The following is a 71,672-nucleotide window of genomic DNA, read 5'->3' as shown; positions in this document are numbered from 1 at the left end:
GACCTGGCACATAACAAATTTCAAAGTGGAATTTGGAGAACTCCTGGGCCCATCTCACTTGCCGTTGGTTGAGCACTCGTGCCGTTCTCCAATACTCTAAGTTATTGTGGTCCGTGCACACTTGCACCTTATGTTGTGCCCCAATTAATAAATGCCTCCATCTCCTGAACGCTTCATGAATGGCTAGTAGTTCTCGGTCATACACCGTGTAGTTCCTCTCAGATTTGTTCAGCTTTCGCGAAAAAAAGGCACACGGTCTCCACTCCGACTCCTCCTTGCCAGGCTGCAGAAGCACCGCCCCCACAGCCCAGTCTGATGCGTCCATTTCCACTCGCATCGGTTTTTGTAAATCCACATGCAGGAGCTGTTCTTCCGAAGCGAACGCCCTTTTCAGCTCCTCAAAAGCTCGCTCCGCCTCCGCCGTCCAAACGAATTTCCTCTTACTGCTGAGACAGTCCGTAATGGGCGCCGTCAAGTGGGCAAAATTTCTGATGAACTTCCGATAGAAGTTTCCAAATCCAAGGAATCTTTGCACATCCTTCCTTGTTTTCGGTGTTTTCCATTCCAGTACCGCTTGGACCTTGCCAGGATCCATGGCCAATCCCTTGTCCGACAAGCGGTACCCCAGGAATTCCACCTCCTTGGCATGAAACTGACACTTCTCTAGCTTCACCCACAGCTGATTGGCTTGCAGTCTGCCCAACACTTCCCTGACGTCTTTTACATGCTGCTCCTCAGTCTCTGAATATACTAACACGTCATCTAAGAAGGCCACACAATTCTTGTAAAGCAAAGGCCCCAGGACGTGGTTCATAAACGATTGAAAGCACGCGGAGCCTGCTTGTAAGCTGAAGGGCATAACTAAATATTCAAATGCCCCCAAAGGGGTGAACATGGTGGTTTTCCATTCATCCCCCTTCCTTATTCGTATCAGGTTGTACGCCCCCCTCAGGTCCAGTTTAGTAAAAATCTTTCCCTTCCTGACCCTTGTCAAAATGTCATCAATTCTGGGCATCGGGAAAGTCACTGGTTCTGACACTGCATTTAAGGCCCTGAAGTCCACTACAAGTCTAGGTTTGTCCGTGTTTTTTTTGTCCACAAAAAACACTGGGCTGCCCCCCACCGCCCTGGACTCTCTGATGAACCCTCTCTTCAGGTTCTTGTCAATGAACTCCCTTAGCTCCTGCATCTCTCTGTCTGACATGGCGTACAGCTTGCCTACAGGGAGCTGTGCCCCAGGGAGTAAATTGATTTGACAGTCAAAGGGTCTATGTGGGGGTAGTTTGTCTGCCTCCCTCTCGCTGAAGACGTTGCTCAGGTCGGCGTATTGTTGGGGAACCTTCCCCTTCTCCGTTACTTCCGTCCCTGCTAGAGTGGCTCTGGCCCCTCCTTGAGCCTCCCGCTCTTTGCAGTGTTCTAGACAATGTGCTGACCCAAAGGAGACCACTCTCTGATGCCAGCCCACTAGCGGATCATGTAACGCTAGCCAGCTCATCCCCAAAATAATGGGAGCTCCTCCCAAGGTAGCCACATTAAACGCTATTAGCTCAGTGTGTCTTGCTACCCTCATTATCATTGGGACGGTCTGCTGGCTGACTTCTCCTCCCAGCAGCTCCCTTCCATCGATCGTGGTCACCTGCAAAGGGTTACTTAAAGGGATAGTCTGTATCTGGTGCTCAGCAGCAAACTCCTTACTCATGAAATTGCAGGAGCTGCCTGAGTCCAATAGCGCCTTTATCTTTAGTGGGTGTCCGTTAGGCAGCTCTAGTAACACCTCTATCACTAGGGCGGGTTTAGGAGGTTCCGGCGTGGGCACTTTCACTGCTCTTTGGCCTGGCTGCTGTGCCCTGACGGTGGCAGCCAGGCGTTGGCTTTTACTTGCTCCGGTACCTTTTCCTCCCTCTCCCCAACAGCTCCCGCCATTCCTTGCCATTCCTTTCTTTGGGGGCAGACTCTGGCAAAATGACCTGGCTGTTGGCAGAGATAACATTTCTTGGCGCCCTTCCCCTCCTTCTTCCGCTCTTCACTGGGCTTTGAAACTGCGCGCGCGCGCGCTGTTCCAATTTCCATCGGCTCTCCCGGCGGGAACGGTGGCTCTGGAATCTCTGGAATGCGAAGCTCCCTCCAACGTTCCCCCTTCCCTTCCCGCCTCTCCAAGGCTCTCGCCTCTTGGCGCGCTCCTATGGTCAGCGCTGATTTGGTCCCTGGGCGCCCAGGAAAGTTCGTCTTTCACAGCCGAAGAAAGCCCTTCTTCAAAGAGCATTTGAATGGGTTCCGCCAATAGATCCCACCCCAATTTATGGATCAACATGGTAAACTCAGTCCAGTACTCACGAACAGATCGGCTCCCCTGTTTGCACGCCATTAACTGTCTGCGTACCACTCCCTGCTCAATATCGCTGGAAAACATCAGATCCATGGCACGAAAAAACTTCCTCGTGTCCTTCAGGATGTCATTATTCATTGCCATCAGGGGCCTCACCCAGTCTTTCGCCCCCTTTTCGAGATGCCCAATCACAAAAGCCACCCGCGATTCCTCGTCGGGAAAGTCATCAAACTGCAGATTAAGGGCATATTGCATCTCTGTCCTAAAGGTATGATAGTCCTTGGGCTCCCCCCCAAACTTCTGTACCAATCCTGGCAACTTTCTGGCGAGCGGGGTGGTTTTCCCCTTCTCTGCATCTTGAGCCCTCCTCTCCTCGAGCCTCGCCGTCTGCAGCGCTAGCTGGACTTCCAACGCCCGGTACCTTTCTTCCAGGCTTGGACCCGCTCCAGCTCCTGCTTCTCCGGTTCCGGCTGGGTTGCTCATGATGCCTTCTCCTGCACAAGCTGCTCACGGAGACTGTCGGAATGCTGTGATGGGACGATGAGCTGCTTGTGTGTAAAATCCAAGTCCCTCAGAGTTTGGCCAAGTTTGCAAACCTCTGTCTGTAACGGAGCCCCTTAAACATGGCTCCGTCAGTCGCTGGCAGATTCCGACAGTGGTTGCTTTCGGAATCGCTTCCAACATAAAAGCTCCTTAACGGAAACACGTCTTCTGGACTCTCTGCGTGACAGTTTCCGGCGAGGAGTGGGTGTCCCTACAGGAGGTCCTGAAACCTCCCCACTGTTTTCGCTGGAAGTGTCTCGGAGCCATCCCTCCAGCTCACTTTCCCTCAGCTCACCTCCTCTCCCCCTACTGGTTCCCTCTTCAGCTGCTGAGTCTCTCCCAACCTGTGTGAGCCCTTTCACCTCCCTTCCTTCCGATGGCAGTTCCCTGACACTGGGGATTAACATGACAGCAAAAAATGGGAATTTATTTAAAGACAATTATGAAAAATGTTGGGCTGAAGTGAAAAAAGATTTAGAAATTTGGTCAAATTTGAAGCTTTCACTGCTGGGCCGTATTGCTGCGATAAAAATGAATGTATTGCCTAGAATGTTGTTCTTGTTTCAAACTTTGCAAATTGTGGACAAAATGGACTGTTTCAAGAGGTGGCAGAAAGATATTTCTAGATTCGTCTGGCAGGGCAAGAAGCCCAGAATAAAATTTAAAATACTAACAGATGCAAAGGAAGGAGGTGGATTTGCCCTGCCAGACCTCAAACTTTATTATGAATCAGCAGCTTTTTGCTGGTTGAAAAAATGGCTGCTTCTTGAAAACACTGACATTTTGGACCTAGAAGGTTTTAACAATGTATTTGGATGGCATGCTTATCTATGGTATGATAAGGTCAAAGCACATAAAGCATTTAAAAACCACATTGTCAGGAAAGCGTTGTTTAATGTATGGATAAGATACAAGGATTTATTAGAAAACAAAACCCCAAGGTGGCTGTCACCAATGGAAGCGAAAGCCTTGAAAAAGCTCAATATGGAGGTCAAATGGCCGAAATATTGGGAAATTTTGGAACAAGATGGAGATAGACTGAAATTGCAGAGTTTTGAAAAACTAAAAAACAAAGTGCGAGACTGGCTTCATTGTTTTCAGATAATGGAGGCATTTAAATTGGACAAGAAAATTGGCTTCCAGGTGGAAAAATCAAAATTAGAAACTGAACTCTTAGAACCCAAAACTAAGAATTTGTCAAGAATGTATAACTTGCTGTTGAAATGGAACACTCAGGATGAAACGGTAAAATCGGCTATGATTAAATGGGCACAAGACGTTGGACATAACATTATGTTCGCTGACTGGGAACAGTTATGGACCACAGGTATGAAATTTACGGCATGTAATGCCTTAAGAGAGAATATTATGAAAATGATATACAGGTGGTACATAACTCCAGTCAAGCTTGCAAAAATCTATCATTTGCCCGATAATAAATGTGGAAATGTAAAGAAACTGAAGGTACATTTTTTCACCTTTGGTGGACGTGCCCAAAGATTAACGCTTTCTGGGAAATGATATATAATGAATTAAAAAAGGTATTCAAATATACCTTCCCCAAGAAACCAGAGGCCTTTCTCCTGGGCATAGTCGGCCAAATGGTGATAAAAAAGGATAGAACTTTCTTTATGTATGCAACAACAGCAGCAAGAATACTCATTGCAAAGTATTGGAAGACACAAGAGCTTCCCACACTGGAGGAATGGCAGATGAAACTGATGGACTATATGGAACTGGCGGAAATGACTGGTAGAATCCGTGACCAGGGAGAAGAGTCGGTGGAGGAAGATTGGAAGAAATTTAAAGACTATCTGCTGAAACATTACAAAATTAAAGAATGTTAGAGTGATGTTGGATTGAAAATAAGTGGCTTCCAGCTGTACAGGATTTAAAGTTATGGATAGATTAAGATTAAGGATTAGGATTAAAAAAGTTTAAGGAAATGGAAATTTGGTCTTTAAAAGGTAAAATTTTAATGTTATATTATATTAAGAGTAAAGATTGGGATTAAAAAAGAGGGAAAGAAATTGCTGGACAAACAATTTGAACTGGAATACAAAAGAGGGAGGTACGAGGAGGTCCAGAAAATAAGTAAATGTAAAAATGGAGATGAAAAGGTGATATTGTTTTTAATTGTTCTATTTTCTTTTTTGTCTTTTTTTGTTGTTGTTCCTTTTCTTCTTCTTTTGGATTATGTATTGTGTATTTTTGAATTGTGTATTTCTTTTTTAAGTTTTATGTTTAATCTTTTATTGAAACTTTAATAAATATCATTTTTAAAAAATAATAGAAGAGGCAGAGGAACCAGAGACCAAATTGCAAACATTCGCTGGATTATGGAGAAAGCTAGAGAGTTCCAGAAAGACATCTACTTCTGCTTCATTGACTATGCAAAAGCCTTTGACTGTGTCGACCACAGCAAACTATGGCAAGTTCTTAAAGAAATGGGAGTGCCTGATCACCTCATCTGTCTCCTGAGAAATCTCTATGTGGGACAAGAAGCTACAGTTAGAACTGGATATGGAACAACTGATTGGTTCAAAATTGGGAAAGGAGTACGACAAGGCTGTATATTGTCTCCCTGCTTATTTAACTTATATGCAGAATTCATCATGCGAAAGGCTGGGCTGGATGAATCCGAAGCCGGAATTAAGATTGCCGGAAGAAATATCAACAACCTCAGATATGCAGATGACACAACCTTGATGGCAGAAAGTGAGGAGGAATTAAAGAACCTTCCATTGAGGGTGAAAGAGGAGAGTGCAAAATATGGTCTGAAGCTCAAAATTAAAAAAATGAAGATCATGGCCACTGGTCCCATCACCTTCTGGCAAATAGAAGGGGAAGAAATGGAGGCAGTAAGAGATTTTACTTTCTTGGGCTCCATGATCACTGCAGATGGTGACAGCAGTCACGAAATTAAAAGACGCCAGCTTCTTGGGAGAAAAGCAATGACAAACCTAGACAGCATCTTAAAAAGTAGAGACATCACCTTGCCAACAAAGGTCCGTATAGTAAAAGCTATGGTTTTCCCAGTAGTGATGTATGGAAGTGAGTGCTGGACCATAAAGAAGGCTGATCGCCGAAGAATTGATGCTTTTGAACTGTGGTGCTGGAGGAGACTCTTGAGAGTCCCATGGACTGCAAGAAGATCAAACGTATCCATTCTTAAGGAAATCAGCCCTGAGTGCTCACTGGAAGGACAGATTGTGAAGCTGAGGCTCCAATACTTTGGCCACCTCATGAGAAGAGAAGACTCCCTGGAAAAGACCCTGATGTTGGGAAAGATGGAGGGCACAAGGAGAAGGGGACGACAGAGGATGAGATGGATGGATGGTGTTCTTGAAGCTACCAGCATGAGTTTGATCAAACTGCGGGAGGCAGTGGAGGACAGAAGTGCCTGGCGTGCTCCGGTCCATGGGGTCACGAAGAGTCGGACACGACTAAACGACTAAACAACAACAACAGCTGGTCAGTCTACTTTCGGTTTCACTCCTGGCTCCTTGTTAAATTAATACTGCATCAGAAAACTCCCAAGCGGATATCCAAAGTTCTTTGGCATTTCTCCAGTTGTTAATGAGATGTCTCTTCTAGTCCAGGGGAGTCTTTGGATCATCTTCCAGGAAACCAAGAGTCAAAAACCTTGATTTTCCTTTTTTCCCTTTTTCCAGTCATTTCCACACAGTCATTATTAGTGTTATTAAAACCTTATTATATCAACAAATGCATAATTTTTAGTCTCCCTTGCTTTCCTGCTGACCTTCAGCTTAAACACAAACTGCTCTGGAGTGAGAAAAATCCATCACACTCAAAAAGCCCAGCTGGAGGGACCTGGAAGTGTGCGGGGAAGAGCAATTTTGTAGTGGGTTTGTTGCGCAGGAGCACCAAGTTCACTAACTGGCTGATTCAGAGTGAATCCCATTCAAAAAGAGTGCAATGGTGTGTGTTTCTGCCAGCCATCCGGCTGCTTGCAACTATTCCCTGGGTGCCACCACACTGTTCTGTCTGTGTGTTTGGAAGGGAATGGGAGCTATGCTCCCCGCCCCCCCCCCCCCGGAGACACTCCACTCCTTCTTCCTTAGCCGTGTTGCTCAACAGTTGAGGCAACCTTCACAGTTCTGGGATGCCAAGGAAGTGAACCAATAGTCACTTTCATCTGTACTGGCTCAGTATGACCTATTCTGACAGGTGCTACCTTTCATATTCACACCCAACGCCCAAGAGCCTTTCCGCTCCAGAGATCTGGGGCTGAACCCGGGATCTGCACGCCAAGGCTGGAGTAAGAAAGAGCCCTTGCCAGCTGGCCACGTTGGGCGCTTGCCTGGAGACTGGAAGCCGGGGGTTGGAGGGACATCGTGCTGCTCCTGGCAACCCCCACCCAATCCGACGTCCTCCTCCGCCTGAATCCCACTTCCCCCGGGACGCACTTCCCATCCTGGAGCGGCTGGGGTGGGAGGCTAAGCTGGCCCAAGGACTGGACCAAGGTAGCTCAGCCAAGTTGCCAAGGCCAGCATTTAAGACCGCGCATCCTTTCACCTCAGATGAGAAAGCCGGGATGAGTCATGCTAGCAGCCTGTGGCCTTGATGGGCTTTGAGGCAGCCCAGCCCAGCTGCTATAGTCCACCTCTGAACCGAGGAAGCGCAACTGGAGAGACAGAGCCCAGCACTTTTCTGACAGGACAGAAGCGCACAACTTCCCCCTCCCACTTGCCGCCCGCCCCAGTCTTTCTCCGGCGGCTCAGTTTAGTGCGCCAAGCGGCTCATCCCAGGTGGGAATTCGGGTGGCGCTGCTTGCAGAAGGAGAAGCGGCTGGCGCTAGCGGAAACTCCCATTGTTCTTCTCAGGTAGGACTTCCGGAATCCAGACGAGCGTTTTACCAAAAAGTATGGCTTGACTACTGATTTCCCATTTAAAGGATGGCAAAACGACCCAAGTTTGGCAGACAGGTGAAAAAAACCACTAATTACATTTAAAGTTCTGTGAGATGCAAAGGAAAGCTTGCTTTTTAAACTTGTATTTTACAGCTTGTTGCTTGGTGCAGTTAACGGAATGGGGATATTGAGAAAGAAGAGACTTGGAATCAGAAGGTTAGGATTTAAGGTAAGGTTACCAGATTTTTTTCAAAGAATCTGGGGACACTTTTTTTTTTCCAAAAGAGAAAAAAATGTTATTTTTTTTAAATCTTTTTTTAAAAAATAAGAAGTAATACCTTCTCTTTTTTAAAAAAAATGATATTTATTGAGAGGCGAAGGGGAGGCTCCTAGATGTTGCTGGCGAAGGACCCAGCAGCAGGGGGAGAAACAGCTCAGTAGAGGGGGAAGCAAATCAGCGCAACACCAGGGATAAAGGGGGGCAGATGGGGGAATCGGAGAGAGGGCTCCAGGACTCTTCACTGGACCTCAGTGAGGAGGGGACAGGTCCTCCGCTACCCACGCCCTCCCTGCGCAGAAGACTCCCGCGCAGTGAGAGGAGGAGGAGACTGGGTGTCAAACAACTTTTATGTTGGAAGAGGTTCAAGAAACGCCCACTGACGGATTCTGCCAGCGACTGAGGCAGTCACGATGAGAAAGGGCTGTGCAGTCAGAAAGGTTTAACAAGGCAAATTAGCCTAGAGAGGCACCAGTTTACGCACGAGTAACTCATACTCATTACAATTACCTTGATCTATTTTCATTTTATCTTATAAAAAACCTTAAAGCTTAAAACTTAAATCTTATTTTTACCAACTTCTCATAACCATAACATTCTTACCTAATTCTTTAAACATTTTTACTAGAGCCAAGTAATTTCATTTCTGTTTTAGTTCCTGGGTGGGCTCCATATAGTTTCCCACTGCCTGTTCAAAAGTTCTGACCGCATTAGTCATCAAATCCGTCTTCTGATTTAACTGATCCAGTAGGGCATTTGTTTTACAGAGAGCACACAACAGAGCTTCTGAAAACATTGTCCTGCAAGGTCACAAGTCCTTTCCCACGATTGTAATCTGTGACAGCTGCAAGCTCCCTGGAGTTTCACAGTCCCCCTCTAGGGGGAAAACTTCTGGTTGTTCTTTCTTTTAAGGACAATAGCAACAAAGTTTCTTTTTTGAGATATTTTGTCAATATTTGTTCCTTTGAAATGCGAAAGGAAACAGTGGAATCACTATGTTACTCTTCTTTTAGCTGTCTGTCAAAAACATTTGTCTCTGGTCAATGAGCTTCAAACGTCAGTCCTGACACCCCGCTCCAGGATCAGGACGGTGGAAAGTTACTTTACTTTAAACTCACTTCTGCAGGTTTAAACAGTCCAAAAAATTTCCCCCTTCTTCTCCTGCTACCAAAGAGGGGTTCAACAATTTTAAATGATGAAAGCCAATCCTTGGAAGTAATTTTCTAAGCTCTAGTTTATGTTGTCTTTGCTTTATTGTGTCTACAAAGAAACAGAAGGCTGACTTCCTGTTTAGGCCTTCCCGTTTCAGTACCAAATTGAAGTAAATTTTTAAGTCCAATTCCTTTCTGCTCGCCAGTCCTTATTTAAAGTCCAATTGTTCAAAGTTTAAGTACTCACGGGTGATTATTTTAGATGCCAAATTGTCCCAGGAAAAAGGCAGCGCTCTCCGGCAACGGCTATGCGGCTTCGCTCCACGGAAATAGCAGTTGACTCACAGCACCGCGCCACTTCCCCCTCTTCGCTTCGGAGCCCGTTCCTTTGCGGGCTAATGGGTTCCTTTGCGGGTTGGGAGGGCGCTAAGGGTGCCCGCCGAGTCCCATGGTCACAAGCTTCATCCGCCTGTGATTTCTAAAAGGGTCCCCGCTTCGCCGTAGCGGAAAAGACCCCTTTCACGCGGAGCTGGTCCCTCCAGTTCAGAGGGAATCCGCCATTGCCGATGGCGCCACCCCGGAAGTCCCCCTTCTCTTCTGGGTCTCCTCTGTCGCATGGCCTTCCTCTGGGCCCCAGCCTGATCTCTTGGAGTGCTATCTGCCGTGGAGTAGGCTTGGGTCGGGCCTGGGCTCGGCCCCGTGTCCTTGCCCTCCTGGTGCTCTCCTACCTCTCTTCCTCAGCGACCGCAAGATCGGGGCTCCCCTCTTTTTTCTCCTTCCTCTTTCTCTCTCTTCCTTCTCCTTCTCCTTTCCTCCTTCTCCCTGGGTTTCTACTGGCCCTGGAGCGCCGCTGGGCAGTCGGCCATGTGGCCGGGAGCTCTCGCTCCTGCCTCGATTTGGGTCCTGGGGGGGGTGTCAGCGGTTCCCCCAGTTGACGCGCCGGGCATCCCTGGTTTCCCCTCGGCAGTGGCAGCGGTAGCGGCAGTCTCAGCAGCCCGGAGCCAGCCTGGTAGTGCACTTGGCTCTGGCTAGCTTCAGGAGCTGCTCATTGCCGTGGCACCCGCCATTTTGCCTCGCCGGAAGTCCCCATATGATGTGTCTTGTGCCATTGAACCAATTGGCTTCAGTGGAGCTTTCAAGTGGAGCTTTTGCTGGTGGGGGAGCAGCTATGGGACGTAGTTCAGCCCCCACAGAATGCAGCTGGGAAAGCAGAGGCTAAGAGGGCTGCAGAGCAAAGTGAAGTTGAGAAGCGTGTGCTTGCTTTTTTGGCAGAAAATGTGGATGCTCAACTGGTGCCAGTTGTCCTGGGTGCAGGAAGGCCAGAGGCCGCTTGGCTAGCACTCCAAGAGGCTTGTGGAGCTGGGGTGGGAAGCAAGGGCCGAGAAGTGGCTGCATCCGAAAGGGAGAGGCAAGATGGCGCCGGCCACATTCTTGAGAGCCGATACACAGCTGGGGGGAGCTGTGAGCCCCCACAGGGGGGTGAAGGGACTGTTGCTGTTGCTGTTGCTGGCAATGCTGCTGGTGCTTTTGCTGAGCCTGGGAGCTGTTTGGATGCTGCAACGTGTCTGTGTGAGGAACCTGGAGAGAGGCCAATGTTGGGAGCCCTTTACCCATCAGAGGGGGTGCAGGAAAACGTCCTGGAGACCCCGTGAGCAGTGGGGGGGCAGTGAGCAGTGAAAGCTCAGAGACGCCTCTTTCTCCAAAAGCTGCCAGGAGTTGTTTACGCCAAGAGCTGAAGCCTAGCCGTGCTGGAGGCTTCAAGGCTGGCCACCTGCAGCAAGTAGAGATAAGAGCTGTGGAGTTGTGTGAGAATGCCGAGACAAGTCCAGTCTCCATGGCAACTGAGAGAGTTGCATCTACGGAAGCTGTGAAGGTCGTGGGCAAGCCTTCCTACCGGGGGGGGAGTCTGTTGCCCTGACAACCAAAGAGGACATCTGCAGAAGCCCCAAGGAGGGGGGTAGTGAGGAGATTGTTGCCCTGGCGACCCAGGAATGTCAACAACAAGACTTTCTCACTGTAATAATCGACAGTGGTGCCACAAACTCGTTGGTGCCATCTCCTGGTCTTTTAAGAAATTTTAGGACAGTAAAAACTGAGAAATTTGTGACGATTGCAGATGGAAGTAGAAAAAGACTAACAGAGACAGGCTTTTTCTTCTGTCCCTTTCTTAAGCATGAAGTCAAAGCTTATGCAGTGCCCGGTTTAACTAACTGTTTGTTAAGTGTGCATGATCTACTCGTTGATGGTTTTCATGTCTCTTTTGCAGGTGACAAATGTGAATTCTCCAAGGATGGGAAACACGTGTACACAGTGCAGTCTAAAGATAATTTGTTTGCTGTAAATGTGCCTTTTTCCACAGGAGAGGATGACACCGAAGATGCGAAGGGCCAATGTGTGAATGTAGCGCCCCACCATGGTTGTTCACATATTTGGCACCGACGCTTCGCCCATTTGAATGGGAGATATCTCCAGAAAGCACCAGAGCTGACGCAAGGGTCCAAATTTAATGTCTGTGACAAATTTTTAGATTGCAATGCATGTAAACAGGCAAAAATTGTGACATGCTCATATCCAAAGTCAGAGAGGCAGACCACACAACCCTTTGAATTAATTCATGCAGATCTGTGTGGCCCCATGTCAGTTGAGTCACTGGGAGGATCAAAGTATTCTCTGCTTCTGATTGATTTTTCGAGGTCTGCTTGGAGCTTCTCTCTGAAAACGAAAGGGGAGGCGGCTGAAATGATCAGGGATTGGATCACCGCAGTTGAGGTAACCTTTTCCACCAAAGTTCATGGTTTTCAAAGTGACAGAGGTTCTGAATTCACTGGTTCTGCTTTACAGGATTTCTTTAGGGAGAAGGGGATTAGCCACCGTTTGACCGCTCCTTACTCTCCGCAACAGAATGGGCTGGCAGAGAGAAAGAACAGGACGGTGGAGGAAGCTGTGTCTGCGATCCTGTGGGACGCAGGGCTACCCGAAAAGTATTGGTCTGAGGCCTGGCACTACGTAGTTCATACGCAGAACAGAGTGTACAACTCTAGTGTAGGAAACACACCGTATTTCTTACTGCATGGAAAGAAGCCCAAGGTACACTACCTCCGTGTGTTTGGTTGTGAGGCTTGGGTGCTTATTCCAAAGGCTCTACGCAAGAAAGGTGAGCCAAGATCTAAAAGAATGATCTTTGTAGGGTATGAGCCTGGCTCAAAGGCCTGGCGGTTTGCGTACCCAAGTGGAAACCAGTCAAGGTTGGTTATCAGCAATAGCGCTGAGTTCTGTGAGCAAGCCGGTTGGAAGCGTCTGCACGCTAATCCAGACGTGATTTCACAGCAGTTCTATAACTCAGATGTTGAGGAGGAAGAGGAACTTGTTTCTGGGGACCATGGTCCAGAGCAACAGGGTCCACCACAGGGACAGAGTCCAAGGCAGGGACAGCTCAGGATCCCTCAGAGGGGGGAACCTAGAACACCTCCTCAGGCAAGTGTCAAGTTTGAGCCAAAGAGTGAGCCTTCCTCACCTGCTGGACCAGCTGTAAAGCCCAAGAGGCGCAGCAGGTCAGAGGGGGAAGACACTGAAGTTGAGGATGATTTAGCTGGACCCAGTGAAGCAGCAGGGTCACCAGCATTCACACTGAGGAGATCAGCGAGGACAAGGAGGCCTCCTGATCGGTACGATCATGTGCACTCTAGGAATGTTGTACTTGACTGCTCTTGTGTTTCACATCCCACAAGAGCATGTGGTGGGCCGGACTATATTTTGAAAAAAATAATGAACGGATTCCTATGCCCCACAAATAACCCAGAGATGCATTTTGAGTAAGAGGATACATTCTACTCATGTTAAAACACGTTGATTCCTGGACCATCCGCGGGCTGGATTGAGAAAGCGATTGAGTCTGTACGCAATGTGGGAAGTTTTAAAAGTCAATGTCACCCCATGTTTGGGGTTCTTACTCCTGTGGGAACCTGTTGCGCAAGAAAAAAAGGAGCTTGGTCTACTGACCGCTGTTTTGCTCCAATTTGTGGCTGGAATCTCCTTCATTTCTGACCGCAAATACCCGCAGGCTCTGCCCGACGAGCTGGGCTGTTGAGTAGCCTCACACCCTGGAATTTTCCTCATAAATGCCAACTCACCCATAGAGGCAGAATAGGAAGCCAGCCCTCCAGGACTTGCTCCTCTGCTGTAAACATAGTTAAAGTTGAGCTGCAGCTAGTAAGACCAAGCACTGGGCGCCTCTCACAGAATCAAAGGCTAAAATTGGGTCGAGTGCTTCTCTCCAGAATCTCTTTCCAGGATTATGGCTTCACATGCCTCCTTCTAATAGCAAATTCATCTGGGGAGACCCGATAGACGGCGGCCAAACACATGGAAAGCACATTTGGTGGTGGGGAATAAGAGGGTGCTGCTCCACAAACCTTAAAAAGCACCCTCTCCAATGGCATGGCACTTGGATGACCCTGTGGTTCTACCCCTGGGGCTGAGGGTGAGGAAACAATTCCTGAGACAGCTAAAGTGCTGGTGGTGAAAAACCCACGTCATATGAGACCAAACAAGGGTTAGAGCTCAACGTCGAGCCTACCAAGTGGCAATAGCGACGGTGAGGAGGACCATTGTTGCTGGATCTGTTGGTGAAAACAGTACCAGGAGACTCTTTCAGGTGGTTCATAGTCTAACAGAACCACCTTTGCCATCAGGGTCTGATACAGAGTCCAAGATCTCCTGTAATGACTCCTGTCATGAGTTTTTTTCCAGATAAAATTGCTCAGGTTTGGAAAGAGGTAGACTCCACCAAGGTAGCAGGGTGCCAGAGCTCTTCCTAGTCAGAGACATAATATGGCTTGCCAGTTCCCGGGGCCACGTCGAGGAGGGGGTAGGAGGGAGGGAAACAGATGGAGTATGCATGCGCATTCGACTGCCTAATGGCATCCACATCACCCAGGGGATCACAGCCACAGAGATAAGAAAAGAAGAGCCACCCCATTGTCTGGAGAAGTCACTTACCTGATCGCATGGACAAGCCGTTGTCATCGGACCCCAGTGATGGAAGCGTGCAGCTGTATTGAGGCAGCACTAACAATTTTGTGCCTGGGGCGACTGCCCCTGTGCCCCCACAGCCCACTATGCCACTGGGTCTAGTCAAGTTGGATGGGATCCATTACAACCTGTTGCCTCTGAGGATGTGGACAGACTTGAACAAGTGAAACCTACCACCTGAAGAAGCGATTGTTCAACTGCTTATTAAAAAGACATATTTGGACCTGGCCATTATGTCCAATTATTGTCCAGTCTCAAACTTTCCATTCCTCGGCAAGGTGATTGAGCGGGTGGTCACTGAACAACTCCAGGCATGTCTGGAGAATAATGCAAAATATAGATGTCTTGGCAAAATCTCAGGATATACTATAAATAGGTCCAAATCAGAGTTGATGTTATTAGGAAATATATATTTTTGTTCAACTGTATAAACAATACCAATTTCATACTTGTACTGAAAATGTTAATTATCTAGGCACATTACTACCATGAGATTTATCAGCAAAGTATTCCCCTCAGCTCTTACTCCTGACTAGGCTGCTTCTGTGGGAGAAGAGAGCTGTCACGTGCCTTGCCTGCTACCTTTCTAACAACCCAGCTGACCTCAGTGCATTTTGTCCTTTCCCTCAGGCAGCAAAATGTCTTAGGCTGGCCTTGGGCATAAGTACTCGCCAAGTTGCAACGTTCTGTTTCAGAACCCACTTGCATAAATTAAAAAAGGAAAAGAAGGGAATGCTTTTTTTAAAAAAAATGATGTGCCCAGAACTCATTTCTCTGATCAGTGAGTAAGCCCAAGCAGCTCCCACACATCTGGCCTTAGGACTTCCGGAGCGGATGTGTGATCCCAAGCTATTGTTTGACATGCCATATTTTTCATTTCAGCATTGGAGCGCTCTTGCAGAGACTGTCCCTTTGTTCAGAATGTCACAGGCCCAGAGTGAAAAACTGACGCTCCTAATTTCAAGCTCAGGCCCTCCAGGTGTTTCTGGACTCCAGATCCTATAACCCCAGACCATTGGTCATGATGGTGATGGGCATTGGAGACCAGCAAAATCTGGAGGGACACAGATTCCCCACCTCAGCTGTAGAAAAATATGCTTTACTGTCTTAAGGCAGGCTTTGAAATGTGGATCCAGCAACTTCTGAGTTAAGGGGCAGACCAGCGATAGCTAATCCCATTTCAGGCTGAGGGCCACACTGATTCATGATCAACATGTCAAAGTAAGTGCCACTGAAGTGTAAAAGCGGGTGCAGGCATATATTTTTTTAAGGACCACATTGTTTGGGGCTTGGTGGAGTCACGAAAAGCTTTGGACCTCACAGAATAACAGCAAGGGATCCTCAGGAGAGGTCAGTTATAACAGTATTATTTCCCCCATATGTGGGGTGGAGTGGGGGGGGGCAGAACTTATACAGTGAAGTTGATCCTCCAGTGTGGGTTACTTTTGTTCAAAGCAAGATTCCTCTGGAGGGAGAGGATGTTGCAAAGTAAGTCAGAGGCAAAGCAGCCCAAAGCCAGATTCTGAGTTTGCACACATGATTTGCAGTGAGCCAAGGGCTGAATTGCTGCTGTTGTTTCATAGCCCAGAACAGCAGGTGTAGGCGAAAGGTCTAAAGTTAGACAACCAGGCCTTGGTGAAGGCATCCGCTGACCAGCAGGCCATAGAGAAGAGGAACGTCAGCATTTCAACTCTGAGCCAAAAGTTTGGCTTTTGCTATTTTTGGACACCCTTGGTCATGAGTCAAGTGTGATTCTCGAACTCTGAATGCTGACTTTGCCAAATCCATACAGGCCCTTTTCATCTCTCATGCTCAGCAAGTAGCAGCCACAGCTCAGGAGAGGATTTTTCATTTGCTCCTTTTCCATGGGGTGGGGAAAACTCAACACTTTTAATCTTGTCTTATTTTTATGCAAATTGGGTGGTCCAAAACAAGGAGAGTTATATCTGCACCCTCTCTTTAGCACAGATGGCCTGCAGGAGAATTTCCTGTCCTTAAAAGTAAAACTGCACTTTTTTGGGAAGGCATTGTCTGCCACGTTTGCAGTTGAAGACAGAGCTTGGGAGGGGGGCAGGAATGTTCAGCAGAGGGCAACCAAAATTATCAAGGGGCTGGAGCAACTCCCAGATGAGAAGCTAAAACATTTGGGGCTTTCTAGTTTAGGGGGGAAATGAGTAAGGGAGGACACGGTCAGGGGTACACGCATAGTGTAGAGCAAGTGGAATGCGATCAGTTTTTCATCCCTCCATAATTCCAGAACCCAATGGGGCCATCCAATTGTGGGTTACTGGGTGGTGGTTGTTTTGATTTTGATTACAGTCGTACCTTGGAAGTTGAATGGAATCAGTTCCGGGAGCCAAAACGTTCAAGAACTAAGCTGTTTGAAAACAAAGGTACAAGAGCAAAAAAAGAGGACAGCCTGAGGCACTGCCAGCCCGAGCTGGGAAAAGAGGTGGGCGGGGTCGCCACTGCCATGCCCCTTTCCCCAGCTCGGGCTGGCAGGGGCCATGACGGGCAGAGCAGCCCAATCCCGAGCCACCTGAGCCCGAGACCCCAACAACTCACCCTCAACCTGGACATTTCCTTTAAAATGTAAAAAATCGCCCAGATAGGCATGTTGGTCCCCCAAAAGAGGACATGTCCAGGTTTCCCCAGACATATGGCAACCCTAAATTGTGGTGGAAGATGACCCTGAAAATACTGGCAAAGCCTTGTATGGTATGGAAAGGGGAACTAGAATAAAGGACTGAAAGGGCTGCATTAGTGAGGTTGTTAGTGCAAGTTTCCTTGGAATGAGGCTCAGCGGAGACTGTGGTGTCTTTATGATATATGGTTTATTCACACACATATACAACCTGAGCCGAAGATGGAGAGGCTCACAGCATTAACGCCCTAGAAGGTCTTGCTTCTTCCAGTTACAGCCTTTGAATCAAGAAGAAATCAGGCATGGCTCTCTCTCTGTGACTTCTGCCAACTTCCAGCCCAGCTCTCTCACACAACTCTGACCTTTTCCTTTTTCATTCCCAGCCAGGCGAGGGAGGAGGCCCACCCTCATTTGCCCTCTGGCACAGAGCAACCACAAGGTACATAGGTGGCAACTATGACCCTTGCTTGGTTAATTCAACAATGGAATCCTCCATTAGATTTTCACCCTTGCAGACTAGCTCCCAAACTCACAAGGCTGAGGGACTAGGCAAGACCAAGGCTATTTCAAAACCAGTTTTTAGGTGCATTTAGCTTTTAGCCCAATGTTGATTGATGGGGAATGGAGGCTTATTTGGGGATGGTTTGTGGTGCACAGCCCTGTCTTGTCTTGTCCTTGTGTGTGTGTGTGTGTGTGTGTGTGTGTGTGTGTTTCATGGGCTTTTTGCTTGTTCACCGGGATCCTTCAGAAGGAAGAGACAAAAGAGTAGTGGCACAAAATATGTATGGTACAAAGAGTACCATAATAAAGGACAAGAGGAGATTATACCAGAAAGATATGGATGTCTCATAAACCCCAGGTGGTGTGGTTGCTGACCTTGAGCCTGACATCCTGGAGAGCAAAGTCAAATGGGCCTTAGAAAGCACTGCTAATAACAAGGCCAGTGGAAGTGATGACATTCCAGCTGAACTATTAAATTTTGTTAAAGATGATGCTGTTAAGGTGCTACACGCAATATGCCAGCAAGTTTGGAAAACTCAGCAGTGGCCAGAGGATTGGAGAAGACCAGTCTACTTCCTTTAGAGGAAAAGGCCTTGAGGGGAGGACCTGTTGCCTCCACAATCCTTCCTAAACGTGCATAAGCTGAGAGGCAATTGTCCGGCAAATGTGGTGCTGTGGGGAGGCAGGAACATTTTCCTGCAGTTAAGTATTTTCTAAGTTCCTTTCCCGAAACTTCCCCAAACGGTTCTGAAGCCTCTCTAACCTCAGAAGTCTTTTCCTCTCTCCGGAATTCTGGGATTTGAGGATAACTTCATGGAGAAGGAAAGAAACCTGCAGAATCAGGAAATGAGTGCCCACCGGGAGCCTCCACCCCCACCGCTGCCACCAAGCAGGCTGTAAGCAAGCCCACCACCTGTCCTCTTGACCCGTGCCCGTCTTGGCTGATTAGAGCGTGTCCAGACGAGGTGCGGGCCCCCCTGGGGGATATCATCAATTTGTCCCTTGGCACCGGGACATTCCCAGGGGAACTGAAGGAGGCAGTGGTGTGCCCGCTCTTAAAGAAGACATCATTAGATCCCTTAGATCTATCCAATTACCACCCGGTTTCGAATCTTCCATTCCTGGGTAAGGTGATTGAGAGAGAGGTTGCTGAACAGCTTGGTAGGTTTCTGGATGAAACATCGGCTCTGGATCCATTCCAGTCCAGCTTCCGCGCTGCTCATGGGACCAAGACGGCTCTGGTCGCCCTAACAGATGATCTCTGCAGGCAGCTGGATCGAGGCGGGTCGGGGCTGCTGATTCTTCTAGACCTGTCAGCAGCCTTCGACATGGTCGATCACGAACTCCTGGACCACCGCCTTGCCGACGTGGGGATCCAGGGCACAGTCCTTCCATGGCTGTGCTCGTTTCTCTCTGGTCGGGGACAGAGGGTGGCGTTTGGGGGGGAATTGTCACCGCGCCACTCCTTGGTGTGTGGAGTGCCTCAGGGTGCGATACTCTCCCTGATGCTTTTTAACATCTTTATGTGCCCCCTCGCCCAGCTTGTCCAGAGTTTTGGGCTGGGTTGCCATCAGTATGCCGATGACACCCAACTCTATCTGTTGATGGATGGCCATCCTGACTTGGCCCCAGACACACTGACCAGATGTTTGGAAGCTGTGGCTGGATGGTTACATGGAAGCCGGTTGAAGTTAAATCCTTCGAAGACAGAGGTCCTCTGGCTGGGACGGGACGATATGGGATTGGGGGGGCAACTCCCATCTCTTGCGGGGGTGCAGTTAGTGCCAGCACCGTCCGTTAAGAGTTTGGGTGTAATCTTCGATACCTCCCTCTCTATGGAGGCGCAGATTACAGCTATAACAAAGGCGGCATTTTTTCATCTCTGCCAAGCTAAGCAGTTGGCTCCTTACCTCTCTCGCCCTGACCTAGCCACTGTGATCCACGCGACGGTCACCTCCAGACTGGATTATTGTAACTCGCTCTACGTGGGGCTGCCCTTGAGACTGACCCAGAAACTCCAGCGGGTGCAGAATGCCGCGGCGAGACTCCTTATGGGGTCTTCGCTGCGAGATCACATTCATCCGGTACTATACCAGCTGCACTGGCTCCTGGTGGAGTACAGGATCAGGTTTAAGGTGCTGGTTTTAACCTTTAAAGCCCTATACCCTCGTACCTACGAGACCACCTCTCCTGGTATACCCCACAGAGGAACCTACGGTCTGCAAATAAAAACATCCTGAAGGTCCCAGGCCTCAGAGAGGTTAGGCTGGCCTCAACTAGAGCCAGGGCTTTCTCGGCTGCAGCTCCAATCTGGTGGAACGCTCTGTCACAAGAGACTAGGGCCCTGCGGGACCTGACATCTTTCCGCAAGGCCTGCAAGACAGAGCTGTTCCACCAGGCCTTTGGTCAGGGCGCAGCCTGACTCCCTCCTCTGGCAACCTGCACAGAATTTTGCTTAACGGTTGCCATTAATTTGATTTTAATTAATTTTTATAATGAAATGTTTTTAGAATGTTGGATTATTTGATTGTTTGATTATTTGATTGTTGTTAGCCGCCCTGAGCCCGGCTTCGGCTGGGGAGGGCGGGATATAAATAAAATTTATTATTATTATTATTATTATTATTATTAGAGGTGTACTGTGCCCTCCCGCCTCCTTGCTTTTAAGGACCACTTGAGTTCTGTTCTCATCTCCCTGAGGCGTATCCGTGACAAGGAGAGCATGAGCAAGAAGCAACCCCAATGACCCACACTATGCGCCAGCTCTTTGTGCCTTCCACACATACGCAGTCCGGACAGAGAGAGGGACTCATCCAGCATGTCCTCGCCAAGAGAGAGAAGGAATATGTCAACACCCAGAATTTCAGGTCAGATCATGCAAAAGTGCAAACACCATGCAAAGACCAGTGGAACCTGTATCAGAGTTGGGGCTGGAGAAAGCGGCATCTACATGACAGCTTTATTGTTGGGTGCCAGGCAAAGTCTGTCCTGTTCACTCAGGCCACATGGGTGGGTAATGGAAAGTATTAGTTGTGGTGGGCAATTTTCCTTGGTGCCACATACTGAGCCGTGGCTTCATTTTATGAGCAGGACGGCAGCCTCTCCTCCAGGTTTGCACACCTCTCCCCCACCCCAAGCCTATTGGGAAGCTTCCACTTGGATTTTAAATTAACCACAGTTTGGTGTGTCCAGATCCTATGGTGGTTAATTTTACCAGCTTTGTAAACCCACGATTGGAAGTTGGCTTGTTTCAATGAGCCATGGTTCAAATGAAGCGGTTTGTGCAGCTTCAGACATTGTGACAAGATGCAGTTAATCCAAAACTGAAGCAAAACCTTTGGAACTCCTCCTAAAAGCTGTGCTGGAGGACAGGGAGGTGTGACCCCCCCCCCCAACACTTGGTGTGGGTCATCCTTATAATGCTAAGCTTACTACTTCAAACAAAGTTTTTGCTTTGGTTATTTCCTCGTACTGTTAGTAGTAAGGTAAAGGTAAAAGGACCCCTGACTATTAGGTCCAGTCGTGGCCGACTCTGGGGTTGCGGCGCTCATCTCGCTTTATTGGCTGAGGGAGCTGGCGTACAGCTTCCGGGTCATGTGGCCAGCATGACTAAGCCGCTTCTGGCGAACCAGAGCAGCACACGGAAACACCGTTTACCTTCCCGCCAGAGCGGTACCTATTGATCTACTTGCACTTGGATGTGCTTTCAAACTGCTAGGTTGGCAGGAGCAGGGACCGAGCAACGGGAGCTCACCCCATCGTGGGGATTCGAACCGCCGACCTTCTGATCTGCAAGTCCTAGGCTCTGTGGTTTAATCCACAGCGCCACCCGTGTCCCACTGTTAGTAGTTCCCAGTGGCCATTTGTTTTTCATGTCTGCTTTTATGATATGTTTATCAGTATGTGGTTAGCAGCTTCAGATCCTACTGTTTTACAGAGGCTGTTTAGCTTGCTCTTTTTACCCCTTTACTAGACAGGCTGTATTTCTGTGCTGTTTTCAGAGTGGGGAATGCCCATTCCTTCATGGCCAGCATGGAAACACAGAAGGTTAGCCATTTAGGAGGTTTGCAAAGAGGACAAGGGTGTCACGGGGTAATCTTCTAGCAAACAAGCTTGGCACAGCAGATCTGAGAGGTGGTTTTCTGCTCTCGGAAAGCCAGTCTGGAAACCAGGTTGCCAGGTGAATGAAGAATGGAGAGATCAACCAACTCACTTGCCTTCAAAGAATTTCTGGTTGCCTGTGGCTACTGGGATAGTGCTTAAATATCAGGCTGGCTGACACATCTTAAAAAATACAAGGAAAAAGCTTTTTTTCTTTCATTAGCAAAGCTCCTTTGGGGCCCAGAATAGCTAAACTGAGGAAGAAGTGGCTGGTATTACTTGTTTGTTCTTGGTCCTGATCTTGCCTGCCCTTGCACACTCCTGTTGTCTTTGCATATTTAACCAGCCCGTCTGTTCCGATTGGAGTCCTATTCCTGCAGTTCCACATCCTTCTCTTTGGCACTTTGGCATTAGGTTCCAGGAGCTGGACCTGAGCACAGAGGCTTTCTTCTACTTGGACTCGACAAAGGAGCAAGAGTGGCTGACAGCTGTGGAAAAGGCTTTGCGTTCCAAGTCCAAGTACAAGAAAGTAAGTCCAACCCCACCCATTTCTTCAGCAGCCAGACAGCTGTCAGGAGCTGGAGTGAGGAGGAGGAGGAGGAGGAGGAGGAGGAGGTCAGCAAGAAAAAACACCTGGTGTCAGTGGTGTTTTATTCAAAAAAAGCCAACATTCTTTATTCAAAGAAACCCAAACCGTGCAGGCCTCGTGATCACAGAAACCTTTCCCAACAGGTCTTGCCCCAGTGAGGTAGTTGTGAAGGCTGAAGGTTGCTACCCTCCCACCACTCTCTGAAGTCTCCTCCTCCCCCTGGTCCTTCCCAAGCAACCTGAGACTCTGACACCTTGCCTGTCTCTGCTCCCTCCTCTTAATTTCTCTGTGTTTTGGGGACCAGCAGGGAGGGGAGCTGATCGCAGCAGGATGAGGAGACCCCCTGGCTTCTTCAGCAGCCTGCCTGATCTCTGCCTGTTGACCCCCGCCTCCAGCCTCCACTTCTGCCTCGGATTCTGGGCTGCTGTTTGCCACAGAATCTTCCTGCCCTCCTGCCTCTTCAGTTTCCTCCTCTTGCTCACAGTCTGCTCCCTCTTCTCCCTCGGACGACTCAGCCTCGTCGTCCCCCCACCAGTTCCCTGGCTCTGAGCCTTCTTCCCTTGGGGGATCCCCAGTTGGTGCCACCTGCCACTCCTATCTGCATCCAGCCGGTCCAGGACAGCAAGCACTGAACAGAGCTGGTAGACATCCCAGTACCTTGCATCTTCTAGGTGCAGCTGGTGCGTCTAGTCGGAATGATGTTGCTCATCTTTGTCAGGAAGGACCAGCTCAGCCGCATCAAGGAAGTGATGAGGGAGACAGTGGGCACAGGCATCATGGGGAAGATGGGGAGTAGACCCTGACAGCGGAATTCCCTACGTCAATCTTTCTTTCTGTCTGTCTATCTGTTTTTCTAATCTCTGCCAACCAGTTCCCCCCTCTTTCCTGCTTGCTCTCTAACAGCCATCTTTGCTCCGCCCCTGCAGGGTAACAAGGGGTGTGTGGCCGTGAGGCTTGTCTGCAACAATACCAGCTTCTGCGTTGTCAATTCCCACCTTGCTGCCCACGTGGAAGACTTTGAGTGCCGAAACCAGGATTACAAGGATATCTGTGCCCAGATGAGCTTCCTGCCCCCTGACCAGGGTCTGCTGCAGCTGACAATCATGAAACACGAGTGCGTTTCGAGGGCTTGGAGGGAGAGAGCCTTGGCTGATGTAACTTGCTGGTCTCCGCTATCTGGAGAAGCAAATTGAGTCATGTTTCTGTAACTTTCCTGCCTGTGTGTAGCTCAGGGTAGGCAGCATTTGTTGTTGTTTAGTCGTTTAGTCGTGTCCGCCTCTTCGTGACCCCCTGGACCAGAGCACGCCAGGCCCTCCTGTCTTCCACTGCCTCCCGCAGTTTGGTCAAACTCATGCTGGTAGCTTCGAGAACACGGTCCCACCATCTCGTCCTCTGTCGTCCCCTTCTCCTTGTGCCCTCCATCTTTCCCAACACCAGAGTCTTTTCCAGGGAGTCTTCTCTTCTCATGAGGTGGCCAAAGTCTTGGAGCCTCAGCTTCACGATCTGTCCTTCCAGTGAGCACTCAGGGCTGATTTCCTTCAGAATGGAGAGGTTTGATCTTCTTGCAGTCTATGGGACTCTCAAGAGTCTCCTCCAGCACCAGAATTCAAAAGCATCCATTCTTCGGTGATCAGCCTTCTTTATGGCAGGCAGCATAGTGCTCTCCAAATGTTGATAGACCAAAATTCCCATAATTGCTAAGAACTGGCCTTGCTGACTGGGGCTCATGAGAGTTCCACTTCAGCAACACCAGGAGGGTGCAGTGTCGGCGATCCCTGCTGCTGCAGCTGCACCACTAAGGTTTCTACTAGAGCAGCCAGTAGAGAGCAACATAAACCGAGTGGCAGAGATGTACTAGATTAGATTATAGCAAATGTGGGCAACTTCTCCAGTGATCGGGGTGGGAGTTGCAGTTTGTTAAGGGCAGTAATGCAGAAGCAGAGCGGCCATTTTGCATGGAGAAGGTTCCCGGCTCAGTCACCAGTGTGTGCAGATAGGGCTGGGCATGATCTCTGCCTGAAAGCTGCTGCCAGTCCATGTAGTCCGTCCTGAGCTTGATGGGTCAATGGTCTGCCTCAATATAAGGTAGCTTCCTATGTTCCTGTGTAGTACAGCAGGGTTTGGAGGGCCACAAGCGCCCTGCCCATGAATTCAAGAACCAGGGGAAATTCTAAAAGTCTTTGCTGAAAGGACATCAAAGCAGGGGCCAGGTGAACCTCTTTGGGAGATTATTCTGAAAGGTCGGGTGCCATGACTGAAAAGGCCCTGCCATACTTGAAAGAGCAGGAGTTCCCTGGGAAAGGGCTGCCCCTGCTAAAGATTCGAGTCAGTGGAGAGGCAGTGCAAAAATAAGTGGGCCTTCTTCTGGTACCCTTTTCCCAAACCTTGAAACACTTTAAAGGCCAAATGGGATACTCTGAATTGGGCCTGGAAGCAGTTCAAGAGCCAGTCTAGTTCACAGAGCACTAGCCTAATAGGATCATACTGCCCAATCCTAGTTATCAGTCTTACTACATATTGCAGGAAGTGGCAGCAGGCTGCCCCCCGCCCCCGTGAGCTAGCCTGTAGCTGTGGTTTCTTTGCTTTTTTCCAGCATTGTCATCTGATCACTAAAAATGAGCTTCAGAGACTTCTGACCTACGGCCAGGTGAGAGACATCTTTGTGTTATATGTGGTGGTTTAGGATATTGCCCTGTTTATTTCCTTTGTCTGGGATACCCCAGCCTAGGCTAGAGAAACCACTTTCAGACAGTTAGGAGCAAAGAACATAGGATGACTGCGACTTCTACAAATGCTTTTTAAGGTTGCAGGTTTGTGCAACCTGAATTAGAAGCAAGTCCCAATTAAGTTGGAGGGTTGCTTTGGAATAAGTAGGACTGCTCTGCAATTTCCCAGTTAGAGGGCTTTCCTAGCTCAGCACACGCTCCAGATGTTGTTGGACTCCCATCAGCCCCAGCATAGCTGATGTCCAGCAATATCTAAAGGTCTAAGGTTTCCTGCTCTAGGTTTTGCATCTGTCTGGAAAATCTGTGTTGCTCACATGTTCTTATCAGCAGAGACTTCCATTAAGTCCAATAAAATTGCTGATGCTTTTTGTTTTACATTTTTCTCTCCAAGGTTTGTGTGTTCATCATGTTGATGACCTTTCTCCCACTTGGCATAAGGATCATTGGTATTTTGTGTTGAAACAGAGGCCTGATTGCTGCACCTTATGGTGGATTTAAACTCTGTGAGCATAGTCATGCCTTAGCCCTTTGAAAAGGATGCTGCAAGGAAGGCAAGGGGGGCAGCCTCAGACTTCCAACATATGCAAAACCATAATAAAACATTAAAAACTTCCCTAAAGGCTGTATAGTTACTTATCTCCTTGACATCTGATGGAAGGGTGTCCCACAGGGCAGGTGCCACTACTCAGAAGGCCCTCTGCCTGGTTCCCTGTAACTTCGCTTCTCACAGTGAGGAAACTGCCAGAAGGCCCTCGGTGCTGGACCCTGATGCCTGGGCTGAACAATGGGGATGGAGACACTCTTTCAGGGCTGAGGCCAATTAGGGCTTTAAAGGTTGGCGCCAACACCGAGAATTGTGCTCAGAAACGTCCTGGGAGCCAACGTAGGATGCAAAATAATAATAATAATAATAATAATAATAATAATAATAATAATAATATCTTTATTGTCATTGCCCCCTTCGGGGACAACAAAATTACTTGACTGCTCCATAAAAACACTAATTAAACAATACAGTATAATACAGCAAGGGAGATTAGATGACTTTCAAAGTCCGGGCTTCCCATTCAGGGCCAAGATCGCTCTGGAGAAGAAGCTGTTCTTAAGACGGCTCGTTCTTGTCTTCATCGTCCTGTATCTCCGTCCCGACGGCAAGAGCTCAAAGAGACAGTGACCAGGATGCGATGGATCTTTTACTATGTCCAGTGCCTTCCTATGGCACCTTGTGGCATAAATCTGCTCTAAGGTGGAGAGTGGGCAGCCAACAATGCTCTCTGCTGCCTTAACAACCCTGCACAACCCCATCCTGTCCTGGGTAGTACAGCTTCCGTACCACACACATAAGCCATAAGTAAGCACGCTCTCAATGGCACAGTGATAGAAGGCAAGCAGCAGTTTCTGCGGAAGATGGTTTTTCCTTAGTATTCTCAAAAAGTACAGTCTCTGCTGCGCCTTCTTCACAAGCCCCCTTGTGTTGACACTCCAGGACAGATCCTCTTGTAATTCAATGCCCCAAAATCTGAACGTTGTTACCCTCTCCACACAGACCCCATCAATCAAAAGTGGCTGGACCTTGCTCTTCTGTCTCCTGAAGTCCACCACAAGCTCCTTTGTCTTCCTTGTATTTATGAGCAAGTTGTTAGCTCTGCACCACTCTGTCAGCCGCTCCACCTCATCTCTATAATCCGTTTCACCCTCCCTTTCAGGGATGAGCCCAATCACGGTTGTGTCATCTGCAAATTTAACAACCCTGTTATTAGGGTGAGTAGCGACACAATCGTACGTGTAGAGAATATAAAGGAGCGGACTGAGTACGCATCCCTGTGGTGTTCCTGTGTTAGTCTTAAGCATATTAGAGGTATAAGGGCCCAACCGAACGCTCTGGGGGCGGTCTGACAAAAAGTCCAATATCCACCCACAAAGTGATAACGGAAGCCCCAGATCTTCCAGTTTAGACATCAGACGTTGTGGTAGAATGGTATTAAATGCCGAGCTGAAATCTAAAAAAAGCAGTCTGGCATAACCCCCCCCCCCCCCCCGCTGCTCCAAATGTGCAAGGACGGCATGGAGGGCAATCGCAACAGCGTCCTCTGTCGATCTTTTCGTTTTATAAGCAAATTGGAATGTGTCCAGTCCCTCTGGTAGGCAGGCAATGACCAGCTTTTCAAAGCACTTCATGATTATAGGTGTGAGTGCTACTGGACGAAAATCATTCAGATCTTCCGGGTTAGATTTTTTTGCTATTGGAACGATAATAGAGGACTTTAGGCAGGATGGAACAATAGCCTGGGCTAGGGACCGATTTAAAATCCCAGTGAAAACTCCTGCTAGTTGATCTGCACAGTCTCTCAATACCCTTCCAGCTACCCCATCTGGCCCTGTGGCCTTCCTTGGGTTGATTCCCTTCAACACCTTCCTCATCTCTTCTTTTTCCACAGAGACTACTACATTCCTTTGTACTGATGATGGTAATGGTGGTGATGATGGCAAAGCCTTCACAGGGAGTGGTGGTGGTGTTGGTAACGCCTCAGCAGGTGTTGCTGCAGATGTTACTTCAAAACGGGCAAAAAAGGCATTCAAATCCTCTGCGAGGGATGCCCCTCCCTCGTCTGCCAGGGAGTCCTTGGATTTATACCCTGTTAATTCTTGTACACCTTGCCACACCTGCAAAAGGATGGTTTTGCAGTTGCTCATAGTGTCGGGGGTGTATTCTGGTGGCGGTTAACAGTTTGTATGGATTATTGGTACATATAACATTGTCTATTGGAGATGGGTAGCCGTGTTGGTCTGCCATAGTCGAAATAAAAAAATTCCTTCCTGTAGCACCTTAAAGACCAACTAAGTTAGTTCTTGGTATAAGCTTTCGTGTGCATGCACACTTCTTCAGATACACTGAAACAGAAGTTACCAGATCCTTCTATATATAGAGAAGGTGGGGAGGGGTATTACTTAGAAGGGTGGTGGGAATCGGAGATTGGCAGATAGCTGAGATGAGCCTGTTGACGACTCTTAACGACTGTAATAGGTCTTACAGGAAAAGGCAAGGGGTGAGAAGGTGAGAAATGGCTTAGTCATGTATAATGAGATAAGAATCCGATGTCTCTGTTCAGACCAGGTTTCTCCATTGTTTTAAGTTTGGTAATGAGTTGTAATTCAGCAGCTTCTCTTTCCAGTCTATTTCTGAAATTCCTTTGTAGTAAAACAGCTACTTTGAGATCTTGTATAGAATGTCCTGGGAGATTGAAGTGTTCTCCTACTGGTTTCTCTGTTTTGTGATTCTTGATGTCAGATTTATGTCCGTTTATTCTTTGGCGTAAGGTTTGGCCTGTTTGTCCAATATAGAGAGCTGAAGGACACTGTTGGCATTTGATGGCATACACAATGTTAGACGATGAGCAATTAAATAGTCCCGAGATGGTATGTGTGATGTTGTTGGGGCCAGTAATGGTGTTGTCCGGGTGTATGTGGCAGCAAAGTTGGCATCTGGGTTTATTGCAGGCTCTGGTGCCAGTGTCCGTGCTGGAACTATAATTTCTCTGACCAGAAGGCTGTTCAGGACTGTTATGAAAGAAGGTGAGAGTTTGGCAACTCATCTTCAAACGCTGAAATCTCTGTTTCTTCAACTACAGCAGAGAGGTAAGCATTATGATGAGACTGACCAAACCTACATTATCCTTTCAAGTTTGCCTGAAAGCTGGTTGCCTGTGATTAACAGCACGGAGAGTATGCCTCCCCGAGATCTGACCCTTGAGTATCTGGTTGGAAGATTGACCGAAGAAGCAGAAAGAAGGTCAGATAGACAGGCTGAACCCCAAGAACGGAGGAGTTACAGCCGAGGGGGCCAGCAGCAGAATCTGCCAATGGAGCAACGCCAAGGTTTGGACTTGGCCATGGCGGTGAGGAGGTGCTATAGATGCAACCAAGCCGGGCATCTCCAACGTCAATGCAGGGCAAGACTTCCAGGAGACAACGTGGAGCAAAGACAGCAATCGACGCAGAAACATAAGCAGAAGGGGTTCTCTTCAGGGAAGAAGAACACGCGTTCTGCTCAGTTTGTGTCTGCATTTTCTCGAGAGGAGAGAAAGATACCTCGAGGAACATGGTTGCTGGACTCTGGGAGTAGCAGGATTATCTGCAACAGTCGGGAGGACTTTAAGACCCTGGAGAAGCCAGCCGATGGAAAAGACTCAATCTATCTTGCTGATGGTCGTAGAAGCAAGATTGATGGCCAGGGAACATGTTTCCTGCAGTGCTTGAACACTACTCTACCAGAGACTCTGTTTGTCAGCAGTTTGGACTATAGTTTGCTGTCTGTAAGCTGTTTGATTAATGCAGGGTATAGTGTTAACTTCACACAGGATGGTTGTCTGATAAAGAATGGAACTCGGGTATGTGGCCATGCAAAGTTGGAAAATGGGTTATATGTAATGCAGGACAAGCCTGTTAAAGCAGCCCAGGTGGTTCAGGAAAATTTGCCAGTTCATAAGGGGTGTGTACATGAACTGCACAGAAAACTGGGTCACGCCAATTTCCATGTGCTTTCAGAGATGCAAAAGGTGTGCAAGAACCTAAAAGTAAATAGCTGTAACTGTTTCCTAGATTGCAATGTATGTAAAATGGCCAAATCTAAGAGGAAGCCTGTGGCTTCTAAAAGTGACAGAGTATCTAAAGAGGTTTTAGAACTTGTCCATTGTGACGTGATAGGCCCTTTTCCACAGAAGACTGAAGGGGGCGCCAGATATGCTTTTCTGGTAATAGATGATAAATCACGTTTTAGTTGGCTGTTTTTGTTAAAGCAGAAATCTGAGTGTTTCTCCACATTCAGAGAATGGGTTGCCCAAGCTGAAAAGCTCTTCGCTCGGCCTGTTGTGCAGCTGCAAACACATAGGGGCGGAGAATTTCTGAACAAACAATTTGGGGCATGGTTGCGATGTAAGGGGATCACTCATCGTTTGACTAACCCTTATAGCCCTGCTGAAAATGGTCTGTGTGAAAGACGTGGGGCTGTAATAAAGTCAGTAAAGGACTGCCTGCTAGTGGATGCAGGATTGGGTCACAACCATAGGCTGTGGGGTGAGGCTTTTCTGACAGCGAACTTTTTGATTAATAGAACCTGGTCTAGCTCTATAAAAGATATTCCTTATCGTGTGTTGTTTGGGAAAGAACCAGAGTGGACAATGCTCCATAACTGGGGTGCTTGGGCACATGTAAATACCCCCAAAGCTCAGCGCCAGAAAGGGGGCGCTAGAGCGCAGAAACTGCGGTTTGTGGGATATCAGTCCTATGGCAAAGGGTGGCGTTTCAATTTACGCCCAGGACGCTTGGTTCTGTCACGAAGCGCAGACTTTGCTGACCAGGACAGATGGACTGCGATCCATGCCAACCCAGATTGCCTACTGCCCCTGCAGGTAAGAGAAGAGGCTTCTTCTACGCCATTGGCAACACAGGAGCAGGATGAGGAGGAGGCACAGATTTCCCCAAAGGATGTGGCAATAGATAATACTTCTCTAGAGGAAGAGGAAGAAGAGCCAGAGATAAGGGGGGGAGAAGAAGTACTTGTGCCTAGGCGCTCCCAGCGTTTAAACAAGGGTGTACCTCCTCAGCGTTTGACCCTAGGAGGAGTGAGAGTATGCAATGTGAGTTGTGTGGAACCACAAAGTTATAATGAAGTCTTAGACTTACCCCCTGGAGAACATGCTTTGTGGCAACAAGCCATGAAAGAAGAAATGGACTCTTTTAAACGTAACAAAGTGTTTGAGGTTATAATGCCGCCACCTGGTGGCAGAGTGGTGTCATGCAAGTGGGTTTACAAAAGAAAAACCCTTGCATCTGGGGAACCACGTTTTCGAGCCAGATTAGTAGCCAGAGGGTTCACTCAAATTAAAGGGGAGAGTTATGATGAAGTGTTTTCTCCCACTGTAAAGAGTGAAACTTTTCGTTTAATGCTTTCCATTGCTGCTGTAAGACAACTAGCAGTGCACCATTTTGATGTTGATGCTGCATATCTGCATGCAAATTTAGACCATGAAGTGTTAATGAGACAACCCCCTGGGTTTGAAGAGGGGAATGGTGCAGTCTGGCGTTTGAAAAAAGCTGTTTATGGTCTCAAACAAAGTGGAAGGTGTTGGAACCAGTTTTTAAATGAAGCCCTTGTAAAAATTGGTTTTAAAAGGAGTGTGGCTGATCCATGCCTGTACACCAAGGGGACAGGCAACAATATCTAATGCTCTTAGTCTTTGTTGATGATTTGCTTGTAGCAGGGAGTTCCACAGATGAGATCCAGAAGCTCACAAGTCAACTGGGAAAAAGGTTTAAGCTTAAAGCCTTAGGGCCTGTAAGTAGAAGTAAGGCAGGAAGCTGATGGAAGCTTCCTATTGAGCCAGAAAGAGAAAATTCTTCATTTGATAGAGCAGTTTGGCATGGAAAACTGTAAGCCAGTTCAGACTCCCATGACACCAGATTTCCCAAAGACAGTGTGTGATGATGAATTTGATCAGCCTGAGTTGTATCACTCAAAAATAGGATCACTGTTGTATTTAAGCCAGTGGTCAAGTCCAGACATTGCATGCGCTACAAATGTTCTGAGTCAACGTGTATCTAAACCCAGTACTGCTGATTGGTGTGCTTTGAAAAGGCTTATCAGATATCTAAAGGGGACATTAAATGTATGTTTGAAGATATCTAGTACACAAGACGAAAAACTAGAAGTATTTGTTGATGCGGACTGGGGAAGCTGTGTAGCTACCAGAAAATCTACAAGTGGAATGGTTATGATGTTTGCCAATTCCATAATTGGATGGAGGTCAAAGAAACAAGGATTTGTTGCGACCTCATCCTGTGAGGCAGAATATGGGAGCCTGTCGCTAGCATGCAATGAAATCATGTGGTTTATACAGATACTAAAAGATCTAGATTGTAAAGTAGATTTGCCTATCCAAGTGTATGAAGATAGCCAATCGTGCATTGCATTAGTGGGCTCGGAAATAATGAAATCCGCACCAAAACATATTGCTATCCGTCATGCGAATGTTAGAGATTGTGTACAGAATGGGGTAATCAAACTGGAGTATTGCCAGTCACAAGATAATATTGCTGATTTGTTTACCAAGCCTTTGCCAGCAACATGTCATAATGAATTGATGACAAAACTGGGTTTATGTATATAATGTATGTATGTATTGTTTCTGTTGGGGTTTTTCGCATTTAAGAAACAGAAGGGGTGTCACGGCTAAAATGGCCGCTGTTTCTTTAATGCGAATAAAGCTGGGTCAGCATGACTCAGCGGCCTGCAGCAGGTTGTATATATAAAGTGAGAAATGTTAGTTTGTGCTGAGGCTGGTGCTTGGGTTGGTTGGTTGGTTGGTTGGTTGGTGCTGGTGTGTATAGTTCTTCAGTCGTGTTTTGCACAAAGACTTTTAAGAATAAAACTCTGCAAGGATATTCTCGTGGACTCTTTTATGCAGACAAGGGTCCGAGGACCAGGCTGAAGAGACAAAGGGAGGTCAGAACCCTTTCCTTCTTTTTTTTGCTTTTTACAAACACTGACAGCGATTTCTTTTTGGCTTTAGCTGAACATTCAGCGTACCCAAAAGACAGCTTTTGCTGATTTCACAGAGGGAGAGATCAAGTTCATCCCGACGTACAAATTCGACTCTAAAACAGATCGCTGGGACTCCAGGTAAGCGCCTGCTTGGTAGTTGAAACTAATTTGAAACTAACTTTGGATTGTTTAAAAGAGGATACTATTGACTGTTACAAAGAGAAACTGTTTCCCCCTAGTGGAAGCCTTTGAAACTGGTTGATTTACAAGAGTTGGACTAGGGGAATTTCCAGCTGCAAGTTAAAAACCGTGAGACTCTGGGACTGACCTTGAATCTTTCAAATGTTATGGTAAATGGAAGAGGAAAAACAGACCAGTCAACTGTTGATAAAACATTAAGGTCTGGGAGGACTTGGTAACAACCCAGGAGAGGTCTAATATTAGGCCCTCCTGTTCTTTTTGTTGCTGTCTCTGTACTAGTACATTTGAAACTAAGAGGAATGTCGACAGAAGAGGCTTTGGTGGCTGCATTATATAAGATAAATGATTCATTGGATCAGCTTCACAGGAAAATGGACATGATAAATGCGAAAGTGGACGTTTCAATTGTTGAGGTTGACTTGAATGCAGGGAGTATGGACAATGCCAATACAGAAACCACCCAGAAATTGATACAAGAACCTATTTTGATATGGCAAGCTGTGGAGGAAGTCAAGGAAAAAGCTGTTGCTGTTGAAGGTACAGAAACACAACTGGAGAGAAAGAGAGCCCCAGCCCTACAGAGGCAATTTGATGAACATAAGCTGACGCTCGCTATGACTGAACTTAAGGAAAAACAGACGGATTTGAGGATTAGAGTTCATCTTTGGTGGACATGCCCAAGGATTAAGACACTCTGGGAGATGATTCATAACGAAATGAAAAAGGTATTTAAATATACCCTTTTGAAGAAACCAGAGGCCTTTCTTCTGGGCATGGTTGGTCAATTGGTGTTAAAGAAGGATAGAATTTGTCACATGTATGCAACAATAGCAGCAAGAATACTCATTGTGAAGTACTGGAAGACACAAGATTTAGCTATCCGGGAAGAATGGCAGATGAAGTTGATGGACTATATGGAATTGGCGGAAACGACTGGCAGAAATCCGAGACCAGGGAGAAGAGTCGGTGGAAGAAGACTGGAAAAAGTTTAAGACTATGTATAGAAATATTGCAAAAATAATGAATGTTAGAAAAATGTTGGAATGAAGTTATATGGTTTTAGTAGAAATGTTATAAGGAATTAAGTATAAATAGACTAATAGAGTATTAAAGGGAAAAATAAGATTAGAATATGTTAAGATAATTATAGGATAGAAAACAGAGGAAGATGGAAAGGAATTGCTGAAACAATTAATAGAAGTGGAATACAAAAAGGGAGGTGTGAGGAGGTCGTGGAAATACGGGAATGAAAGTTAAGACATTGAAATTGTTTTGTGCTTTAAATGGTTTGCGTCTTGTTTTGTTAATCTTATCTTTTTTCTCTTTTTCTTCTTTGCTTTTTCTTTTCCTTTTTTGTTTTTTTCTGTTTTATTGTGTGTAAATGGTTGGAAAATCAATTAATATTATTTTTTTTAAAAAAAAGAAAGCCTTTGTAAGTAAGTCCTCTCAATCATTCTTCTGCAAGGCTTGTTTGTTTTTCCTAGTCTGCTGAGATGCTAGTAGTGTCCTGCCTTTCCATCCTCCTGAGCAGGCTAGTAAAACATATATTTTAAAAATGGTTTTCTGCTAAGCAAGCTGTTGGAAGAGGGCTAGAGTTGAGGGCTGGATGGACTTCCTTTCCTCTGCAGCCAGAATGGACACCAAGCCACGGAGGAAGAGAGAGATCCAGCTCTCCTGAGGCATCTGATCAAGGCTTGTCATGCCAGGCATAAAGCAGCTGGCTAAGAACTTTGGCAGATGTTTATCTCCTTGAACAGCCCCCCCCCCCCCCGATTTATAACAGGAGACACGTTTCTTATAGTTGTAAAAGGAAATTACAGGCTGGGAGCAAAAGGTCATATTGACCATACAAATTACAGAATACAATCAAGCTGCAAAAACACTAATTAAGAGTTGGTAAATAGTGAAATTTATTGTTTAACAGAAAATACCATGGGCCTCCCATCAGACTCGAGCCACATCTTCCTAAGGTTAAAGGGCAAGAGCTAATAGAAACAGCAGCTGGCTTGAAAGGGGGGTGTAAATTTAAGGGGTTGCTTTTGGAAACTGTTTTTACTAAGTTCGTTTTTACTTTGAAAAGGCCTTTTCTTCTAAAAATCTATATATGTTATGTATGAAATATATTGGCTTAAATGTAATTATGCAAAGGATTTAGAAAGTAAGAAATGTTAGATTCTTATGTTAGATTCTTATTTCATTGATGGTGTGTGAGAAGGTGAACCCAAGATCTCTGTTTAAGACAAAAATTAAAACCATGAGCCATCTGTTTTAGCCATCTGTTTTGGAGTGAAAGGGCAATAGGGCAATAGGGCAAAGATGATCTGGTAATTAAGGTGCCTGGTCGAGGCAAATGTAAGATATATGGCTACTTGTCTGCCATTTATGGATAGAAGGAAATATAGCTCTTTGTCTCCCATAAAAGGTAATAGGAAATGGGTCTATCTTTTATGATTGGTTCTAGCAAACAGCCAATAGGAATTTCAACCAGGCTGATTGGACAGAGGCAGCCAAAGGAGGAGCAAGGGGGCTGGGCTGAGGAAATATAAGTGCTGGCCATCAGGGCTGGAGTGGGCAGAGCTTTGGTATTCATATACCACTGTGTCTCTCATTTATTTGTCTGACAAATAAATTATTATTTTAATTTCTCTATTGCTGCGTTGAATATTTCATTCCAGCTAAGCGTTAACCACAAGCAGGGTGCTACACTCCTTCACCTGCTCACTTTGCTTGCATGGAATTCCTGGTTGCCAAAGGCTGCTAGGCGAGTTGTGAAATGCAAGGCTGTGATATGTTGTCTTCCTCAAGCCATCCCTGCTCAAAGTCTCTGGAAATGTTTTGGCTCCTTTTCCACAAGCAGCCTTTCCCCCACATTTGTCCTGATAACCAGCATCCTCTGTTTCATGGCGTGTATAAGCAGAGAATCCTGTTTGTGTCAAGGAAGTCTGGGAAGTAGACTTGGTGCTCTCTCAAGATGAGTCTGCCAGGGCATAAGAACATGAGAGCAGCCCTGCTGGATCAGGCCATTGGTCCATCTGGCCCAGCATCCTGTTCTCACATTGGCCAATGAGATGCCTCTTGGGGAGCCCACAAACAGGACCTGAGTGCAACAGCACGCTCCCCTCCTCCAAGCCATACTGCTTCTCTTGGTGGAGTATGTTCTGTGGCCATTATGGCTAGTAGCCATTGAGCCTCACCATCCAGGATTTGGCATATTCTTGTGGTTCTGGACAACTGTCAGAAGCCACCTAGGCCTGCTAGTTTCATTGCTCTTGCTGTGGTAATGGGGAAATCAAAAGGACAGGCGGAACATGTAGTGACGAAGCCGGAAAAGGGCAGGCTCCTTTGGGCAGCATTTCAGGTGCCAGAAAGGGTCTTTTGGATCACTGAAAAAATAGTGTCTGAACAAGAATAACGGGGCCCCTTGCTTTGGGGAAGGATCATCATTTGGTGGTGTGCCATATGCTTTGTATGCAGAGTCTCAAGTTGAAAGGCACCGCCACCTGAAAAAGGATTGGGCCACAGAGAGCTGCTGCCAGCCAGAGTAGACTTAATTAATTGTGGGGTTGGAAGAGATCACGAGGGTCATCTAGTCCAACCCCCTGCAATGTAGGAATCCAAACTGGGGGAGGTCAGAAATTCATTCTGACCTGGTAGAAGGCAGCTTTTGATTTCCTGACAACTCTCTCCATGAGGCAAAATGCCTGCACACCTGCAAGGTCCGCCCCTTCAGAAGTTGGACTCCCAAGCCCCATCATCTCCAGCTCTTTACCGTGGTCAAGATCACACGCCATGTGTGAAGCCAAAGTTTGACTGTGTGAGCCTTGTGTGTTGCCTCAGCCAGTCCAACAGTCCTGGTGTCTCTCCTGTCTCCTTGCAGTGGGAAGTGCCGTGTGCCAGCATGGTGTGAGCCAATCCTCTGGAGAGGAGGCAGCGTGAATCAGCTCAGCTACCGAAGCCACATGGAATTGAAAAGGAGCGACCACAAGCCCGTCAGCTCCCTCTTCCTCACAGGGGTAACACCTGCCCTGGCCAGGGCTATCGTCTATTCAGGGTTTTTAGTTGCCTGCTATGTGGCACCTCCTCGAATCTGGGCAGGCCCTGACCAACAACCAGGCCCCTTTCCACAGAGCTCCTCCTTGGCCAATGACTTCCGGTGCAAGGAGTGGGCAGGTTCTGGCTCTGTTAAATCCCTAGGCTTCCATTCTCCACTCTTCTGAGTACACGCTGCTCCTGCAGGCATGGCAGACCACATTGGCTGAACTGTATACCTTAACCGTTGGCTCCATTCATGCAATGGAGCTTCTGTGGTACTTGGCTTGGAGCATTTGGCTTCAGCCCATTGGGTCTGGAAGTCACAGCCGCTGCCATCCTGGGGAAGCTCTCAGAGTTACAGTACTTGCCTCTTTCAGGGCTGGGAACAGGGGGGTGCATCAGGCCTTTCTGCTCTTAACTCATGCCCCCCCCTTCAGTCCATAGCCCCAACAAATGTGCTCTGCCCCCCCCCATAGGTGAAGGTTGTGGCTGACCGACGGTACCAGAAAGTGTTTGAAGATATTGTTCAGTTGATGGACAGGATGGAGAACGAATTCCTTCCCTCCCTGGAGGGAGGTAAAGACGAATAGGATCCTCTCCAACCCCTTAAAGAGGGTTTGCTGCAAAAAGACCAGGGGGGAAAGAAGCCCTTGGCCCATCTAGCTCAGTCTTGAGCGGTTCCCCAGGATTTCCGGGGGATCTCTCCCAGCCCTACCTGGAGATGCTGGGGATAGAACCTGGGACCTTTGCATGCAAGGCAGATGCCCTTCCACTGAGCGGCAGCCTCTTCCTCTTCCTCGCAGGCAAAGACTCCAGGGGTAGCCAGCGTGTTGCCCTCCAGATGCTGGACTACAACTCCCATCATCCCCAGCCAACATGGCCAGTGGCAAGTGCAGCAAGATCTGGAGAGCCCCACGTGGACCTGTTGCATGTGCAGTCCCCTAAATGAGAGCCCGGGGCCAAGGACAAACTTCCCCCTGGAGCACGTTTCCTTGCCTCTGCTGAAGGCAAGCACTCTTTCCTCCCCCCCCCCTTTTTGCTCTGCAGTTTCCGTTTGAGAATGTGACGTTCCGGCAGCTGCAGAAGGAGAAGTTCCAGATCACAAACAACGGGCAGGTCACCCTCCACTTCTCCTTTATCCCCAAGCTCAGTGACAGACAGTATTGTAAGCCATGGCTTCACGCTGAGCCCTGCGAGGGATACTTGGAGCCCAGCGCGTCTCTCTCTGGAATCAGAGAACTGTAGAGTTGGAAAGGGACCCCAAGGGTCATCTAGGGAAGTCCTTGGTTTCCTTTTCATCCCCCCTTTTCCCCTCCTCTTCCCAACCCTCCTCCCTCAAACCTTGGGAGTTTGGTAGAGCAGGGGAGGCTTAACATTTGTGGGCTGCAGAGACTTCCGGGTTGGTGCCATCGGTAATGGCGGATTCCCTCTGAGTTTCTGAGGGACCAGCTCGGTGGGATCGGGTCTGACCCCTGCGGCGAAGTGGGGACCCTTCAAAAATCACAGGCGGGTGAAGCCTGTGAACGTGGGGACTTGGCGGGCACCTTTTGCGCCCCCCCAAACTGCGAAGGGACCCTTTTATGGGCTCCGGAGCGAGACGGGGTGAGCGGCACGGTGCTGAGAGTCGACTGCTTCTTCCGCGGAGTGAAGCCGCACAGCCGTTATCGGAGAGCACTGACTTTTTCCTGGGACAATTTGACTTTGAAAGCAACTACCCGTGAGTAGGATAAAATTGGATTTAAAGGGAAAAATAACTTAATTCGGCACCGAAGCGGGAAGGTATAAACAGGAAGTCCGCCTTCCTTTCTTGTAAACAGATCAAAGGAAAGAGACTGTAAGCGGAAACTTTGAAAGACGTTTGAAAAAAGACTTAAATCCTAACATCAGAAAAGCGATCTCCCCTCCGGATTGCAGGAGAGGAGGGGGGAAAGGTTTGAACTGTATTTATCTGGAAAAAAAAAAGAGGGAAAGGAAGCTAAAATCCACCGCTTAGAACCTGGGAACGGACTGCCCTGAGACAAGGAATGCCGCTCTGTGAAAAGCACTATCGGTAAACAGAGTACTTTTGACAGCTAACTCTGCAAGAGAGATACAGTGTTTCTGGACTTCTCCTGGCTTTAAAGTAACTGATTAAGTGCAATTGAAACTGTTGTTTTCTTGTGAATTGGGGGATTTATAAGGACTACTTTTTTAAAAAAAGTTGCAAGCTTTGACTGTTACTGTGTCCCCCTAGAGGAGGTTTGACATTGCTACAATAACAACTGGGCTAGGGGAATTTTCCATTTCAAAACAAATTCTAGCCGTGGGATTGACCTTGGACTTCTATGAGAGTGTTATGGCAGATGGAAGAGGAAAGTTAGAGTTGATTCAGGAAGAAACTACTAGGTCTGGCAGACCCTATCGGACAGATACTGCGTCGCAGCGAAGAGCTTCAACATCTGGTCCTTCTGGACCATCTGGATTATCAGGGGCTGCACCCCCAGAAGTTAAACCAAAAGTAATGTTGTCTGAAGACATTTTGGCCCTGGCACTAGGAAAAATTAATGAATCTTTGGAAAATTTAACTAAACAAGTAGCTGAAACAAATAAACAAGTAGCCGAAGCATCAGTTAAAATTGACCAAAATACTACAAGTATTAATAATTTGGGACAGAAGGTGAATACCAATACAGAGACTATTGAGAAATTGTTACAGGAATCTGCTTTGACCCGAAAGACAGCCGAAGAAGCAAAAGACATAGCAACTGCTACTCAAGAGAAGATACCACCGATATATAGGCAACTCGAGGACCACGGTTTGACGTTGTCTATGATTGAATTGAAGGAGAAACAAAGAAATTTGAGAATCAGGGCTGTACCAGAACTTGAGAAAGATAACTTGACTGACTTTCTTACGCAGGAATTTGCAGACTTCTGGCAACAGGATTTGGGGAAGGAAGAATTTAAGATAGTGAGCGCATTTAGACTTGGAAGAGGAGGAAGGAAGAACAAGGTGAGAGACTGTTTGATTACCCTTCGAACAAAAGAGGAGAGAGACAAAATCTTGAATCTGCATTACCAAAAGACTCTGGAAATATATGAGTCAAGTGTGGAGATATTTAAGGACATTCCAAAACATCTTTTGGACTTAAGGCTTAATTACGGAGATCTGGTTGCCCTGCTGAGAAGTAAGAGAATCATCTTTAGGTGGGAATTCCCTCAAGGCCTGTCCTTTAAATATAAAGGAAGAAAGATAAAAATAAGATCAGTCAATGACAAAGATAGATTCTTGAAAGACCACGGAGAAGACCTACAGAAAGAAGTGGAATCTGGAGAAGAGCCAAAAGCACTGGAAAGAGGAATACTAGATATAGCAAACTTATCTTTTGGATTGCATGGTTCAGAGAAAGTGACACCACCGACAGAACAAGAACAAACACTTGGCGCAGTTGGAGGTAAAGAGAAGTAACCCCATCATGGCTCTGCAACTATTAAGTTGGAATTGTAATGGCCTCAACTCTCCTCGGAAAAGGAAAAGTGTTTTTCATTTACTAAAAAAAGGAACAATTGGACTTGATTTGCCTACAGGAAACACACGTGATAAGGCTACATAGGAAAGTATTGATCAAGAAGAGATTGGGACAGGAGTTTATTTCATCTGACAAAGTTAAAAAAAGAGGAGTAGTGATTTATGCAAAGGAGAGACTATCACCGAAATTCATTTTTAAAGACGATCAAGGAAGATTTGTGGCAATTGAAATTCAAATTCGAGGAGAGAAATTTTTGATAGTAGGAATTTATGCACCGAATGAGGGGAAATCTGAATTCTTTAAAAAGTTGCATGAGACCTTAATGGACTATTTGGATTACAATCTGATCTTGATGGGGGATATGAATGGAGTAGTATCTACAAATATGGATAAGGCACAAAGACAGGTAGTCACCAAGGATGGTAGACTACCGAAAACATTTTTCGAGATGACAGACAACTTGGACTTAGTCGATACTTGGGGAACAAAGAATCCGTTGGGAAGAGAGGGAACCTTCTTTTCTGAAGCCAAGATGACATGGACTAGAATTGACCAAATATGGGTAACTAGAGGAAAGGCACCAAAGATAAAGAAAGTGGAAATTTGTCCAAAAACCTGCTCCGACCACAATGCTGTAAGGATGGAGATGAAACTAATATCAACTGGCTCCTTCAGATGGAGGATGAATGACACCTTATTCAGAGATGAAGAAGTGTATAAAAAGGCCCAAAAAACCTTGAGAGACTATTTTGAAATAAATATGAACACTAATGTTGAAAAAAGAGTAATCTGGGATGCAAGCAAAGCGGTCATGAGAGGGTTCCTGATGCAACAGAATGCAATAAAGAAGAGAAGCCAAAATGAGAAGAAAGATAAAATTTTGGAGAAAATAAAAGAAAGTGAGAAGAAATTGAGAGCAAAACCAAAGTCGCAGGAGATTTTGAGAGAAATAAAGTTATATCAAGTACAATATATGGAAATGATGAATCAGGAAATAGAATGGAAAATTAAACAAATGAGACAAAAAACATTTGAATCAGCTAATAAATGTGGGAAATTGCTGGCTTGCCAAATGAAAAAAAGACAAAAAATAAATATTATTACAAATTTAGAAGTGGAAGGAAAGAACATACACAACCCAAATGAGATTAGAAACTGTTTCCAGAGGTACTTTAAACAATTATACACACAAGGGCCACAGAAAGAAATGGACATAGATCAATTTCTGAAGATAAATGGATTACAAAAAATCTCTCAAGAAAGTAAATTAATGTTGAATTATAAAATATCTGAACAGGAAGTAGAAGGTGCCATTCAAAATATGCAATTGGGCAAATCTCCAGGACCGGATGGGCTGACTTCTAGATACTCTAGATCCTTGAAAGAGTGGTTAGTACAACCTTTAAAGGAAGTCTGCAATGAAATATTGGAAGGAAAAAGGGCACCAGAGTTGTGGAAAGAAGCGTATATTACACTTATACCGAAAACAGAGACTGAAAAGACTCAGCTTAAGAACTACCGCCCCATATCATTACTTAATGTGGATTACAAATTTTTTGCAGACATTTTGGCCGAGAGATTGAAAAATGTGTTGATGGAAGAGATTCATAAAGACCAAGCGGGCTTTTTCCCAGGAAGACACTTGTCTGACAATTTGAGGAATATAATTGATATTTTGGAAAAACTAGAAGTGAACATAAATACTAAAGCAGTTTTGATATTTGTGGACACGGAGAAAGCTTTTGATAATATCTCTTGGAGTTTTATGAAGAAGAACCTACAGGGGATGGGAGTAGGTCAAGGCTTTGAAAACGGTATAAGTGCAATTTATTCAGAACAAAAGGCTAAACTAATTGTAAATAATGTGGTGACGGAAGAATTTAAGATAGAAAAAGGGACACGACAAGGTTGCCCAATTTCCCCATTGCTTTTTATTTCGGTCCTGGAGGTTTTGCTGAATATGATTAGAATGGACCAGTTAGTTAAAGGTATACAAGTCGGAGCCAAACAGTACAAATTGAGAGCATTTGCAGATGACTTAGTATTGACGTTACAGGAGCCAGAATCTAGTACCAAAAGGGTTTTAGAACTGATTCAAGAATTTGGTCAGGTTGCAGGATTTAAACTGGATAAGTTAAAAACCAAGGTTTTAGAGAAAAATTTAACACCGATTGAGAGAGAGAGGTTTCAGAATGAGACAGGTTTAACAGTGGTTAAGAAAGTGAAATACCTGGGGATTAACATGACAGCTAAAAATGGGAATCTATTTAAAGACAACTATGAAAAATGCTGGGCTGAAGTGAAAAAAGATTTAGAAATTTGGTCAAATTTGAAGCTTTCACTGCTGGGTCGTATTGCTGTGATAAAAATGAATGTATTGCCTAGAATGTTGTTTTTGTTTCAAACATTGCAAATTGTGGACAAAATGGATTGCTTCAAGAAGTGGCAGAGAGACATTTCTAGATTTGTCTGGCAGGGCAAGAAGCCCAGAATAAAATTTAAGATATTAACTGATGCAAAGGAAAGGGGCGGATTTGCCCTGCCAGACTTTAAACTTTATTATGAATCAGCAACTTTCTGCTGGTTGAAAGAATGGCTGCTTCTTGAAAATACAGACATTTTGGATTTAGAAGGTTTTAACAACGTATTTGGATGGCATGCATATCTGTGGTATGATAAGGTCAAAGCACATAAAGCCTTTAAGAATCATATTGTCAGGAAAGCATTGTTTAATGTCTGGATAAGATATAATGGTTTATTGGAAAACAAAACCCCAAGGTGGTTGTCACCGATGGAAGCAAAAGCACAGAAAAAGCTCAATATGGAGGCCAAGTGGCCAAAATATTGGGAAATTCTGGAACAAGAGGGAGATAGACTGAAATTGCAGAGTTTTGAGAAACTAAAAAACAAAGTGCGAGATTGGCTTCATTATTATCAGATAATGGAGGCATATAATTCGGACAAGAAAATTGGTTTCCAGGTGGAAAAATCAAAATTAGAAACAGAACTGTTAGAACCCAAAACTAAGATTTTGTCAAAGATGTATAACTTGCTGTTGAAATGGAATACTCAGGATGAAACGGTGAAATCTGCTATGATTAAATGGGCACAAGATGTTGGACATAACATAATGATGGCTGACTGGGAACAGTTATGGACCACAGGTATGAAGTTTACGGCATGTAATGCCTTAAGAGAGAATATTATGAAAATGATATACAGGTGGTACATGACCCCAGTCAAGCTTGCAAAAATCTATCATTTGCCCGATAATAAATGTTGGAAATGTAAAGAAACTGAAGGTACATTCTTTCACCTTTGGTGGACGTGCCCAAGGATTAAGGCTTTCTGGGAGATGATCTATAGTGAATTGAAAAAGGTATTTAAATATACCTTCTTGAAGAAACCAGAGGCCTTTCTCCTGGGCATAGTCGGCCAATTGGTGCCAAAGACTTTTTTTATGTATGCCACAACAGCAGCAAGAATGCTCATTGCAAAGTATTGGAAGACACAAGATCTACCCACTCTGGAAGAATGGCAGATGAAGGTGATGGACTATATGGAACTGGCGGAAATGACTGGCAGAATCCGAGACCAGGGAGAAGAGTCGGTGGAAGAAGATTGGAAGAAATTCAAAGACTATCTACAGAAATATTGTAAAATTAATGAATGTTAGAATGATGTTGGATAGAAATTAAGTGGTTTTCAGCTGTAATACTATAAGGGAGTATGAAAAATGGATTATTAATAGGTAAAAATTTAACGTTACAATATTTTAAGATTAAAGACTAGGATAAACAAAGAGGGTAAGGATTTGCTGAACCAACAAACCGAACTGGAATACAAAAAAGGGAGGCGTGAGGAGGTCAGGGAAACAAGCTAATGAAAAATAAGTAATGGAAAGATTGAGTTGTTTTTAACCATTTTTATTTTGTATTTTCTTCTTTTTTATTTTTATTTTGTAATATTTTGAAAATCTCAATAAATATCTTATAAAAAAACAACATTTGTGGGCTGCATTGCCCCATGCTCAAGCCTCCAAGGGCCACACGTCAAAGCAGCTGAGCCCAAAGTGTAAAAGTGTGTGTGACCAGCTTTAAACACACACACACACACACAAATGAATTGAAGCAAAACAATGCTGGAGGGTCCCAAAAAACCTTTTGGCATCGCAGGGAACCAGTGAGAGCAGTGGGTCCAAAAATTACTTCTTAAAAAAAAAATGCGTATTTTTATGTTGTGGAGGCACAAAAATATCTTGGGGAACATATAGAACTAGCCAAACTTTTAAAAACTCAATGAAATGTAAACTAAAAAAGAAAGTTACATTGGGGCGCAAAAATCCTTTAGGAGACAAATAAATGCTTTCCCTTTTTATATTCTTTTGTTAGGGTCACTTTCTCTCACCCCCCAGTATCCTGTCACCATCTTCTGTGCAGCTGCTGCTTTGGAGGACTAGAGAGGAAAGTGGGGTGGGGGTGGGAACTGAGTCGCTTCTTTTCCTAATTCTTGAAGTTAAGGTTTTCCCGATACACCTGTGAGAACAGGAGGCTGTACTAGATGGGCCATTGGTCTGATCCAGCAGGCTCCTATTGTGTCCTTCTGTTCAATTATTCACCGTCTTAACTTTTAATTTACAGACAAGCCAACTTGGCCGTGCCAAAGAGTGTATCTACCTGACCTCCTCCCGTTTTAGGTGAGACGGTGGACATTTCCCTGGATGTGTACGTCAGCAAGGAAGAGAAGATTGAGGCTATCTTTGTCCTTCACCTTGACCGTGGCAAGGACTATTTCCTCACCATCAGTGGGAGCTACCTACCAAGCTGCTTCGGGACCTCCTTGGAAGCCTTGTGCTGGATGAGGCAGCCGATTGGCAAAGTTCCCGTCACCAGACTTATTGACCTGGTAGGGAAAGGGGTTGATTTCCCTGGCAGGTTCATGTGCTGAATGTCTACCCTTCCCACTCTGCTTGCCTGCTTGAAAAACAGCTGCTCTTCCACTCAGCAATGTGGGGGCTGGGGGTCCTCCGCTGCATTCAGCTTCTGTAGCTGTGCACCCGCTTCCTGTGTGCTGTTCATGCCCTTTGTTTGCCTTGACTGAGTCATCCCAGGTTCTGGTCCTCCCACCTGCCCTTTCGCAGGGCCACTGAACCGTGTGCATTTCCCTGCCATCTGCCCAGATACTGTTCAGCCAACGGGCTGTTTCTTTCTCTTCTCAGGGCCTGTGCCATTAACACCCTTGGTTGTCTTTTGCTCTTGCCTTCCTCCTCTGATCTCCGGGAGAAGACAGCTTCCTAGAAAAGGTAACAGTTGGTTTGCTATCCTCTAGATGTTCTTGTAGCGGGCTCAAATCAGGTACAGGCAACGCCCCGTTTACACGGGGGTTGCGTTCCGAGGTACCGTGCGTTTAAATGAAATTGTGTATATTGGGGACAGCATTGGAAAAGCCTGCAAACACCCTCTAAACTTCCGGAAACCCTTTAGAAAGGCCTTTTGAAAACCAGCAGCACTTGCCAGCCTCCCTGCAAAACTCCTTGCTCCAACTCTCCACAGGCCTGAAAGGTCGGTGCCAAAGCTCCTGGGAGGGAGTCGAGATGCTGTTTCCATGCCGCTTTGCCGCTTTTGTGCTCTTGGGGGGGGGGGACATTTTTGCCCCTTCAAGTGCCCCTTCCAGTGTGCATGTGCCTCGAAGGCACATAAATGGAGTTGCCCTTGTCAACGATCAGCAGCTGCTCCATGCAGTGGCAGCTGGTCCCTTAGGGCAAACCAGGCACTACCCCACCAACCTGACTTTCCTCTCAGGCAACCCACACCTGCCTGCCTTCTGACTCAAATCCAGTCCAGGTGGTGGCTCTAGCTCTCTGCTTTGGTCTCTTCCCTAGTCTCAACGTGGCCCTTGTAGAACTCGGCAGAGGAGAATGGAGACGAAACCAGAATTTGCCATCACTGCTTGTCACTGATTTTGCGCTGCTTGACTCTGGGTCCGCTTGCGATTGGCAGCACGGGAGGCAGAAAGCCCAGTCTCATGATGCAGGCGCCAGCCCCCTCTGGCCCCAAGAGCCAGTTTTCTCCTTGTCTCTGTGCTCAGCAACTGCTGCACAGGCTATACCACTCTGGCTTACTCTTACCACCTGAGCACTGGCATTTGGGAAGCAGTAGTGGCTGCTTTGCGGTGGCTCGGGGAAATGTCACTCCTCTCGAAATCATATCTACTTGGGTGTATTATCATACCCACAAGGAGACAGTGGTGACTGTCAATTTGGACAGCTGTAGACATTTAGAACCATGGAGGATATGTTTATCAGTGGCTACGGGTCAGGGCTATTTCTTGCCACTATTATCACAAACCACATGCTTTTGATTACCAGTTTCTGGGGAACATGATAGAGTGCTATTGTCCCCGTGTCCCTATGGACTCCCAAGGGCATGTGGTTGGCCATTGTGGGAACAAAATGCTGATCTAACCCAGCAAGGCTCCTGTGTTCTTTAGCATGCACCAGCTACTCTTGCACTAAGACTCTGATACAGTATGTGTCATTCCCCACACCAATACACACACACTCTCTCTCTCTCAAGACAGGGGCGGGGAGTATTGGGGGGGGGATGAACTGGGTCCTAATCAACAGCTGCCCTGGGGATGAGGGGGTCAAATTCTCCATCCTTGCCAGCTCCTTTTAGTGATGGGCTGCTTGCCATTGCTGTGCTCCTAAAGCTCTCTTGCTCCCCCCTCCTCTCTTTCTCTTTCTCTTGAATGTGGTAGCTTGAGATAGAACTAACCACTCTGAACATTTCTGGAGAGGAAGATGGGAAGGAGGCAGGAGGCATGGTTCACCAGCTGCTGTGTGCTGCATTGCCCAGACAAAGTCGTGGGCTGGGGCTCCAGCTGTTGCTCAGTTTCTACCACTGCCTCTGCAACGTGCTCTAGACAAGGGGTGGTGAACATGTGACCCCATCATCTCATCATGCTGGCTGGGGCTGCAGCCCATCAACCTATGAAGGCCCATCCATGTTCTGTTGCTGTTTTTGTTCCTTATTTCCTGCCCTTCACCCTAAGGTCCCAGGGCAGGTTCCAGCAATTTAAATAAAATGTTAGCCAAACCTCATGTCCACAGCTGCGTATTCAGTAAGCTTTGGGGTGAACTGCACATCCGGAGTGGGAGGATTACGAGCTGCATATTAATAGGGGGAGGGGGAGCTTGGATTTGGGGTGCGAGCAATTTGTTTTTTGTTTTCCCACTTGAGATGCTTGCTGTGGCTAGGGCCGGGCAATATGTCAATATAGATATATTTTGAAATCAGCTTGAAGTCTAGATAGTGAGACTGGTTTCATAATTTCTGACCTGGCAATATATTGCGAATCATGATGTGTGTGTGTGTGCTATGCAAAAAACACCATGTGGGGGGAAACTGTGAAGCCAGACAATGCTTCTCAAGATTCCTGCAGCCCCTGTGGACTCTGCCGGTTCAGCTTTCCCCTGCCCTCCTGCAGGGGGCAGCAAAAATCACAATGCGGGGGAAACCGTGAAGCCAGCCAATGCCTCTACATAGCTCCATCTTATTTCAGACATCGCGATATATTGGTGTATTGTGTGGGATGTAAACACAGGAGCAGTCAATGACAACATTCCTAGAGTGTACATGTTAGAACATGGGGAGGGATGTCTGTCCAGCAAGCAGGTAAACTTCCTGGGGACGGACTTCCTCCGCATGTGACCAGAGGTGGGTGTGGCCTCACCTGTGCAGGTAATGACAAAAGCACAGGGCAGGCAGCCATCTCTCTCTCTCTGCCATTTTCCTTCGATGAGGAAGCATCTAAAGATGCTCTCTTGGCTCTCAGCCAAGAGAGGAGGAAAGGACTATCTTGCTATAAGATAGATTCTGAATGTATATAACCTTTTTAAGCCTGCCTGCCTTCTGGGATCATATTGTTAACAGAACGTGAGTAAACTCTTTTATACTTTCATAAAGACTGTGTCGTGTCTTGTATTTTAAGAGGGAACAAAGGGGAAATTACCAGGGTAATTATTATAGAGGTTCTAGCGAACCTGTGCACACGTTACCGTTGCGAACTTAAAGGGGAATGTTTATAAACTCTGCTGATATTTTGGGAACTTGTTAGCACAAGTTGGATAAGGATATAAGTAGTCAATATATCCTCTCCTGCACCCCAGAACATTCCCACATATTGCAGTGTTTAGCTAGTGCTATATCACCGTGTTGAAAGCCAGCTATCGCCCAGCCCTAGTTGTGGCCTCAGAGGGCAAGTCTTGTCCACCCAGCTGGAGCAAGGAAAGAATGCATACAGGCACACATTCTGTCAGGCTCTCATGCCAGTCCCGCTTGTCATTGGACCTCCAGGAGAAGCAGTTTCTGGATATCGTACCCCAGGATGGTGATGACTCCACTGAGCGGCCAGAGAGATCTGGCTTTTGGTGGTCCACCTCTTCAAGAATGCCTGCCACCAGGTGAGCTGAGGGGGACTGTACCATTGAAAGGATGGGTGTGGGCTGGAATCCAGTACCAGTTTTGGGGTGTGCAGGTTCCAAACGCCACAATTGATTTATATCTTAGCTACCGACTCGCTCTTACAAACTCCTGCTGTGAGTATAGTGGCACCTTGGTGGAGCGGCAGCGGGTGGGACATCCAGCATATGCTATTCCTTAGAGCGGCTCAGAAGAACCCAAGTGTTCCCAACCATTGTCTGTCTATCCCTAGCAAAGCGGCTCTCTGAGACTCATCACTAGAAGACGCGGGGAATAATTTCACTCTCCCATTGCCCCAAATCATGAGAAGGGTAGTAGGAATGCTACTGTGGAAAGCAGGCGGGATACAATTCTCAGCCCTTGTGCCAGCTCTCTTGGTGATGGGCTTCTCTCCATTGTGGCATTCCTCGACCTCACATTATGCACCCCAGGGCTGGATTGTTCTTCATGCTATCCAGGATTTACCTCATCCCTTCCTAACGCATGGGTGATACTCTGCTTCAGGAGGACCTCTTCCAGACCCCGGGCATGCAGGAAGAGCTGCAGGAGATAACTGAGTGCCTGGACACCAGCATTCCCGAGACGATCCGTATCCTCTTTGGGGGGCATTGTTGGGGAGCAGGGCTGCTTGGTGGTTTTCTTTCGCTCTTGGCTGGAGTGGACCTCACTTTTATATACCTGGTGGCTTAGGTTCCTAGGCCACTCCATCCTTAAGGCTCTGGGACACAGCACAATGAAATGCCCACAGTCAAGTCCAGTCATACATCCAAACAGCTTCACAGCTTTAACCCCCATTTGAAAACATCAGCCTGGCTAGATAGAGCAGAGGTGGGGAACCTTGAGAGGCCCGCAGGCCCCACATCTAGCATCATACGTGGTGTCAGGTGTGGAGACAGGTAAAGACATGGCTGCAAAGGAGCTTCAAGGGCGCGTTCAATTGTTCTTTGGCAAGCAGGGTTTCTTGACTGCACTTTTGGAGTTGACCACTAGTATTTGTTGTTTGGATTGAAACCATGCCTGCAGAAGGACATTTCCTCAGCAGATCAGCTTTGCAGGCAGCTTCGTCAAGAGGGGAGGTGTGGGATAATTACAGTGGGATGGCTCAGCTGGTAGAGCGTGACACTCTTAATCTCAGGGCTGCGGGTTCAAGGTCCACCTTGCGCCAAAAGGGGGAACTTGCAAGGTGGGCCCAGATGTAAAAGGACCAAGCTTCTTGCTTTGGACCAGCCTGGGAAGGAGGCAGGCTGCAGGTAACAGGACAGAACACTTCCCTTGCCAGGCTGTCAATAGCTGGCAGTGACCACTCGATGGCCGAAGCTCTGCTCATCTTCCTGGAGGCAGTGCCAGAACCAGTCCTTTGCTATGAACTGTATCAACACTGCCTTGAGTGCTCACATGACAGCCACCTCTGTCGCCAGGTCGGCCCCAGAGCCCCATCTCTTGCTGGCTGGTCTTTGGTGTGTACAGAAGCATAGAATCAGAAGGGATTTCCAAAGTCATCTAGTCCAAATGTTGCCGCGAGTAACAGGAAATCCACTAAAACATCCCTGAAAGCCAGTAAACCGGCACACTGGCAGGAGGGCTAGTCTGGTCTGGGAAGCCTTGTTAACTGCAGAGGTTGCTGATGTCTCCTTTGATAACCATCCCTCTCGGTTGTGGAGGGGGGTGGGGTGCGCACATGTTGCCTTTTTGCTTTCTGACCAGGACTTGTAACAATAGCCCACCTGTTTCAGTGAACCTCGCTTGAATTTCCAACCCAGGAAGCGGCCATATACTGGGCCATCTAGCTCAGTATTGTCGAAATTGACAAGCAGTGGCTCTCCAGGATTTCAGACAAGGGATGTTCCCTACCCTCCTGGGAGATGCTGGGGGTGGAGCCTGAGACTTTCTGCATGAAAAGCAGAGCAATGGCCCTTCCCCCAAGATATCTCAGTTGGTAGAGCATAAGACTCTTCATCTCAGTGTCCTGAGTTCGAGCCCCACCTTAGGCATTGCAGGGGGTTCGATTAGTTAACCCTCGTGGTCCCTTCCGACTCTACAGGTGTATTATTCCCCAAAGTTCCCAGCAGGGTTCTAGTCCGGTTACCATTTTAAACATTCTTTTTTAAATGCCAGGTCTAAACCTGCAAACACAACAAGTACACCGTGCTAGTGATCCATGCCCCTCCTCTAGCAAAGCTCTACACTGAAACTCCAAACCGCCCCTCCCTGTCTTGCCGGTGATCTGCCAGTTGCCGCGGTCGCACCAGAACGTGTTCCGTTTCGTGGTGGCTTTCCTGCGGGAGCTGCTGAAATACTCTGAGAGCAACAACGTCAGTGGCAACATGCTAGGTAAGGCCTGCCTGTCCTGGCTGGGAGCTGGCCTTCCTCCTGCTCCCGCCTCCTCTCATGCAAATGTTTTCGCTTCCCTGCAGCCACCCTCTTCGCCAGCCTCCTGCTATGGCCTCTGCTCAACGTTCTGCCGAGTGCCATCGGCTTCCTCCTGGGCTTCCTGCTGGGGGCGGATGACTACGAAAGGTGCCAAGCATGACTGGAGACGAAGTGGGGAGGGAAGAGGCAAGGCCCAGCCTCTGTTCTCTGGTGCCTGCCCTTCCCCTTGTGCCATCTTGCCATGTGCCAGCTCCCTTCCCTGTGCTTCGCCCTTTCCACCTTTTCCTCTTGACTCCTGACACGGTTGCACACTTGGCTTTCCACATGGTTCCAGGGCATTGGCAGCAGGTTCAGGGTGCTTGGGGAGGGACCCTGTTGGAGGACAGTCATTCCCCTGCCCATCCTACTACTACCACCACTGCTGCTCTCAGTCCCTGCGCAGTAGTCCACGCTCTCCCCTTCTGCTGCAGCTGAGCATGTGCTACTCTTGGTGGGTACCAGGCATAAGGATTCCTGGCCTGTCCTGGGATTGCAGGACCTCTTTCTCTGTCCCCCCAGCCTTGATGCTCATCAAGAAGGGGCAGGGCAGCCACTGTGGCCCACGTACGCCTTAGCCTGCTCTCTATAGTTCAGCTATCTCTCCCCATTCTGCCAAGTAGAGTTCTAGGGTGTTCATTCTTCATGAAACACTAAGCACTGCCTAAAGGGACCAGGGAGGAGGAGGGGGCGCAGGCTGGGCAGCAGGAGGGGAGCTGAGGCAGTGGGTACAGCTGGGTTGGGTTGGGCTCCCCACCCGACCCCAAGTTCTGCAACTTTGTCTTTCTGCTTTTCTGTCCTGGGTTCCTGTACTTGGTGCACACACACTCTTAATTTACTGGGAAACGAAAATAAGTAAGACTGTGAAAATTTAACTCCTTTTGAGAACTATAAGATTATGAAACATAGAAGGGATATAAGAATCTAAATAAGATGATAAATTGCTGACAAAATGTTATAACGATGAAAGTGGGAGCGGGAGATGTGAGGAAGTCCAAAGAAAATGTGAAACTATGTTAAGACAAATGTTATATTGTTTATTATGTTTATTTCTATTGTAAAACCCAATAAATTGTTTCAAAAAAAAAAAATAATTTACTGGGAAACGGTTGTTTCAAAATGAAAGATCCGTTGTGCAGAGATTGTTCTGGTGTTTGGAGGGGAGCTACACTTGCCTTTGCTGGTTTCTCCACTGCTCTGAAGCTCAGCCAGACTTTCCAAATGGAGCCGCCTTGGGCCCTCGCAGCACACATGAGGGAGAGGCTGTGGAGAGGGGGTGCTGCATGGGGCATCAGGTCGTGCAGATACCATGGAATCTGACTTCGCTCTTCACAACAAGGCTTGCAGGTGCAGAAAGAGGGCTACATTGCTTCCCCAAGGTGTTTCTCAATTGCTCTCCTTCCTCATACTGCTTGCAGCTTGCAAGTTTCAGCCCAGCAGCAGCTGGCTGCGAATTATTGCATAGACTCTTGAGGGGAGGTCTGCCCTCCCCTCTCCCCATTAAGCTTTGTCTCCAGGGCTCAGTGGTAGGAGGGAGAGCAGAGGAAGAAAAAGAACTGGGCTTGGCTTGAGGGGGTTATGAGAGCATATGTGCACCTGGTGCCAAGGGATAAGGCTGCAGAACTGAGCAGAGCACACTTAAGAGCAGGAGGAGCTGAGCCCTGCTCCCGCCGCCACCACCACCAACAGCAACTCCTAGATGTCCACTTGTTCTTCTCAAGGGAGTCCCCAAAATGACCAAAGGAGACTGGAGCTCTGAGAGCAGCTATGGAGACTGCAGAGTCTGGATGGGAGCTCTTTTATTATTTATTTTCATTTGAAGTGGGATGGAGTGGAGGCTAGATGGATCACTTTGGGGGGGGGAGCAGGTGGAGAGCAGTGGAACGGGATTGGGAACTTCCCCCTTCCCCACTGAAATAATCCAACTGGGCACCCTAGGAATTGGCAGGGCCAACCTGCACATGAGGCGTTGCGAGGCCATTGGCTCAAGGGGGGGCAGATCAAGGTCCATAGAGCACCATGCTTGCAGCCATGCCACTGTTGTGACCACGGTCAGGCCCTTGTGAGGGTTTCGCCAACACAACCTGCTCCTCTCCAGCCTCCTTTCCTAAAGGAGAAGCAGAGGCAGGGCTCAGGGTGTTTCTGCCTCAAGCAAAAACATCCTCAGCTGGTCCTGGCAGTGGACATTAGAAATTGCTTTCGATATGGAAAAGAGTGGAATGAAGGAAAGTGGAGGGAGGGGAGTGTGTTAAAGGAAAAGGGAGGAGTTTTCCAAACTAAAATTGGGGTTGAAGACAGAGCTCTATTGAGTCACAAAAGGGGCTTCTGCCCACCCAGTGGAATTTCCAGCTCCCCACATCCCAGCGTCTTAAAACACAAGAAGAGCTTGGGGAGTCAATTTTGTGCATAAGGTAGATGTTTGGCATGGTCTGTCCTTGATGTGAAAAGAGGATCCTTTCAATATTTACTTTGGTGAACTACAGCTCCCACATCAGCAACTCTGAAGGTGACGCAGATGTTCAGAGCGGGGTGCTGATAATGCCAAGGTCATAAGTTTGATCCCTGTATAGGCCAACTGCATTATTCCTGCATTGTAGGGGATGGAACTAGATCAGTGGTTCCTAATTGGCTGATTACTGAGGACCCCTTATTTTTCAAAAGCCAAGCCGCAGACCCCCTACTTTTGAAAAATTTGATAACTCTATGGTAGTTACCTCTGCAAAGCAATTTTTTGAACAAAATGTGGGGTAATAAGCAAAGGATTTTAGGTATACTAAAAACAACAAGACCGCCCATAAAATGTATGCTATTGCCATGCCAAAATGAGAGAAAATTAGTTGGAGGGAGGCAAGGGATGGGGTCACGGACCCCTGATTGGGAATAAGGGAACTAGATGGTCCTCGGTGTCCCATCCAACTCCACAATTCTATGATCCTGTGTCTTAAACACAAATCTTGAGGAATAGTGTGTGTGGGGGGGGTTCTGTTTGAACTTTCCCAGCCTTTGCTTTATTCTGATTTGAGCTTGCGTCCCTACTCCCCACGTGTAGAATTGCTATACGTTTGGATTTTCCTGGACATTCAAGCATTTCCCGCATGGACACTTGTTTCCAACGGCCAAATCCCGGCAATTCCGGGTGGATGGCAACCCTACCCACTTGTGCCAGATTGCCTGGCATACATTACAAGCATCTAGTCACATCCCGGGGCTAGCCGACCTGACGGGAAGAGTCCGCGACCAGAAGGAGGAGGAGTACCAGGAAGAATGGACAAAATTCAAAGATTATTTAGCTAAATATGTCAAGATAACCTAATTGGAAAAGCTTGCAAATACGAGATAGGCTTAGGATTTAAATATGTAAGGATAGGAATTAAGATGTTTCAAGCTAGATTAGAAAGAATGAAAGATGTGAAGTGATCAAGTTATTTATTTATTTATTTATTTTTAGAAGATTGATTTTGGAAAACTGTTAAAATGAAATACAATGCAATTCAACCAGGGGGATTTGAGGAAGTCACTTAACAATGTTATCAAGATTGGTTTAATTGCAATTAGGATGTATGTTTGTTTGTCTTAAATTTTTTTTGGAAAATTAATTTAAAAAACTGAAAAGAAAAACACCATAGATTATCCAGAATCCCAAGCAGCGACATTGTGAAACATTCATAGGAATAAAAGGTAGGGGGGAAGGAGGCACAATGTCAAGCAGGCAACAGAATAAACCCGAGCACTGTGGGTCTAAAACCGGCCCCTGAATCTCTTGCTCCCCACTCTGCCCTTCTAACAAGAACATTTTTTGCTTGCTGGATGGCTGTGTGCAATGAGAGCTCAGTCACTGAGGAAGGGTGCTGGCCCAGTGGGAGAAGTATGTGATTGGCGTGCAGGCGATCCAAAAATCCATTCAAGAGCAAAATTCCAGTTCTCATGTTTTCTGTCGAAATGGCTAATTTAAAGGGGAATAGCATGGTGCCTTCCACAGAGTCAGACCAAGGAGAAATTCTGTAAGCAAAGGTAGCAGGCTTTGAAAAGCTTATGCAGATACACAAGGACACATTGCTAAAAGAAACAAAGGGATTTGGAGGGACCATGAGTGAACAGGTAGTACCAGAATGTACAGAATTGTACCTAGAAAAAGGTTACAACTGGATTACCTTTTTGTAAACAAAAACAACAACCCCCAAAATAAAACTCGGAAGCAGCAGGACTCCTTAGGAACTCTTCAAAAAACAAAACACAAAACTGCATATCCCTACCTAGTCACCAAATGTGAGGGGAAACGTAAACCAGCATCTTACACTGCTTTAAATGATAGCCAGATTCTGCAATTTTTTACCACACCAGAAGTAAAAGTTTTTGAAAAATCATGCACTTCATTTGTAGGCAAGGGAAAGCTTTCTGAAATGTACAAACTCTTACTAAGACACACAATCTGTTGAAATGACCAAGCAGCGGACGAGATTCGGGGACAGTGGTGTGCCGCCTGGGGAAATGTTCCTTTCCATTCACCTTAAGCAAAGATGTGGTGACCTTGTGCATCCATAAAAAACTTTCAGAAATGTATTTCATTACTTCCCAAAGCTTCTCAATGGGCTACCAAATGGCATTTCTTTCTATTTTGGATGAAACTGGGGAAGCAGCTTTAGAAGAAGGGGTTGCTGACATTCACTGGCCTGGAAAACACCTGATGCCAATATGATGGCATAGCGGTGTCCGCAAATTGTGGGTGGTGAATTGCTTGGGTGGCCTCTCTTGAGAAACGTTGCCAGAAAATGGACGAACCTGTTTGTGATAAAAAGTGATTCGTAAAGCTGCAAACAGCAGGTGTCCCAAGGTTAGGGAGAAAACATGGCAACGAAAGAGGGGGGAGATTAGTTCAGGGTCAAGCTGGATGGGTTGTCAAGGAAACAGTGTCCTGCCCATCTTTGTGACATCTCGTGCTGCTTGTAGAAAAGACAGAAGCTACACATCCCCGTCAAGGGATAGTTGGGAGGAGTTGGCTGAGACAGAACTGGGACGGAGAAGCAAGCAAGCAAGCGAGGGACCAACAGGGGAGATAGGTGTAGACTTTGCTTTGCTTTGCTTTCACTTTATCATTTCATTTTCATTTGTATATTTTGTGCACATATTTTCCTGTATATTTTAGACAGAGAGGAGTAGCAATAGGGTTAGAGGCAAGGTTCAGAGTTAGTGTTGTGTGAGCATTTTAAAGCAGTTGAGTTTAAACAGGAGCGGATTTCACCTGAAGAGATGGCCATCATCGTGAATCTGTAAGTAGGATTTCTTCTGCTTCTTTTTTTTAATCTTCTGGGGCGAGGGCTTGGGGTCCCCCACACGGCCAGCATCCCCGTGGAATTTAACCCCTTCCTGAACAGCTTAACTTCTCTTCCCACCCCCCTCCCTTTCCCCGCCTTCCCATTCTCCCTCAAATCTCATTGCAGCTCAGCTGGTTAGAGGGAGCTGCAGATAGCACCAAGGTTGCAGGTCTGATTCCCATAAGGTACAGCTGCATATTCCTGCATTGCAGGGGGTTGGATTAGATGATCCCCAGGGTACCTTCCATGAGCATTATTTGGGGATGCTTTTTATTACATTCATAGCCCACTTTTCATCCAAGCAGTTCAAGGTGGCATTGATGGCTTGCCTTTCCCCCTGTTTTTCCCCTCACAACAAACCTGTTAGGCAGGCTAGGGTGAGAGTGACTGGACCCAACATCAAACAGTGCACTTCATGACTGAGTGGGGATTTGCACTCGGATCTCCCAGGTCCTCCTAGTCCAGAATTCTAGCCACTATACACCCCCCTCTCTCTACCCCTTCTCCGTTTCTCAACTCTTCAGCCATCAACTGCAACAGACAGGCGTTCTGTCAGTCTTCCTGTCAGTCACTCTGGCTCTAAGAGAGTTTTCATTGCATTCTTCGGCTCATCTATGCCTTGATGCTTTGACGACCTTCCTAGCAGCCCCCTTCGCTCTCCAGGCAGGGCTGCTGTCCTAACAGCATTATGCTGAGGGCTCTTTTAAATGCTGGAAATGCTTCCCTTATCTTTCCTTTGCTGGGGGTGGGGGTGGGGGGAGTGTTGGAATCCCCCCCACCCACATACATGAGATGCACCACTGTGTTCCTGTGGAGAGCCGTTTGGGGTCTGTGGGTGCATAAAAAAAACAAAAAGAGCCCTATTGCGTGGCGAGTTCCCGCCCCCCCCCAAGTGGAAATAAAGACACATGACACAATTATTTAAGGTTAATGGGCTAAATATGGCCACAACTTTATTGGTTACAGGTGATGAGCGGTATTGGCTTAGGCATTGGTCCTAACCGACTATCCGGCTTCAGCCCCTCCGCTTTAAGTCCGGGAAGGGTTGACCACCAGTAGGGGGAGTCCTGCTGATGCACTTCAACTCGGACCCCCCCCCCCCGTCACCGCCTTAGGCCCTCACCTCCATAGGCTTCGGACAGAGCCACCCCCCCCCCCCCGGAATCCTTTATCGGACTACCCTTCAATATGTGGGGCAGGTGTGTTAGGGGACATTCGGCACAGAAACGTGTGTATACCTTTAAGAAGTTTCTGGGATTAATTGGCTGCAGCTGACCGTTGCTATAAAGGAAAAAAGCTGAGTTTTGTGGCCTGCCTGCAGGAATAACACCCACCAGAGTTTGTGTTTATTGTTTAGTAATAAAGTCTTCGTTTTAGTTTGGGTTTTTACACCTATGTCTCCTGGAGTCACTCTGTCAGCGATTGGCTGTCCAGGGGCTGACGCGCCCGGGGATTCCCTCAGTCGCCCGCAACTCCACCTCCTTTGTAGGCGGAAGTGGCTTTGCATTTCCTTGGTGGTGAGAGAGGTTGGGGGGTGACCTAGGGTGTGGTTGGTGGTGTTTGGTTGGCTGCAGGGAGATTTGTTTTTGTGTGTGAGTGGGCACCTAGGGTACAAATAACCAGAAACCTCCTCAAACTATACCTCCACAACTACAACCCCTCGTGGCGACAAAACAACAAATACCCGAGGAGATGCAACAACACCAAATGCTCCTTTCCCTGTTGATACGATGTCCTGCAGCCGAAGTAGTGTGTGAAATGATACGGGTCTGCCTGCAACTGTTAGGCCACCCGTATTTGTGTTATGGCTATGCTGCAAAGACTCCCTGCCTTCTCTTACACACACGCACACCATTTTGGTTGTAGGCTTCTGTCTCAGGTTTTGAAATGTGTTGGGGAGGGGGCTTTACTGGGTTGTTTTTCACTTTTATTATGCATTTTGTGTTTTTATATTGCAATTTTTATGTTGTAACCAGTGCTTTTTTCTATTAAAAAAAATGTTTGGGGTACTCTCATTTTGACTCATAAAATCACCATTTTATAGTTCAAATCGGGGAAAATAAATGCTGTACAGTAAATGGACAAAAGTGCAAAGATTCACAAAATGTTTTGGGTTGTGCGTACCCCTGCATCCCCCCAGAAAAAAGCACTGGTTGTAACTGAGACCTGTGGGTATAGGGCGGTATAACAACAACAACAACAACAACAACAACAAGGTCTGCCCCTCTCCTTCTCTTCTAGGTTCAGGCGACTGAGGGACATGGCAGCCCGCAAGAAGAAGGGGACCCGCAAAGTCCCCAAGAAGCCCAGGGTTGCTGTGGGCCGACGTGAGCAAATGCTTCCTTTTCATTTTGGAGCATAAGGAGGGGTGGCCTTAATGCTCTAATACTCAACTGTGGAAAATAAGTAGAAATGAACTAACCTGCCCCCATGTCCTTTCCTTCTTCTCTTGTTGCAGATGGTTCAGAGACTGGCAGGGTCTGGGCATCGCCTGTGGTTAGTATTTGAGAAAACAGCACAGTACATACGAAATCCCTCACCCCCACCCCCCCATCCACCAGTGCTGTTTGTACCCCCATTTTGGCGGTCTCAGATGCAGAGAAGCCCTCCTGCCATGAACTGACAGCCTGACTCTTGCCATTTCAGCAACTGGAGAAGGATGAGATGTTGCTCTGCTGCGTGCTGGCCACTTGCTCGGAGGCCCGCGCGAGAGAAAAGGACAGGTTGAGGTACTCCAAAAAGATGGCCGTTAAGGCAATTGCGGTGAGTGAGAGGTTGCATGAGGTATCCAGGGGTGAGGTGGGCAGGAGAGCTGGGGCTGGGATTGGGGGGATGCTGGGCAGAAGGAAGGCCTGGAGGGGTCTGGCCAAGAGAAGGGTTGTGCAGGCATTTGGCATGAAATTGCCAATTCCTGCACTGAGTTTCGGGTTGGAGGAATCCACCTGATGTCCGTAGGGAACTGACGTTTCCCCCCTCCACCCTCTGTTCTCTATCAAGATCTCATGGGACGGATTGCGTGCTTTACGCAGCCTGAATTGGCCCTTGCTATGGCACTGGAAGCCCTTTACCAACTGAGGTATACCGGGTTTTTTGAGCTTGACGAGGAGCTGGCGGGGGGGGGGGGGCAGAATGTGGAAAGGTGTTACCAGACCTTGCCACTGCAGTGAATTAGATTGGAAGAATTGCTTACAATTTATTGGGTTTCTTGCGTTCAAAAAGCTTTCTTTATGCAGCAACTATTTACAGGATGAGTGGAGATGTGAGAGAGAAAATAGAAGATATATTGTCTTGAGATGACTGCGAAATGGCTCGGCTTTTAGGGGTGGGATTAACTAAGACCTAGAGGCTTGCAACCAAGTGGCAGGTAGACTGCCACATAAACAGTGCCCTCGTGTGTTTATTTTAATTTTACCTTTATTCATTTTTACCCTGTAAAATCTATACGCTGCTTGATTGTCAAAAGTGGTTTAAGCTAACACATGCATTCACTAGAACTTCAAGAGAATGAAATGTATTTGTTTGTGTTTTTTTTTAATAATTTTTTTATTAAAGTTTTAAACAACAACAAAAAAGAAAAACAACACACACAAAAAACAATACAAAACTTAACAATATAAACTCTCTTTTCCATTTCCAATTTTAAGTTACTTATTTTCTGGACTTCCTCATACCTCCCTCTTTTGTATTCCAATCCACATTATTTGTCCAGCAGTTTCTTTTCCACTTTTTTAATCCCAATGTTTAATTTAATAAAATGTTAAAATATATAACTTCAACTTTTTTTAAACCTAATCCTTTAATCTTAATATCATATAACTTTAAAGTTTCCCCTTTTAAAATCAAATTTCCATTTCTTTAAACTTCTTTAATCTTAATCTTTAATCTTAATCTATCCTTAACTTTAACCTGTGCAGCTGGAAACCACTTGTTTTCAGTCCATCATCACTCTAACATTCCTTAATTTTGCAGTGTTTCTGAAGATAGTCTTTGAATTTCTTCCAGTCTTCCTCCATCGACTCTTCTCCCTGGTCTCGGATTCTGCCAGTCATTTCCGCCAATTCCATATAGTCCATAAGTTTCATCTGCCATTCCTCCAGCGTGGGAAGTTCTTGTGTCTTCCAATACTTTGCGATGAGTATTCTTGCTGCTGTTGTTGCATACATAAAGAAAGTTCTATCCTTTTTTAACACCATTTGGCCGACTATGCCCAGGAGAAAGGCCTCTGGTTTCTTAGGGAAGGTATACTTAAATACCTTTTTTAATTCATTATATATCATTTCCCAGAAAGCCTTAATCTTTGGGCACGTCCACCAAAGGTGAAAAAATGTACCTTCAGTTTCTTTACATTTCCAACATTTGTTATCGGGCAAGTGATAGATTTTCGCAAGCTTGACTGGGGTTATGTACCACCTGTATATCATTTTCATAATATTCTCTCTTAAGGCATTACATGCCGTAAATTTCATACCTGTGGTCCATAACTGTTCCCAGTCAGCAAACATAATGTTATGTCCAACGTCCTGTGCCCATTTAATCATAGCCGATTTTACCGTTTCATCTTGAGTATTCCATTTCAGCAGCAAGTTATACATTCTTGACAAATTCTTAGTCTTGGGTTCTAACAATTCTGTTTCTAATTTGGATCTTTCCACCTGGAAGCCAATTTTCCTGTCTAATTTAAATACCTCCATTATTTGATAATAATGAAGCCAGTCTCGCACTTTGTTTTTTAGTTTTTCAAAACTCTGAAATTTCAATCTATCTCCGTCTTGTTCCAAAATTTCCCAATATTTCGGCCATTTGACCTCCATATTGACCTTTTTCAAGGCTTTCGTTTCCATTGGTGACAGCCACCTTGGGGTTTTGTTTTCTAACAAATCCTTATATCTTATCCAAACATTAAACAGCGCTTTCCTGACAATGTGGTTTTTAAATGCTTTATGTGCTTTGACCTTGTCATACCATAAATATGCATGCCATCCAAATACATTATTAAAACCTTCTAGGTCCAAAATGTCAGTGTTTTCAAGAAGAAGCCATTCTTTCAGCCAGCAAAAAGCTGCTGATTCATAGTAAAGTTTGAGGTCTGGCAGGACAAATCCACCTCTTTCCTTTGCATCCGTTAGTATTTTAAATTTTATTCTGGGTTTCTTGCCCTGCCAGTCAAATTTAGTAATATCTTTCTGCCACTTCTTGAAACAATCCATTTTGTCCACGATCTGCAAAGTTTGAAACAAAAACAACATTCTGGGCAATACATTCATCTTTATCGCAGCAATACGGCCTAGCAGTGAAAGCTTCAAATTTGACCAAATTTCTAAATCTTTTTTCACTTCTGACCAACATTTTTCATAGTTATCTTTAAATAAATTCCCATTTTTTGCTGTCATGTTAATCCCCAAGTATTTAACTTTCTTAACCACTGTTAAACCTGTCTCATTCTAAAACCTCTCTTTTTCAAACGGTGTTAAATTTTTCTCTAGAACCTTGGTTTTTGACTTGTTCAGTTTAAATCCTGCCACTTGACCAAATTCTTGAATCAGTTCTAAAACCCTTTTAGTACTAGATTCTGGCTCCTGTAACGTCAATACTAAGTCATCTGCGAATGCTCTCAATTTATAGTGTTTAGTTCCGACCTGTATACCTTTAACCATCTGGTCCCTTCTAATCATATTCAACAGAACCTCCAGGACTAAGATAAAAAGAAGCGGGGAGATTGGGCAACCTTGTCGTGTCCCTTTTTCAATTTTAAGTTCTTCCGTCACAACATTATTTACAATTAGTTTAGCCTTTTGTTCTGAATAAATTGCACTTATACCATTCTCAAAACCTTGGCCTACCCCCATACCCTGTAGATTCTTCTTCATAAAATTCCAAGAAATATTGTCAAAAGCTTTCTCCGCGTCTACAAATATCAACACTGCTTTAGTGTTTATATTCACTTCTAATTTTTCCAAGATATCAATTATATTCCTCAAATTATCAGACAAATGTCTTCCTGGGAGAAAGCCCGCTTGGTCTTTATGAATCTCTTCCAACAGCACTTTTTTAAATCTCTTCGCCAAAATATCTGCAAAAATTTTGTAATCCACATTAAGTAATGATATAGGGCGGTAGTTCTTAAGTTGTGTCTTTTCAGTCTCTGTTTTTGGTACAAGTGTAATATATGCTTCTTTCCACGACTCTGGTGCCCTCTTCCCCTCCATTATTTCGTTGCAAACCTCTTTCAATGGTTGAATTAACCATTCTTTTAAAGATCTGTAGTATCTAGAGGTCAAGCCGTCTGGTCCTGGAGATTTACCCAATTGCATATTTTGAATGGCACCTTCTATTTCCTGTTCAGTTATTCTGTCATTCAAAATTAGTCTATTTTCTTGAGATATTTTTTGTAGTCCATTTGTTTTCTAAAATTGGTCTAAATCTGTTTCTTTCACTGGCCCTTGAGTATATAGTCTTTTAAAATACTTCTCGAAACACCTTCTAATCTCCGCAGGGTTCTGTATATTCCTTCCTTCCACTTCTAAATTCGTAATCGTATTTAGTTTTTGTCTCTTTTTCATTTGCCATGCCAACAATTTACCACATTTATTGGCCGATTCAAAAGTCTTTTGTCTCATTTGTTTAATTTTCCATTCTATTTCCTGATTCATTATTTTCATATATTGTACTTGATATAACTTTAACTCTCTCAGAATCTCTTGAGATTTGGGATTTACTCTCAGTCTTTTTTCACATTCATTCATTTTATTCATAATTTTATCCTTCTTCTCATTTTGAGTTCTTTTCTTTATCGCATTCTGTTGTATTAAGAACCCTCTCATAACCGCTTTACTTGCATCCCAGATTACTCTTTTCTCCACGTTTGAACTAAGATTTATCTCGAAATAATCTCTTAGAGTTTTTTGGGCCTTCTTAAGAAATTCTTCATCTCTAAATAAGGTGTCATTCATCTTCCATCTGAAGGAGCCAGTTGGTGTTAGTCTCATTTCCATCTTAACAGCATTATGGTCGGAGCAAATTTTCGGGCAGATTTCCACCTTTCTTGTCTTTGGTGCCATTCCTCTAGTTATCCAAATTTGGTCAATTCTTGTCCAAGTCATTTTGGCTTCAGAAAAGAAAGTTCCCTCTTTAGCCAAGGGGTTTCTAATTCTCCAAATATCCACTAAATCCAAGTTGTCTGTCATATCAAAAAAGGTTTTCGGTAGTCTACCATCTTTGGTGACTACCTGTCTTTGTGCCTTGTCCATGTAAGTAGATACCACTCCATTCATATCTCCCATCAAAATCATGTTTTAATCCATATGGTCCATCAAGGTCTCGTGCAACTTCTTTAAAAAATCAGATTTCCCGTCATTTGGTGCGTAAACTCCTACAATCAAAAAATTTTCTCCTTGTGTTTGAATTTCAATTACCACAAATCTTCCTTGGTCATCTTTTAAAACAAATTTCGGTGATAAATTGTCTTTTGCATAAATCACAACCCCTCTCTTTTTAACTTTATCTGACGAAATAAATTCCTGACCAAGTCTTTTATTTATCAACAATTTCCTGTGTAATCTTGTTATGTGTGTTTCTTGTAAACAAATTAGGTCCAATTGTTCCTTTTTTAATATATGAAATACTGACTTCCTTTTCTGAGGGGAATTCAAGCCCCGACAGTTCCATGTTAAAAGTTGCAGGGCCATGATGTTATTGTTTTAGTTCTCCTCCTACTGCACCTAGTGCCTGTTCCTCATCCGTCGGTGGTATCCCTTCTTTCGAACGGTCTTTTGGTTCCGGAAATAGTTCTTTTTGTAGGTCTTCTCCGTGGTCTCTGCAAAATTTGTCTTTGTCGTCTTCCGATCTTATTTTCCTCTTCTTTCCTTTGTAGCTGAAAGACAGGCCTTGAGGGAGTTCCCACCTGAAGTTGATATTGTTCCTTCTCAGCAGGGTAACCAAGTCTTTATATTTTGATCTGAGATCCAGAAGATATTTCGGAATATCTTTGAATATTTCCACCCTTGTCCGATGGATTTCCAGTGTCTTCTTGAAATGTAAGCCCAAAATCTTATCCCTCTCTTCTTTTGTTCGAAAAGTAATCAGACAGTCTCTCACCTTCTTCTCTCCTCTTCTCCCAAGTCTGAAAGCATTTACTATTCTGAAACTGTCTTTTACCAATTCTGGATCCCAAAAGTCCAAAAATTCCTGCGTGAGAAATTCAGCTAGATTATCCTTTTCCACCTCAGGTACCGATCTGATCCGCAAATTCACTTGCTTTTCCTTCAAATCTATCATAGACAGGGTTAGTTTATGGTCTTCCAATTGTTTGTGCAGTGTTGGTAATTCCTCTTGAACCTCTTTAACTTCAGTAGCAGAAGTTGTAGCAATTTCTTTAGCCTCTTCAGCAATCTGGCGTGTTGAGGCCGATTCCTCTAATAATTTCTGAATAGTCTCTGTGTTAGTATTTACTTTTTGGCCCAAATTATTTATACTTGCTGTATTCTGGTTAATACTTATTGTGTTTTGATCAATCTTATCAGATGCCTCTGCTACTTGTTGACTTATTCTATTCAAAGATTCATTAACTTTGGCCAAAACTTGAGCAAAGGCATCCTCACTTGTTGTACTTTTTACCTTTAATTGTGCCGATGAGGCTGTTGTTGAGGTTCCAGAAGGGCCTGAGGCCGAAAATCTCCTTTGTAATCCTTCTTCTGTGCGAATAGCCCTCCCCGATCTTGTAGTCGAAGCATCCGCCTTCTCTTTACCATCTGCCATTCCTTAGATAATGCTCAAGGTCAGTCACGTATTTGAAATTAAACAGTGGAAATTTCCTGCCAAGCAGTGTGAGAACTCCTCAAGTCTGCTACAGTTTCAATTATAACAAGTTGTAACAGTTCCAAGTTCCACTAGGGGGACACTGTAACAGTCATAAAAGTTCTTGGATACTTTAATTTCTTTTTTTTAAGCCCCCCTAGTTTATTCAGGAAGAAAACAGTCTATTCACAATTTTTAACTTAGGACCAGGAGATATATATTCACATAATTTGTCCAAACTTTTATTTCCTGTGCAGGACTAGCTGTCAAAATATATTACAAGACAGTACCTCTCTTTCTTTCCTGAGATCTGGAGATCCTTTCCCAGGGAATTGAGTGGTGGATTAATCCCTTCTTTTCCACTCTTTATGAAGAGATCACATCCAGAATTCTCCCCCCTTTTCCCTCAATTTATAAAGGGAAAAGTCCAGGTTGGATGATTGGATTAAAGTCCGCTAAAACGTACTTTTCAATTGCTTCCGCTTTCAAGTTCAATGCTTTATTTTATCTACAGAGAAAGAGGCTGACTTCCTTTTTAAACCTCTTTCCGTTTTCGGCCAGATTCCAGTTTTGTACAGTTCCAATTTAGATTGTATCCTACTCACGGATCGTTGATTTTCAGGTCCGGATTTTAAGGAAGAAAGGCAGCGCTCTCCGGTCAACAGCTTGCGGCTTCACACCACGAACGAGCAGACAGCCCACAGCACAGCGCTCTCCCCCGCTCCGCTTCCAAGCCCGTTGCCGGGCTGCTTACCGGGTTGGGGGGGGCGCCAAATGTGCCCGCTGGGTCCCAGGCTCACAGGCTTCCCCCGCCTGTGATTTTTAAGGGTCCCCCACTGCGCCGAAGCGGGATCCGACCCTTTTTTTCGTAGCGCTAATTCCCTCTAACTGAGGAAATCCGCCATCGACCGCTGGCGCCGCCTCCGGAAGAGAATGAAATGTATTTGATGCTTCCCCCAATATGAGACAGAGTCTAAAAAGGTTTCCCTCCTTCTCTCCAGCCTCATGAAGCCCAAATTACCACTGAAGCTCCACAGCCTGATTGTGCATGCAGCCTTTGTGGCGGTCATTGAGGTCAAAACTGAGCCCGACAAGCAGGTAAGTTGTTAGCCTTGAAATTTGACTTCTATAGTTGTTGTTTCTTCTTCACACGCTTTAAGCATTGCTCCCATTGCTCAACATCTGATCTCTCTTTCCCCTGCTTGGCGCATCCTCTCCCTCATTGACGTTCAGGGGCGCCAACTTATAAAAAATATTGGGGGAGCCCGCGAAAGCTCATGAATAATAAATGAGCTCATGAATATGCAAATAAAGTGGCGCCGCCTCCTCGTGAGCGAATAGGGGAGAGCGTGCTGCGCCTATTAATCAGCTCCGAAGGAAATTGGGTGGAGCTTTTGCTCGGGAGGGAGGGCAGGAGGCATGCAGCCCGACCCTGTGCATTTTGGGCTGGGGGAGGGGCGGCGGTGGCGCTCTGCTGGAGGGGCGCCCGAGATTATTGGGGGGGCGGAGCCCCCCCAAACGAATTTTTGAGGGGGCTCGGGCCCCCTCAGGCCCTATGGAGTCGGCGCCTATGTTGACGTTGCCTGCAGGAGTTAGAGGAACGTTATACTCTGATGCTGGGAGGCCTCCTCTGGGAGGCCCCAAGCACTAAGATCCTGAACTTGCTGATGAATGTAAGTATCTTGATGGCCTCAGTGGCTGTTTGACCTAGAAAGCTTTCATGGAGAAGCCTCCACCTAGCAGTGCACCTCTTGGGCCCTTCCCCTCTTGTAAGGCAAGCTGGCCACATGGACGAGCCAGCAAAGGCCCACTTGCCCAGACAGCCAAAGGAGGGCCTTGGATGCAGAGCTACAATTTGGGGCTGGAGGACATTGCCATTTTAGAACAGAAACGGATCTCTCTCTGAGAGTGTAAAGGGCTTCACAGTGGTCTGCCTCTCTCCCCCAGAGCAGCCTCCTGATTCTGAGGTCCCCTTTCCTCCCACAGGAACTGAGAGGTTACACAACAAGTGCGATTGCAGCGGAGAGGCAACTGGCAGCCAGTGGCATTAGCTGGCTGAAGTCCTGTGCAAGAAGGCTCAGTTGCCTGAAGGTAAGTCTCTCACCTTTGGCACCTTCACAGCCCCAAGAGGCTCCCAGAGTGGCTTGTGAAAGGATTCCCACAGGAGGAATCACAGTCTGGTATCAGGCACACAACACAATGTGTGTCCCTGGGATGCCGGACAAGGCTGGAGACATTTCCTGCCCTCTTCCTTGATCTTACACTTCCACCTTGGGGCCAGGCAATAGAACTCACTCATCCCATGATGGAAGCAAGTCTTCCCTGGCTTGGGTCTGCTTCCATGTTCTCTTGCACCCATTATTTTTTTTTGGGGGGGGGGGTTGAGGATCAGATCAGTCATCTGATCCAGTATGGTCTTTTCTTTTCCCTACAGCATGCTCTCGTCCCTCTGGAGCTGGCTCACTTCTGCCCCAAAGAAGGTAACACCCACAGCCTGGGGACATGGGACACACTTTCCAGACTAAGGAGAGCCCACTCAGTAGCTGCAGCATCCTTGCTTGATGCAGACCTCCTGGGTCATGTGGCTGTGAAATCCTGCCGCAGCACAAAGATGGCCAAACTCCAGGCTCGGAAGGAGTCGTTGCCACCAAAGACAGGATCCATAAAGCCTCCTTGTAAATAGGGTGGAATGGGGGCCAGGTCAATTTGGTGAATCAGTAAATGTGGCAGAAATTCATCTCTCTTCTCCTTCATTCTCTTCCAGATGACGTAAGACTTGATGTCAGTTTCGATTATGGGGATAAGACACAAGTTTCAAGGCTCAGCGATGATGGAGTGGCAAATTTTTGCTTGCTGTTTCATTGTGTCTTGTTGCTAATTGTGATCATTGCTGTTGTTTTAGAATTCTTTCCTATGCAATATTACTTTTTTATTGCTTTTAAATTGTTGCTTTTTAAATTGTCCTTGTAAAGGAAAGTGTTCTGCTAATGTTAATTGTATTCTGAATTGCTTCAAGAAGCCTCATAGCAATGAATACTATTAAGAGTAATAATTATTTTACCTGCCTTAATTATAATAAAGCATTGACATGCATATTTTAAATTAGTGGTTAAGGTCTTAAACTACACATTTTAATTAGTTCACATCTGTATTCTTTACTGTGTTCTAGCTTATAGATTTTGATTTTAACCTACATATATATGAGAGCCAGTGTGGTGTAGTGGTTAAGAGCGGTAGTCTCGTAATCTGGGGAACTGGGTTCACGTCTCCGCTCCTCCACATGCAGCTGCTGGGTGACTTCTCTGAAGTCTCTCAGCCCCACTCACCTCACAGAGTGTTTGTTGGGGGGGAGGAAAAGGAGAATGTTAGCCGCTTTGAGATTCCTTAGGGATGCAAGAAGGGCCTTTACACTCGCCAGAGGCTCGGCTCTTCCCTCGCCGGTCCTGGATGGAGCCCTCAGAAGGGTCCCGTATGCTCAGAGACTTTGCACCTGTCCATTGGGAGAGATAGGAAGCCCAGAACACTTGTTCTTTAGCTGTCCCTTTTATAAAGAGGTACGTAGTAAGATCATGGATCCCCTACTGGTGAGGCTCGCCGACCTCCCGCAAAAGTAAAAATTTGACCTTTTGTTGTTGGGCAAAGATCAGAAGATGACCTGGATGGTCGCCAGATTCTGTCTACAGATCTGTAGGCGCAGACCATCGCCCAACCCAAAATATTCCGGCATGAAAAGCCCCAAACATGGTTATATGGGTGATTCTGAGACAGTTTATTGTTGCACATGGTTTTCTAAATTTAGTGTTGTATATTGTTTTAATTGTCTGTCTTAACCATATTTGTACAGCAGTTTTTAATGTTGTGAGTGTCCTCTATTTAAGAGGCTTCTACTCTGCAGCCTCTTATAGTTGTTTTATCTGCGAGTTTTTTAGTTTTTATGCTCTTACAGCTGTTTTAACTGGGTGTCTTTGTTGGTTTTTAGCTCTTATTGGTTTTAATTATTAGCTTTTTATTTATCCATTATCTGTGTTTAATCTTGTATTTTATTCGGATGTTTTATGCCTGTTTCCTTGTCCTCATTTGCCCTAACAATTATCGGTCAAAAATCCCAACTGCTACTTTATCTATATGCTTTTCTTAATCCTGGTCTGTGACCGTAATAAAGTTCATTCATGTTAGCCGCTTTGAGACTCCTTAGGGTAGTGATAAAGCGGGATATCAAATCCAAACTCTTCTTCTTCTTCTTCTACATGTTCTCTATCTCTGTAGAAGTCCATATTCTGGTTTGTGACTGTAATAAATTGATTCCTTCATTCAATAAAGCTTCGGTGGTTTTGAAATTCAGTAAATTGTCTCTGCCTCCATTTTTTGGTATTGAGGGAAACGCTCTATAAAATAATCAGAAAACATCAGGGTTGTAGTCAACATCAGTCCTTTCCACAGCAGACCTATTTAAATTGATGGGCACAAATTACGTGGCTGTGTTGATTTTGACGCATCTCTTCTGAGTAAAACTCAGTTGACTACTCCTCACAGGATATCATGGAATTGTAGAGTTGGAAGGGACCACAAGAGTCATCTAGTCCACCCCCCTGCAATGCAGGAATATTTTGCCCAACGTGGGGCTCGAACCCACGACCCTGAGATGCAGAGTCTCACACTCTACTGACTGAGCTATGGGCAGATATCTTGTTTGATAAATGTGTCCCTTGGAAACATTTTGGTTTTATCCTCTCTGCAGGAGTTGCTATGCCTGATCATTCCATCTAGTTCTGTCGAAAGAGAGGTGGGGGTTGTTTTCTGATTTCTTAATTGTGAATATTTGGGGGGGGAGGGGAGGCATGGGTGGAAAGGAGATACTCAGATGGACCAGAGTGAAATGGGGGCTTCGGGATGGCTTGGGGAAGTCTAAAAGTGTCACATCCAAACCAAAACTCTGGGTTGTTGGATGCCCCTGCCTTCTGTCATCATTTGAGCTTTCCTCTGCTTCCCTTTCAAGCTGCTGTCTGGAAGGAGGCCAAAGCCCACTTAAACATAGGAATGATTATAAGAAAGCATTCATTCAACAGCCAGAGTTGAATGAAGACGATGTGCTAGGAGGAGAATGAGCTAATTGAACCATTCTGCAACACACACACACACACACACACACACACACACACACCAGCATAGCTTCAACTTTTAGCAGAAAAAGTCTTCAGCCAGATGTCATGCATCCCTTTGGCAGGTGCAACTTATCATTTGATTGATTTTCCAATAACAAACAATTAAAAAGGCGGACAATCTTGCAAAGGAGTGTTGCCATTTAAACTGCTGGTGTGACCTAGGAACCCGAACAAAGAAAAGGAACCAACTACCCAGAGTCTGCTTCAGATTGCCCTTGTTCTACACCTCCCTCTATCCTAACCAGCCGCAAACAAGAGTTCAGATTTGAAAGCCTTGTTATCACCTCATTCCCTTCAATTAGCCAGCTGCTCTGGCAGATGACATCAGTTCCTTCCCGCTCCCAGTATTCCTGCTCCTAACCTGGTTAGCCATAGCCCGGAAGCTGAATCTCAGGGGAACGCCTTTGGGCTGGGAAGGGCTCATCTTTTCTGGGCCTCTTCTCCCCCTCAGGAAGGGGTGCTTGGCTCCTGGCCTGTGAAATGCGCTCAAAATGTCAAGATGCCTTCTTTCCAGGGAGCCAAGGAAGGAGGGTGGAATTTGTTATACCCCGAAACCTTCCCAGGTCAGAGATGCAGGAGTTGCGTCACCTCCAACTTCCTCAGGGATGAAGCAGCTACGAAAAACGAAACATCCCACCTGGGCACGGTTTCTGAGAGAGCAACAGCAGAAGACCCAGACTCTGGCAAGATGAGCATTTGCCCAGTGGATTCTGGCCGCTCCATGAGGGCAGACAGGGGATGGCTGCGGTGGCCGCCAGCCCCTTCCCACTCCATCTCAGATACAGAACGCATTTGCTCTGCCACTCCTTGGCTCGGGCACCAGCTACTGTTAGCCTCCTTGCCTTCCACCCTCCCGGTCCCAATGAGCACCATCCACCCCTGGTCCAGAGGCGCAGAGCAGTAGTTAGGTGATCTTGCGCCCCGGCAGAACCGTCCAGATTGCGCCCCCTAGCCACGGACAAGTTAGCTCTTCTTTCTGCCTCTCCTCCACCCCCCCCCACCATTCAATTCACCCTGGAAGTACAAGTATCAAAAAGTAAAATGTTAGAGGTTTCCCCCCACCCCATAGCAATATAATTGGATTCAGCTAGCTGGTCAGTCTACTTTCGGTTTCACTCCTGGCTCCTTGTTAAATTAATACTGCATCAGAAACCTCCCAAGCAGATATCCAGAGTTCTTTGGCATTTCTCCAGTTGTTAATGAGATGTCTCTTCTAGTCCAGGGGAGTCTTTTGATCATCTTCCAGGAAACCAAGAGTCAAAAACCTTGATTTTCCTTTTTTCCCTTTTTCCAATCATTTCCACACAGTTAGTCATTATTAGAGTTATTAAAACCTTACTATATTAACAAATGCAATTTTTTTAGTCTCCCTTGCTTTCCTGCTGACCTTCAGCTTAAACACAAACTGCTCTGGAGTGAGAAAAACCCATCACACTCAAAAAGCCCAGCTGGAGGGACCTGGAAGTGTGCG

At 46.1% G+C, this 71,672-nt stretch overlaps 1 protein-coding gene across 1 annotated transcript; it reads left to right on the top strand.

The window, feature by feature from the left end:
• Positions 1 to 15,415: 15,415 nt before the first annotated feature.
• LOC308467616 (inositol polyphosphate 5-phosphatase OCRL-like) lies at positions 15,416 to 52,407 on the top strand (the record flags this gene model as incomplete). Its single annotated transcript, XM_080989356.1, is given in 17 exon segments — positions 15,416 to 15,423; positions 21,863 to 21,977; positions 22,709 to 22,829; positions 22,941 to 23,191; positions 24,631 to 24,684; positions 32,332 to 32,441; positions 36,382 to 36,517; positions 37,013 to 37,123; positions 37,584 to 37,749; positions 44,742 to 44,950; positions 48,379 to 48,457; positions 48,460 to 48,509; positions 49,033 to 49,117; positions 49,819 to 49,946; positions 50,748 to 50,859; positions 50,943 to 51,045; positions 52,353 to 52,407. Coding segments are annotated over 17 exon segments (1,893 nt in total).
• Positions 52,408 to 71,672: the final 19,265 nt, after the last annotated feature.

This window comes from Podarcis pityusensis (assembly GCF_964106645.2).
Source record: "Podarcis pityusensis genome assembly, chromosome: W".
Classification (NCBI taxonomy): domain Eukaryota; kingdom Metazoa; phylum Chordata; class Lepidosauria; order Squamata; family Lacertidae; genus Podarcis; species Podarcis pityusensis.
Note: the sequence above shows the minus strand (reverse complement) of the source record. Positions and strands in the feature narration are given on the sequence as shown.